Genomic DNA, 68,400 nt, shown 5'->3' on the forward strand with positions numbered 1-68,400 from the left:
GGTCCAGGGCTGGCAAGGGAGAGGCTTGGGACCTTCAATGCTCACTGAAGTATTTTTGGTGGAATAAAGGCCCTTTTACCTAGATAGGGCAGCCCCTCTCAAGGAAAAGTGAGGTCGGCAGGGTTGAGGGGCTGGGCATAAGGGGAAAGTGTGTGCCTAGCATGTGACAACATGTCCTGGGCCCAGAATATCCATGCTCTGTTGACAACAGAGGGATGAAGAGGGCCTCTGCAAGCCAGAGTATTCATTTGTTGGTTCAATCAGTCATATTTATTGTTTACTGTGTGCAAAGCACTGGGAAAGTACAATATAACAATAATAATAACTGTGGTATTTGTTAAGCACTTACTATGTGCCAAGCACTGTACTAAGCACTGGGGTGGTTACAAGCAAAACGGGTTGGACACAGTCCCCTGTACCATGTGGGGCTCACAGTTTCAATCCCCATTATATAGATGAGGGAACTGAGGCCCAGAGAAGTGAAGTGACTTGCCCAGGGTCACGCAGCAGACAAGTGGCAGAGCTAGAATTAGAACCCATGACCTTCTGACCCTCAGGCCCACACTCTGTCCACTACACCATGCTGTTTCCCCAATAAACAGTCACATTCCCTGCCCAAATCCCAACAGACCACCGCGAGAGGACCGGCCTGAGATCAGGCAGGCTCAGGACCACAAGACCATCAGACCAGGGAATGGAGGAAGAGCTCTGGGACAAAAGCCAACTGCCCCGGGCTGAGGTGGACCCAACAACTCACCCAAGGAGACCCCAGTGGCTTCGGGGCTTGTACTGTCTGAGCCAGTGGTAGCATCTGATAACTATAGCCCAGCGCCCTTACCTCTCCCCAAATCGGAGAAGGGTCCTCCCCAGCTCCGTGGTATGAAGTGCATGGGGTTCAGGTAAGCACATATGTGGGTGTGTCCAGTGTGAGTGAGTGTGTGTGTGTGTGTGTGTGTGTGTTACTGTTTGTGTCACTGTGTATTTAGCTGAATATTTGCTGTCAGAGTGGTGCCTCCTACTTCTCTACCCTATGGACATGTCGTATCTTGTCAGGACCCCACAGGCTGGGAGATTATTTCCCTTCAGTAAACCCGTTTTGGGGCCTGAAGGGAGGGTGACGGCCCCAGGAATGGGAGCACCCCTGAAGGTTCAGTACCAGGAGTCCTTACCCCTCTCATTTGTCACTCAAGGACAGGGTGGCTGGCAAACCACCCTGCCCCCAGGCCCCCAGCACCCTCCCCACCCTCCGGAACCCAGCGAGACATGCAATGAGGGAAAGAATAGCATTTTCTGGACTGGGGAATATTCCCTTTATTTGCAGGATCCAGGGAGCCCAGGCCCCTCTGCCCACTTGAAGCAGCAGGAAACGTGGAGTCGGGGAAGCGGGGGAAGTGAGGCGGCGGGGAGGCACCGACTGAGAGGCGAGGATTGGGAAATCTGGTCTTGGCGAGTAGTATCGGTGGGGTGGAGCCGGGGCCCACTATTTCTCCGCTTGCGACCTTGCTGGGAGCTCTACCAGGCTCTGGCCTGCCTCATCTCAACTCTTTCCCTTCTTCTCAGGCTCGGACTCCTCTGTCAGGAGCCGGGCTTAGTATCGCCCGGGGCCGCAGGGGGTACACGGTGCACAGACCGGGCGGGGCCCGCAGGGCACACAGGGAGTGGTGCACGGGTGGCTGGGAAGTCTGCAGGAGGAACCACAGGGGACAGATTAAATGGGAAGATAATGGCCATCCCATTACATTCTTGGGAAAAAGCCCAGGAGACCGAGACCCACTGGGAGGAAGAGAGGGGTCAACAGAGAGACACAAACAGACCCAGGTCCGGATGAATAGGAGCACACACAGAGGAGAAGGGAAAGGGAACAGGGGGGAAAGGGTGAAAGTGAATCTATTAACTGTGTGCTACAGACAAGCGCAAAACTCCAGACACGCCGGGGCATGCTGTGCTCCTTTCACTGTAAGGGCACCGCGGGGAGAGAGCCTCAGGTTGGGGAGAAGGGAAGAAGGGCACCCCTGCAGAGACCCCAAAGACAGTGCCCAGGGTCAACCAGCCATACTCACTTGCAGTCCTCGCTTTCCAGCAGTCGGCGGTAGGTGGTTATCTCCCCCTCCAACCGGGCCTTGACGTCCAGCAGCAGCTGGTACTCCTGGTTCTGCCGCTCCAGGTCACACCGGATGTCCGCCAGCTGCGCTTCCACGTTGCCAATCAGGCCTTGCATCTGGGCCAGCTGGGAGCCGTAGCGGCCCTCGGTCTCCGCCAGCGTGGACTCAAGGGAGTTTCTCTATAGGGGAGTTGGGGGGGAAACAGCTCAGCATGAGGGCAGGGTCTGAGGCCTTGGGGACTGAAGATGCACTATGGGGAGAAAGTGAGGCTCAAGGTCAGGAGCAGAACTGGGCCGGGACACGCACCATGCTGTGCTGAGCCTGCAGCTCAATCTCCAGTGCATTGACGGTGCGTCTCAGCTCAATGATATCCGACTGGCAGCACTGCAGCTGCTCTGAGCTGGTTACCACCTGCTGGTTCAGCTCGTCCATCTAGGGGACACACACATACATATACACACACATACGCAGGTCAGGATCAAGCAGCTCTGCCATCAGGACCCCACGTGGCCCCCGACATCCACCTGAGTATTGAACCACTGCTCCACATCTCTCCGATTGTTCTCCACCAGCCCCTCGTACTGGGCCCGCATCTCTTCCAGAATCCGGTTCAGGTCCACAGGAGGGGCCACGTCCACCTCTATGTTGAGCCGGTCTCCGAGCTGGCAGCGCAGCGCATTCACCTCCTGGGGACCAAGAGATAGTCACCCCCGGGCCTCACCCCTGCCTAGCCCCCGGGCTTCTCCTCCCACCCCCAGGGATGCTACCGGATGACTTGCACCTACCTCCTCATGGTTCTTCCGCAGACAGAGCAATTCCTCCTTCAGCGACTCCACCTGGGCCTCCAGGTCAGCCTTGCACAGGGTCAGCTCATCCAGGATGCGGCGCAGACCGTTGATGTCGGCCTCCACCAGCTGGCGGAGGGTCAGTTCCGTCTCGTATCTGTGGGCATGAAGGCCGAGCAGGTGAGAGACCTGGGTTTGAGCTGAGAACCTCCAGCCATCCCCTAGCTTCCTTGCCACCTTCAGCCCTCCTTGGGGTGTCCAGCATGGAGGCCCCCCTCCCTGTTCCCTCAGCCCCCATCCCTTACTTGGTGCGGAAGTCATCCGCGGCCAGCTTGGCGTTATCGATCTGCACCACCAGCCGGGCATTGTCCGCCTTGGTGCACAGGACCTGTAGTGAAGGGCAGGAGAGCAACCATAATCACTGTGGTGTTTGTTTAGCACTTACGCTCAACCCCAGAAAGTTTCCCTGGGCCTTTTGAGACCCCGTTATTCCAATCCCAGGACCTCCAAGAATCCGGTCTCCCCCAGACAGGGTCACATTGGACAGGGACGAGACAAGGTCCCATGAGTCGAGGAGTGGCATCCCTTGCCCCCCGACCCTATCTTGAGGGAGGCGGATTGGGCTGGATTTTTCCCTCTACCCTCCCCAACCCCCACTCTGCTGGCACCTTCTGTTGCAACTCCTCAATGGTTCGGAAGTAGGACTGGTAGTCGGGGCCCATGGTGGGCATTTGGGCCTGACAGGAGTCGCGGATCTTGGTATCCAGCTCGGCGTTCTCTCGCTCCAGCTGGCGCACCTTCTCCAAGTAGTTGGCCAGACGATCATTGAGCATCTGCATGGTCTCCTTCTCGCTGCTCTGGAGGCTGGCATCGCAATACCAGCTGGACCCCCCAACCGAGCAAGGCAGGGGACATGACCCCGGCAGGCGGCTACCTGGGTGGCAGGTTGTGGCTAGGAAGGACTTGGGCAAGGAGCCTCCAGGCCTGCAGGGGCTGGACACGCAGCCCAGTGGTTGGCAGAAGTGGGACAGGTAGGTCTCCGGGCGGTAAGTGGCGCCGGTAGAGCAGACGGAGGGTGCCCGAGCCCAACCCTTAACAGAACCCGCGGAGGTGCAGAAGCTGGAAGCCATGGTGCCCGTGCCAGCGATACCTGCAACTGGAAGGTATCAGTGAGCCCCTTATATGCCTGCAGGATGGGGGAGAGGAGACATGCTGGGCTGGTAGGTCGATGCCTGGCCTCGTCAGAAACCGCTAATTACCTGGTTATAGACTTGAGGGGGGAGAGTCACTTTCCTCGTAAAAGCGATTTAGTTGGTGGTTTGGCCTACTCGGGCCTCTCCCACCTGGGGAGAGTGGGAGGGAGTTTCCGGACTTTTTCAAAGAGCCAGAGGTGCGAGACTAGAATGAGGGACCCTAGGTTCCCTTCCTCTCTTTGGCCCATGGTGGGTCAGGGGGTGGGACCTGGTACCTTCCCCCAGAACCCTGACAGGACGTGGTAAGAGTGGCATGCGGTTTCAGGGTCTGGAAGTGGATGAACTGTCAGGTTGGAAAAGAGGATGCTGGGAGCATTGCCAAGCCTAGCCCCCTTCAGGAGCTAAGATCTCTGGGCTGTGAAGAAGCTGCCAAGATAGGGCACTCTCCCCGTGGGGTGGGGGCAAATTGATGCGGTCTGAGCATATAGTACAGCCTCTCACCGAGCCACGGCCTCCAGCAGGTTTGGGGGACCTAACTGGGGAGGGGCGTCCCAGAATACCCCGCTCAAACCTCAGGGTTGTAACTGTGAGACCTGAGCTCTGGCCCATCTAGGGGGCAGATTTAGGTTCAGGAAGAGTATCTGAGCACCAGTGGGCCACAGGCTCGGAGTGAATGCCTATACACAGCCAATCCACACTCTCTCTGCCAGGCCTATACTGAGGGCTCTGAGTAATCTCTTTCACTAGGGCTGGTGAGCAAGACAAGGGGAAGAAAGTTTTCCACTGGAAAACTGGGGCTGGTAGAGGGGTCTTGGGTGCACAGTTGGCCTCTCTGACTCCCTTCATCTGGTTGGAGATGAGTTGGGAATAGAGGCGATCGCAGGGAATGAGCCAGTTCCTGCGGGGGTGTGGCATTGGCCTCCCACGGGATAGCAGAAAGGGGAGCCTGGAGGCAGTGGGGGAGTAGCTAATGACAGAAGCCAGGACTCTGGAAAACAAGGATCAAAGAGCTGGCAGCTTCCCCAATGCCTTTACCAGGTGGGGAGAGGGTGCTGGGGTGCCCTCTCACTGCAAGGAGGAGGAGGGGGGAACCCTTGCGTAATGGGTGGGGATGCAGCCTCGAGGTTGAAGGGGAGGCCACCACAGCAGAGATGAACAGAAGCAGAGTGAGGGGAGAGAGTATAGAGGGGGCAAGAGAGACCGGGTCACAAGAGCCATGCTGCTTCGGGTCACAGGTGAGAAGCATCACCCTTCATCTGACCCCACTGTGGGGGCTATTGGCAGCCCAGACCCCCCTGCCCCTGCCCTTCTGGCTGCCAGAGGAGCCAGAATGTCACTGGGTTGTCTTTGCGGGGAGGGAGTCAAGCTATGCCTCCCAAATGGGAGACTGAGTCTGTCTGTCCCTCTCCAAAACAGGGAAAACAGATGACTCTCAGTGGGGCTCCCACTGGGTGGGGTTGGAGGGGGGTGCCCAGTGCTGAGGGAATTGTGTGCCCATCACTGGGTAAAGATGGCAGAACAGAAATTGTGCAATGTTGAAAGGCCCTGCCATCAACAGGTCCAGCCCATGCCAGGGTCAGCAGCCTGATCGGGACTTCACCAAAGCAGCTGACTGACTCCTCTGGCCCCAACCCTCTCAGTGTTCATATTGCTGCCATCCCCAGAGACCCCACTGACTGAATGCAGGGAGTTGACCAAGAGCAAGTAGCAGAAGGGGAGAGGCTACGGGGTCTCCCCTAACTGGGCAGTACTGTTTTCCAGCTGTGCTAAGTTTGGGGCCCCACCACAGCTGCCCGCCCAAACCAGACAGATGAAAAACAGCATAGTAGCAGCGGCAAGGCCGCTCTGGGGTGCCCATGTGGCAGGGCCCAAAGACAGAGCAGTTATGCCTGGGGCAGAAATAATGGGAGCAGCTACACTGCCCATCCCTCAGGGTCTAACAATAGCGGGGAGACATCCCTGTGGTGGCCATCACCTCCCCGGCCAGCTCTGCGGCTGCTTGTGGTCCCCACACAGCTCGGTCCGCTTTGGGTTTGTCTACCAAAGTATGTATGTGATTCTGTGTGTGTGCTGTGTGTGTTGGGTGTGTGATCCTGTGGGTGTGAACTGTGAGTGTCCTTGTGGTGAGTGTTTGTAGAGTGTGGGTGTCCATGCTGTTCTTATATGGTGAGGACTTGTAGGCTCTGTGTCTGAGTGGCGTGTTTGGAGAGGGTATGTAGTGTGTGTGTGTGTGTGTGTGTGTGTGTGTGTAAGGATTGTCTAGGCTGTATGTCTGTATGTATGTCTGTGTGGTCTTTGTGGGTGATTGTGATTGTTTGTGTAGGTATGCATGTGCTGTGTATGTGTGCGGCGTACACGTGTAGCCTGTGGGTGTATGTGTAGCCTGCAGAAAGGACCAGGCTGAGGCTGTGTTGATCACTTGGCCTGAGCTGTGACAGGATAGGAACACTTACCTCTGGGGACAGACTCCCCTCAGCCTAGTGGACCCTCTACGGCTCTCCCCCTTGCCCACCCCTCGACCTGGTGGGCCTTCTTGGGGAACATACTCCCCCAGGCGTGGCAGACCCCCAGGGGAACAGATTCCACCCCAATCTGGTGAGGCCTAGGGGAAAGACTTCAGCCCTAGCCTAGTGAGCCTCCTAGGAGACAAATTTCAGGCCAAGCCTAGTGGATCTCCTTGGGGGACAGGCTCCCCCAGGCTGGTGGGCCCCTGGGGACAGGAGAAAGCTGAGGGCCCCTGGGATCAGGGCTTGCATGCTGAGCTCACGGGGAAGAGGTGAAACCTAACACCAGTTTAACCCAAAGGGAGAGACATGGTCTGTGATCTGCCAGGCCAGAGGGGCTCCTGGCCTCCCTCCCAACCCCTCTCCCTCCTGAAAACTGAGAGCCAGTCTGTCTCCCTGAGCCTCTCCCCGAGTCCTCACCCCTTGCGGGCAGCAGTCTGAACCACAGCCAGATGATGCCCACTTCAAAGCCCAGCAAACTGGGCAGCGGAGGGGGTCTGCACAGAATCTGCTCACCCTGGGCCCAGATCTGGTCCTCCATCCCAGTGTTGCTCTGCTTCTGCTCCCGCTCTAGGTGACCAACCAGGCGGCCCATTTGGCAGCTGCTGCAGGACATCATTTGGCTGGGCTTGGTGCAGCCAGCTGCAGGTGGACAGCGGGCACAGCCATGGGCAGGCCACCTGGCCAAGCCTCTATTGGGCAACTGCCCTGAGCCCAGTCAGGTGGATGGAAAGAGCCCACCTGGCCCCAGAGTGGCACAAAATCCTGAGTTTCCCCCTGAGCCAGAGCACCCAGCCCTACTCTCCTGGGGGGGCTTAGAACCCCCACTTCCCCAACCATCCATTCGGCAGTGGCTCTGCCCCAGAAACATCCCAGGCTCGTAGACTGGCTGTGACTAGGGTGCTGCCTGGGCAAGACTGGCGCTCCGACCCAGACAACAGAGGGCAGGGTCCAGGATTGTTCTTCAAAGGGTCCGTGGATAGATTTGGGCCCGGGGCTGGCTTGTTAGGGGGTGTGAGAGCTGCCAGCAAGCTATGAGGACTTTTCCCCCAGGACGCTGGAAACAGATGCGACTGGTTCTTCCCCTGGTCGGGGAGCAGCCACCATGTCATCTCTGGGAGGGAACAGGACCCCCACAGCTGGGAGACTTTTGGTTGTGAGGATAAAAATAATAATTGTAGTATTTGTCAAATGCTTAATATGTGCCAGACACTGTTCTAAGCTCTGGGGTAGATAAAAGATCATCAGGTCCCACGTGAGGCTCACAGTCAAAGTAAGAGGGAGAAAAGGTATTAAATCCCCTTTCTACAGATGAGGAAACTGAGGAACTGAGAAATTAGGTGACTCACCCCAGATCACACAGCAGGTATGTGGCAAAACTGGGATTGGAACTCAGGTCCTCCGAGTCCCTGACCCTTGCTCACATTGAGCAGTGTGGAAGCCCTGGGGTTTTATTGTTGTTGTTTTATTTTTTATTATGGTATTTGTCAAGCACTTATATGTCAAGCACAGTTTTAAGTGTTGGGTAGATACAAGTTAATCAGGTTGGACACAGTCCCTGTCCCAGATGGGGCTCAAAGCTTAAGTAAGAGGGAGGAGGAATCCCCCTCCAGGCTCCTTCTCCCTCCCTTTTCTCTCTCTCCTCTCATCCTCCCCCTCTCCTGGAATTTGTACCCAGGAGTAGGGGCCAGAGGAGTCCAGATTCAGGTCGGACAGGTCCAACCGAAAAATAGTAATTTTGGCATTTGTTAAGCACTTACTATGTGCCAAGCACTGTAGATACAGGTTAATCATGTCAGACGCAGTCCCTGTCCCACACAGGGCTCAGAGTCTAAGTAGGAGGAAGAACAATTTACAAATGAGGAAACAGAGGCACAGAAAAGTTAAGTGATTCATGCAGGATTACATAACAGATAGGTGGCAGAGTTGGGATTAGAACCCTGCTCCTCCGGCTACTTCTCCCAGAAAGAGGCTGCTGGATCTGTTCCACTTAGGTCATCTCAAACTGACACTCCAAACTCTGTGTTCGGAGAAGTGCTGTGGCAGGGGCACTTCTCATTCATTCATTTATTCAATCGTATTTATTAAGCACTTACTGTATGCAGAGCACTGTACTAAGCACTTGGGAAGTACAAGTTGGCAACATATAGAGACAGTCCCTACCCAACAGTGGGCTCACAGTCTAGAAGGGGGAGACAGACAACAAAACAAAAACACATGGACAGGTGTCAAGTCATCAGAACAAATGGAATTAAAGCTAAATGCACATCATTAACAAAATAAATAGAATAGTATATATGTACAAGTAAAATAAATAGAGTAATAAATCCGTACAAACATATATACAGGTGCTGTGGGGAGGGGAAGGAGGTAGGGCAGGAGGGATGGGGAGGAGGAGAGGAAAAAGGGGGCTCAGTCTGGGAAGGCCTCTTGAAGGAGGTGAGTAGGGCTTTGAAGGGAGGAAGGGAGCTAGCTTGGAGGATGTGTGGAGGGAGGACATTCCAGGCCAGGGGGAAGATGTGCGTTGGGGGTCGATGGCGGGACAGGTGAGAACGAGGCACAGTGAGGAGGTTAGCGGCAGAGGAGCGGAGAGTGTGGGCTGGGCTGTAGAAGGAAAGAAGGGAGGTGAGGTAGGAGGGGGTGAGGGGATGGCGAGCCTTGAAGCCGAGAGTGAGGAGTTTTTGCTTGATGCATAGCTTACAGGCAGACACTGGAGATTTTTGAGGAGGGGAGTCCTCTGGGACTCCCAAAACACATAACACAAATGCAAAACACATAATCCCATCCATCCCCAGGCACATACATAGATTGTCCTCTAAGGTGTCGTGGTGTTTGCGCCTGCCACTGTATTAGCCTTTGTCTCCTGGTCTCAGGAGCCTCTGTTCACAGCCCCACTGGCCTGCCTGCCACTGTTTCTCCTGGTTTAAGACTAGGTGCAGCATCCTCTAAGGTTTGTGTTTACTAAATCCTTAAATTCATTCAATTCATTCAATCGTGTTAATTGAGCACTTACTGTGTGTAGAGCATTGCACTAAGTGCTTGGGAGAGAGTACAATATAACAATCCACCAATTACACTCCCCACCTTCAAAGCCTTACTGAAGGCATATCTCCTCCAAGAGGCCTTCCCAGACTAAGCCCCACTTTTCCTCATCTCCCACTCCCTTCTGCTTCACCCTGATTTGCTCCCTTTCCTCTTCCCTCCTCTCCCGGCCCCACAGCACTGATGTATATATCTGTAATTTTATTTATTTGCAGTGATGTCTGTTTATTTGTACTGATGTCTGTTTATTTGTATTGATGTCTGTCTTCCCCCTCTAAACTGTGAGCTCATTGTGGGCAGGGAGTGTCACTCTTGATTTTTGTATTGTACTTTCCCAAATGCTTAGAACAGTGCCCTGCACAAAGTAAATGCTTAATAAATATGATTGAATGAATGAACAATAAACAGACACATTCCCTGCCCACAATGAGTTTACAATCTAGAGGGGGAGACAGACATTATTATAAGTAAATAAATTACAGATATGCACATAAATGTTGTGGGACTGAGAGAGGGTATGAATATAAGGAGCAAGTCAGGGCGATACAGAAGAGAGTGGGAGAAGAGGAAGGAAGGGCTTAGTCAGGAAAGGTGTCTTGGAGAAGATAAAGTGCTTTCTCAGTCCTGCTTACTTTCTGTTTTCTAATTACAGCTCACAATGCAGCAGCTTTTGGTTGTCTTCCATACTCTTCATATGTTCCACCCAGCACAACTGTATTGAGGTGAGTAGCACTTAAGTGTTAGGAGGCTGACTTTTTTCCAAGACTTCATCACTTATCTTCCTGACTTAACTAAATTATCAATGGTATTTGAGGGTCTACTAAGGACTAGGTACTTGGGAAAATGTAGCAAGGAGCTTTGTACAAAGTGCTCAGTGAGTATCATTGATTGATTGTGATTTAACAGAGGAGACAGACAAAAATGATTTATAATTACTGAAACTGGGAAAAGAATAGCTTGTGAGTGATATTGATGAAACTGCTCAAGAAGTAAGAGGGAGCATTTCTGGGAAGTTGAAGTCTCACAGTCATAGAACAGGTTAGACAGTACTACAGCTCTGTAGACCTTTAGTTTGGCCTGAAGCCTAGTACTGTGCTACCACTACTTTCTGTTGACAATCTCCCAAAGGATATGCTGGCCTTCCTGATTCAATTTTCTACTTCCTCATCTAACATTGCATCATTGGTCAGTGTGCTTCCTAGGTAGCTGAATTCTGTGACAGAGTTTAGCTATGTTGCCAGTACATGTAGATTTCCCTCCTGCAGGTGGATACATTCCTTCAGTTTTCCTCAGACTTATTATCAGCCCTTACTGAGTTGCAGAGAATGACTCTGCAAAGTGGTTTATGATTATTTGCATGATTTCTTGGGTGTGTGCCTTTAGGGCGCAATTATCCACATAAAATAGTTTTCAAATGTTAGGGTTTAGGACTTTGGATTATGCTCAGGATCTGTTGAGTTGGAAGAGTTTTCCAGAGAAGCAGAAGCATATGCCTGATTATGCCTGCATCCAGATTCATGTTGCATCTTCCAGTTTCCTCCTATCGATTCTCTTGCTCTGCGGGACACTTGGACCTGAGGACCTGAGGGGATGGGGCAAGAGAGTGTGGAAGACTCAGCACAAACTATCACCACTACTGCAAAAACAACTCATGCACATGTCATGCTGGTGGTCGGACATACCTTTCCCCTCACAACCGGTGGAGTCTGAGCAGCGCTCACTCAAACGGCCAGAAAAAGTGCACAACTATTTTCATTCATTCATTCAATCATATTTATTGAGTGCTTACTGTGTGCAGAGCACTGTACAAAGTGTGCAAGAGGTTCTCTCTCAAAGACATTCATGCTCTTGGATGTTATCCAAGTGTTCACAAAGTCTTCTCTCCTACTAGTGTAGGTGGGTGGAAGAAATTGAACTTTTCCAGGCTCATTCGAATCCCTGCTTTGCCCCACCGGATGTGGGGAAATGCAACAGGACAGAGAACCTCCCAGCTCAGCCACAGACACCCATTCTCTCAAGAAGGAGTCTCAGAATCTGGCGCAAGGACTAGTCATACTATGTCTAGACTCTTGTATTAGTCTTTTTTCTGGTCTCCTTGCCTCTGTAATCATAAGGGCATTTATTACGTGCATTCTGTGTAAAATTATTATTATAGTATTTGTTAAACACTTATTATGTGCCAGGCCCTGTACTAAGAGCTGGGGTTGATACATGCAAATTGGGTTGGATACAGTCCCTATCCCACACGGGGCTCACAGTTTTAATCTCCATTTTACAGATGAGGTAACTGAGGCACAGAGAATTTAGATGACTCGCCCAAAGCCACAGAGCAGACAATTGACAGAGTCGGAATTAGAACCCATGACCTCTGACTTCCAAACCCTATCCACTATTCCATGGGTTGGTTGGTCTGGGGTTGGTGTCAATCATCTTTGTCATCAATGGTATTTTTCTAGTGTTTACTCTGAGTAGAGCATTATACTAAGTCCTCAGTAGAGTACAATACAACAGAGTTGGCAGATATGTTCCCTAACCACAACGAGTGGCTCAGTGGAAAGAACACGGACTTTGGAGTCAGAGGTCATGGGTTCAAACCCCAACTCTGCCAATTGTCAGCTGTGTGACTTTGGGCAAGTCACTTATCTGTGCCTCAGCTACCTCATCTGTAAAATGGGGATTAAGACTATAAACTCCCCAAGGGACAACCTGATCACCTTGTAACCTCCCCAGTGCTTAGAACAGTGCTTTGCACATAGTAAGCACTTATTAAATGCCATAAAAAAGAGATTTCAGTCTAGAGGGAGAAATAGACAGTAAGCCGTGGGATTGAGGATGGGGCAAATATCAAATGTCTAAAAGTCGCAGATCCAAGAATGATCAATCATTCTATGATATTTGAGTGCTTACTGTTTGCAGAGCACTGTACTAAGTACTTTGAGAGTACTATACAACAGAGTTAGTATGTGTGATCCCTGTCCTCAAGGAGTTTACAGTCTAGTGGAATGCTACAAGATCATCAAATTGGAACTACCACCTTACAGTCTGCATAGAAGACAAGTACTTTATCCCCACTTTACTAATGAGGAGACTGAGGCACAGAGAGGTTAAGTGACTTGTCCTAGGTCACACAGTAAGCATGTGGCAGAGCTGAGACTAGAACCCAGGTCTGCTGACTGGCAGTCCCATGCTTCTTTCACTAGGCCACTCCCTCCCCACCTCAGCCTACATTCCATGCTACTGCATGGATCACTTTCGTGAAACTTTGCCCGCCACTCCTTAAAACCCTCCACAGACTTCCAGTGTCCTTCTGCAAAAACCAGTTGGCTTCAAGGCTCTCCACCCAATTATCCATCTTATATATCTGCTCACTTCACCCCCTACTCCTCAACTGACTCTCTTTATTCCTCCCAAGCCAACCTTCCAACCGTACTTCTCTCTTGACTCTCCCACCTTCCGTCCTTTCATTCATGCTGGTCCCCCAGCTTGGAACTCCCTCCCTCTCCTGCGCACATCAGACAGACAACAGCCCTCCCCATATCCAAAGCCCTCCAGAAAGGCTTCCTCTTCCAGTGTGTCTTCCCTGATTAATTCCTAGGATTTCATCATTTAATTCATCAGCCAATTCTTACACTTATGTCCTTCATCCTCAGTGTGTGTGTGTGTGTGTGTGTGTGTGTATGCATATATATGTATATATATATGTGTGTGTATATATATATATATTTAGTTGTATATTCATGTGTTTGTTTTGATTACTCTTGCAGATATTTTTATGACTATGGGCAAGTCACAACTTCTCTGTGCCTCAATTCCCTCAACTGTAAAATGGGGATTAAGACTGGGACAACCTGATCACCTTGTAACCTCCCCAGCGCTTAGAACAGTACTTTGCACATAGTAAGCGCTTAACAAATGCCATCATTATTATTGTCCCCCATACCCAGGACAGTGCCTGCCCATTGACCACCCAATACAGCACCCTGAACACAGTAGGAGCCTGCTCCAGAATTCTGTACAGAGTAGGTGTTCAGCACAGTCCTCTGTGCAGGGAAGGGAAGTGCCTCTTTGTGGCAAACCCCTCCCCAGTCCGGCAGAATGGGGGGAAGTGACGAACACAGTGGAACTGATTTGCTTTGCAAACAGAATTGGGTTTATTCGGGATTTGCCAAAGAACTTTCTCTTGTTTTCAGAGACACCAAAGCAGTAGCCAAACACATCTGCCAGCACAGAGGCCCAGCAGAGACAAGGCCATTACAGCACGGGCAGGAAACACGAGACCCGCGGGAAGTGGGGGTCACTACAGAGGGGAAGAGGCAGGTCCCTCCGGAGGGGCCGGCCCCAGTGGACGTCCTCAGTGTGTTCACATGGGGCGGTGCTGGAGGAGCTTGCGGGAGGAGATAACTTTCCCATCTCTGATCTCCTCTGTAATGGTGTGGATCTGAGTGCTCACTTGGGAAGCAGGTGTGCAGGATGTACGGATGGTAGGGACCGGTGTGCACGGGTGGGGAGGGAGCCTGCAGAAACAAGGGTAAGCATGGAGAAAGACTTAGCCCGGCAGCCAGGAGGGAAACTCCAGAATGGATCCTAAAAATTGATGCCATCCCTGCCCTCGAGGAGCATACAGTCCAGTGGAGGAGACGGACAGGTACAGAGAGTACACATATAATGAAAGTGATAAAAAGAGTCTGGATACAACCAATAGCAGCTACGGTAACTGAATAACCTGAAATACCCGGGAGTGTCGAGAGGGCAGGAGGGTGACCTCTTCAGGAAGGTGGGGCCCAGTCAGGGAAGGCCTCCTGGAGGAGATTAGCTTGTGGAGAAGGGCTTTAATGAGAAGGAGAGCTGTGGTCTGGAGATTTGGTGGCATGGGCTGTGGTGAAGGGGGAGCGTGAGTGAGGGGGTTGAGATGGGAAAGTCAAAACTAGATGAATTTTGAAGGAAGGGGAGAAAAGAGCAAAGAGATTGAAGGGGGAGAACTTGTGGGGAGCCTGGACACTGACGAACATTTTTTTTTTTAATCAAAGATGCCCAGAGGTTATTCGGGCTCGCTCCATTCATTTAGACAAACTCCCCGAGGTCATCTTCTGTTGCCCAGTATTGATTAGATGAGGATGAAGAGGGTTTCCCAGGTGCCAGTCCCCTTCCTCAGGAGCCCCGAATTCCCGGTGGGCCCTGACCACACTTACTTGCAGTCCTCGCCCTCCAGGAGGCGGCGGTAGGTGGCAATCTCCCCCTCCAGCCGGGCCTTGACGTCCAGCAGCACCTGGTACTCCTGGTTCTGCCGCTCCAGGTCACAGCGGATCTCGGCCAGCTGGGCCTCCACGTTGCTGATCAGGCCCTGCATCTGGGCCAGCTGGGAGGCATAGCGGCCCTCGGTCTCGGCCAATGTGGACTCCAAGGAGTTTCTCTATAGAGGGTTGGGGAGAAAACAGCTCAGAATGAGGGTGAAGACTGAAGCCTTGCAGAGGCTCAGGGCTGGGCGAGGACACGTACCATGCTGTGCTGTGCCTGCAGCTCAATCTCCAGCGCATTGACAGTGCGTCTCAGCTCGATGATCTCCGACTGACAGCACTGCAGCTGCTCTGAGCTGGTCACCACCTGCTGGTTCAACTCCTCTGTCTGCAACGTACACAGCCCCACGTATGCACAGCCACACACAGACACAGATACACACATGCGTAGAATCAGTCACAAGATGGTGATTTTCCCCCCTTCAAAGTCCCCTAAAACAGTTGCCCCCCGGACTACCTTCCATTCCCACCTGAGTGGTAAACCAGCTCTCCACATCTCTCCGATTGTTCTCCACCAGTGCCTCGTACTGGGCCCGCATCTCTTCCAGAACCCGGTTCAGGTCCACGGGTGGGGCTGCGTCCACCTCTATGTTGAGCCGGTCTCCGAGCTGGCTGCGCAGTGCATTCACCTCCTGGGGGCCAAGAGACGTTCACCCTTGGGCCAAAACCCTGACAGACCCCTCCCGCCTCAATTTCTGGGCTTCCCCACCCACTTCCAGGGTGCTACAGGCCGACTCGCACCTCCTCGTGGTTCTTCTTCAGACAGAGCAGCTCCTCCTTCAGCGACTCCACCTGGGCCTCCAGGTCGGCCTTACACAGAGTCAGTTCGTCCAGAATGCGGCGCAGACCATTGATGTCGGCCTCCACCAGCTGGCGGAGAGTCAGCTCCGTCTCGTACCTGTGAGTGGGGGTACAGGACCAAAGGAGTAAGCAGAGGAGCTGCAAGGCAGAGGAATTTCCTTCTTCGTGGTTTTGGATCCAGTAATAGTGGAATTTTGAAACTTCTCAAGGGGTAATCAGCCAGTTCACACATAAAAGCAGGAGTGACATCCCAATCCTTCCCATCAGCTTCTAAGCTGTCCAGCCCAGAACTCTGCCTCAGACAGGATTATTGAAGCACTTGATGGAATCGTGTGCTTGTCTTCCTCCCTGATATCCATCTCATAATTAGGGATGGGCCATAACACCCCTAATTCTTCCTTCTCTGGTCATCTCTCAGCAGTGACTAACCAGCTCTCCTTTCCCATCCCTAACTCTCCTTCTAGTGACCCCCCACTCATGCCTCTACCCTCCCCACAGCCATCTCTTACTCCCACTCCAGTGAAGCAGAGACCATCCCACACCCCTAACTCTCTCTATGACTCTGGTCCCAGTGACCCAACACAAATCATCCAACTCTTCTCCACCCCTGACTTTCCCTCCAGTGGCCAAGCATGAGCCAACCAACACCCCTAACTCTCCCCATTGACTCAGCACAGGCCAATCAACCATGGAGTGGTCTGTGGTGCTGCCACTTGACCTCTTACAATTTCCACTAGGGTCAGCTCTTTGCCCAGTGCTCCTGAGAAATCGTTTCTGCTTCCTGCCCCTCCAAGATGGAGCAGAGGCCCAATCTGACTGAGTATTCAGGCAGAGGCAGGCCGAGATCCAGCCGGTCCAACTTACTTGGTGCGGAAGTCATCAGCAGCCAGCTTAGCATTGTCAATCTGCAGAACCAGCCGGGCGTTGTCTGCCTTGGTCAGCAGGATCTGGCAAGACAGGGATCCCGATGAATGGGGTTGAGGGAAGAAGACTGGAAAGTGGTTGGGCCAAGACAGGGGTGCTCCAAAAACCATCCCCTCTCTGCTCTGAGGCCGTCCACGGTAGCGCAGACGCCTGGTTTGCTCACTCTTGCACATCACTAACCCGCAGTTCCCTCCCACAAAATGTTGTACAGGCCACTGCAGATCTCAAGGTACATCTGTCCCCAAAGGTAACCCCACTGGGACATGATCCTGTCCTGAAGCATCCAGAAAGAGAGAAGGGGAAGAAAGGCATGCCCGCCCCATAACGTTACCTTCTGCTGCAGCTCCTCGATGGTCCGAAAGTAAGACTGGTAGTCAGGGCAAGCATAAGGGATCTGGGCCTCACCCCACTGACGGATCTTGGCCTCCAGCTCGGCATTTTCCTGCTCCAACTGGCGCACCTGCTCCAAGTAGTTGGCCAGGCGGTCATTCAGAAACTGCATGGTCTCCTTCTCACTGCCATTGAAGGAGCCTTCATAGGACCAGCCAGTACTGCCCGTAAAAGCCGAGGGGTAGTGGCAGGAGCCCGATAGATAAGATCCAGGCAGGCAGCTGCCCAGACGGCCTGAGGAGGCCACCAGCCCGCTGTAGGAGAACCCTGGGCCCCGGCAGGAGCCACCAGAGCGGGCCGAAGAGGGGCGAGAAAGCCCCTTGGAGGAGCAGGTGGAGAAGCGGGTAGAGCAGAACTGGGCAGCCATAGTGTCAGCGTTCAAGTGGAGAGGTGCACGGCTGAGCAAGGAAACCCAAATCTGTCTTCTCCCTCTGTTACTCTCCCGAGTTTATATTCGTTCTCAGGGGGTGTGGGCCTGCAATCTTGGCTTCTTCTGGGAAAGGCCGAGCCCATGACTGTAAGACAATCGCATGAGAATGTTATTTCACCTCTCCACGTATCCTCGCCCCATAAAACCTTGGGATTTGGTGTGCCAACTCAGGACTCTGCTGTTGTCAGTTCCCGCAGAACCAGACTTTTATTGCCCCTTCAAAGCAGCCTTATGTCATGGCCATTAGGGGTGAGGCTGATTCCAGTTGCCTCCTGCCCCCCCGGCTCAGCCCAAGGGCTGTCCTCTTTCCTGGCCTCCACTGTGCACCAATAGCTGAGGCCTGAGTGCCATCATCCTCCTCTTCAGCCCTGAGAAGCAGCATGGCCTCTTGGATAGAGCAGGGGCTTGGGAGACAGGAGGACCTGGATTCTAATCGTGGCTCTGCCACTTGTCTGCTGTGTGACTTTGGGCATGTTGCTTAACTTTTTTGTGCCTCAGTTCCCTCAACTGTAAAATGGGGTTTGAGACTGTGAGCCCCATGTGAGATAGGGTCTTTGTCCTACCTGATTTGCTTTTATCCACCCAAGTGCTTAGTACATTGCCTGGCACATAGTAAGTACTTAGCAAGTATCACAATTATTATTAGTTACCTCATTTAAGACTGTGAGTCCTATATGGGGCAGGGACTGTGTCCAACCCAACTACCTTTTATCTACTCCAGTGCTTAGTACAGTGCTTGGCACAAAGTAAGCACTTAACAAATGCCACAGTTATCATTATTAGTATCTTCATTCTCACCCTCATCTTCATCAAATTTATTGGGCATCCGCTGTGAGCATAGTAATGCATTAGCTGCTTTTTGTAGGTGGAGTGCTGTACTGGGTGCCTTTATTATATGATCGCCCTGAATTGTATGTGTGCAGGATATTCCACTGGATACTTTCTGCATGCAACAGTGCTCTACTTGATGCATTCTGTGTGCAGAGTTGCTGCACTATGTGCCAGTTGTGTGTAGAGTGCTCTCCTGGGTACCTACTATGTGCAGAGTGCTGTTTCAGGTACAGGGCACTGTACTTCATGCCGAGCATATGTCTGCTGGGAGAAGAGTGCCATAATGGCATTTAGGAACATACAATAAAAGTGGAAGACCTAATCCCTGCCCTCAAGAAGTTTACAATATAATCAGTCCATCAGTGGTATTTATTGAGTACTTACTGTGTGCTGAGCACCATACTAGCTAGTACTTGGGAAAGAACAATACAGTAGAGCTGATAAACATGTTCCCTTCCCACAAGGAGATTATAGTCTAGAAGAGGACAGATATTAAAATGAATTACTAACGGGAAATTGGAGTGTATAGGGACATATACATAAATGTAGGGCTGGGGATGGGGTGAATAACAAGTGCTAAAGGGGAAGAGATGCAAGTATATAGGCAATGCAGAAGGGAAGGTCATATTGGAGGAGGTGTGATTTTTAGCTAGGGCTTTGAAGGTGGGGAGAGAAGTGGTCCGTCAGATATGAGAGGGGAGTGAGTTCTAAGCCAGAGGGAAGATGGCCAGTGGCAGGACAGGTGAGTTTGAGGTAGAGTGAATAGGCTGGCATTAGGAAAGTGAAATATGCAATTGGGTTTGTAGTCTGAGAAAAGCACGGTTAAGTAGAAGGGGGAGAGCTGGTTGAGTGCCTTAAAAGTGATGGTAAGAAATTCATGTTTGATGTGGAGATGAATGGGAAGTCCTTGGAGGTTTCTGAGGATTGAGGAGCTGGGGACTGAACTTTTTTTAAGAAAATGATCCAGGAAGCAGAGTGAAGTATGGGACTGGAAAGGGGAGAAACAGGAGGCAGAAAGGTTAGCAAAGACCTTGATGCAGTGGTCAGAGATATAATATGAGCTTGAATCGGCTGGGTGGCCATTTGGCTGAAGAGGAGGTGACGTTCTAGAAATGTTATGAAGGCGGACCTGAAGGGATTTGGTGTCAAACTATGCAGGTTGAATGAGAGAGATGAGTCAAGGATAATGCCAAGGTTGTGGGCATTTAATGGGCGAGACAAGCTGACACAGATCTTATGCATCCAATTGGAACAGGAGGAAAAATAGAGACAACCGTGGTAACTAGAGGGACTATAAATGATTTGACATGTAGAAATATATGATATCCAATAGTATCTATTGAGCACCATATGTGTGTAGAGTATTTTCCGAAGTGTTTAGTATAGTGCTCTGCACACAGTAAGTCCTCGATAAATACGATTGAATGAATGAACGTACTAAATGATGAAAGGAATTTACCACCCAATAGGGAAGACTGACAAATTATATGCAAATAGTTGAAAGAGGAAAAAAAGCAACATTGGAATTTATAGTATGACAAAATGGATAGATTGATAAATAAATGGAAAATGAAGTGCGTATGTATCTCAGAATAATCACAAGTACTGAGGGTGGCTGATAGGATCCGCACACCAATAATAAGAATAATTCGAATTATTGTGGTATTTATGAAGACGATAAGATGTGCCAAGCATTGTACTAAGTGCTGGTATAGATACAATATAAGCAGCTTAGATTCAGTCCTTGTACTATATAAGGCTCACAGTGTAAATAGGAGGAAGAACAGTTATTGAATCTCCATTATGTAGATGAGGAAACTGAGGCACAGATTTATAGATGAGGAAACAGGCACAGAGAAGTTAAGTGACTTGTCCCAGTTCATACAACAGGCAAATGGCAGAGCAGGGACTAATAATAGTGGATTTGTTAAGCACTTACTCTGTGCCAAGCACTGTATTAAGCGCAGGACAGATACAAGATAATCAGGTCCCTCATGAGGCTCACAGTCTAAGAAGGAGGGAGAACAGGTATTGAATCCCCATTTTGCAGATAAAGGAACTGAGGAACAGAGAAGTTAAGTAACTTGCCCAAGATCATACAGCAGGTAAATGACATTAGAACCCAGCCCCTCCCAGGTCTGGGAGGTGGAGGCCCACTGGAGGAAGTGGCTTCCAGGAGATTTTGAGGAGGGGGTAAACTGAGATCTGGAGGATTTAGGGGGACGAGGGGCTGTTTTGGGGGTGAGAGGGGACGGTGTAAATAATAATAATAATAATAATGGCATTTATGAAGCACTTACTATGTGCAAAGCACTGTTCTAAGCACTGGGAAGGTTACAAGGTGTTCAGGTTGTCCCACGGGGGGCTCACTGTCTTAATCCCCATTTTCCAGATGAGGTAACTGAGGCACAGAGAAGTTAAGTGACTTGCCCAATGTCACACAGCTGACAATTGGCAGAGCTGAGATTCGAACCCATGACCTCGGACTCCCAAACCCGGGCTCTTTCCACTGAGCCACGCTAGGGGTGGGAGATGGGGACTGATGTAGATATGGAGACAGTGCCACGGTGGGACCTTGGTGGTGGTGGTGCGTACTGGGGAGGGGCGAGGGCCCGACAACCGAATTGTACTTCCCAAACGCTTAGCACACAGTAAGCGCTCAATAAATACGAATGAATGAATGGATGGATCAATGAATGGATGAATGAGGAACTGGGAAGGCCTTGTTCAAGCTCTACCGGCTGGTTCCCACCCTCAGAGCGGGCTCGTCGGGCGGGTTTCGGGCGCGTTTATGTGCGTCTCCGGCAGTTTACCTGCCTTTTACAGAGTTTAACTAGCTTCTCGCTGACGTCCTTCGTGGAAAGCGGGCTGGGGGAGGCACACCTAGCCCCCGGGTGGGCGGAGGGCTCCCAGGACCGACCCTCCCACGCCCAGCAGCCGGGTAGAAAGGCAGCGCAGGACAGGGGATGGAGGTGGGGAGATCTCACCTGCCTGGTTCCTGGCAGCAGAGACCCTGCGGGGCGAGAGAAGCTTCACGGACCCGGAGCTCTGTGCTGGAGCAAGGGACCTTTCCCGACGCAGCTGGGCTTGGGGCTCCGCGGGAAGAGCCGGGAGCCGGGAGCAGGGCAGGGAGGGGAGCCGGGAACTGGGAGCCGGAGCTGGACAGGGCTTAGAGTCTGGACTCAGGCAGGATGGAGAGCCGGGAGTCGGTAACTGGGGAGAGCAGAGAGCCGGGAACCCAGATTCAGGCAGGAGGGAGAGCCAGGAACCGGGAATTAGGCATAGCGGAGAGCTGGGAGAACAGAACCAAGGACGGTGGAGAGCCGGGAACCGGGAGCCGGGAGCTGGACAGGGCGGAAAGTCCGAACTCAGGCAGGATGAAGAGCCTGGAGTCCAGAGTCAGGCAGGATGGAGATTGGGGAGCCCAGATTCAGGCAGGATGGAGAGCCAGGAGCCGGGAATTGGGAAGAGTGGAGAGCCGGGAGAAGAGAACCAAGCAGGTTGAAGAGCCGGGAACCGGGAGCCGGACAGGGCGGAGAGTCAGGAGTCAGGAAGGACCGAGAGCCGGAATCCTGGAATCGGACAGGATGAAGAACCAGGAGCCGGGAGCCGGGAGCCGGGAGTCAGGTGGGATGGAGAGCCGGGAACCGGGAGTTAGGCAGGGCAAAGAACCAGGAGTCAGAAAGGACAGAAAGCCAGGAGCAGGGAATTGGGCAGGGCAGAGAGACTGGAGAAGGGAACCAAACAGGGTGAAGAGCCGGGAGCCGGGAGTCAGGCAGGATGGAGAGCTGGAAGCCAGGAGCCGAGAATCAGGTGGGTTGGAAAACCGGGAACTGGGAGCCGGGAGCCAGACAGGGCGGAGAGTCTGGAGTCAGGCAGGATGGAGAGCCGGGAGTCGGGAATTGGGCAGAGCGGAGAGCCGGGAGGAGGGAACAAAGCAGGGTGGAGAGTCCGGAGTCAGACGGAGAGCCGGGAGCCGGGAGTCAGACAGGATGGAGAGCCGGGAGCCGGGAGTCAGGCAGGATGGAAAACTGGGAACCAGGAGTTAGGCAGGGTGAAGAGTCAGGAGTCAGGTAGGATGAAGAGCCAAGAGCCGGGAATTGGGCAGAGTGGAGAGCCAGGAGAAGGGAACCAAGCAGGCAGATTAACCGGGAACTGGGCAAGACAAAGAGCTGCTCTGCCTATCTGGGTCGGTGCCAGAGCTCACTTGGGTAGGCCCAGGTCGGAGTGCGCTTGGCGAGGCATCTTTGAGCGATGCCCTGGCTGGGCCTCTGGGCAGGACCAACTGCACCACCTCGCTGCTTCTGGCGCTCCCCACTTCGCCACCCTCAATGCCCAAGCCAGGCCCGGAAGGGGCTGTCCCCACAAGAGGCTTGAGGAGTTTCATCGCCCAAACCAGAGACCCACACATACCCACAGGGTGCCTGGCAACAAACAATCAATAGTAGTTATTGAAAGCCTGCTGGGTGCAGAGCACTGTACTAAGCGCTTGGGAGAGTGCGATAAAGTTAGTAAACACAATCCATGCCCTCAAGGACTTTACAATCTAGGGGAAGAACCAGACACGAAAATAATTTACAGATAGAAGAAAGTAATAGGTTAAAATGATATGTATATACAAGCTCATGTAAGGTAGGAGTGCTGAAATGACAATTGGTGGATATAAGGTGGAGAATCTTAGGAATCAATCAGGGAAGACTTTCTGGAGAAGTGATTTCAAAAGGGCCTTGAAGTTGGGAAGCACAATTTACTATGAGTGTGAAGGGGAAGTGAATTTGAGGCAGAATAAAGGGCATAGGAAGAAATGGGTGGCAGAAGAGACCAGAAGGGACGACAGTTAGTAAGTTGGCCTGAAAGGAATGAAGCATGTAGTCCCAGGAAAGAGTTGGTAAATTGAACTAGAAGTCAAAGGCAATGGTCAAGGGTTTCTACTTGTTGCCAAGAGGAATGGGTAACAAGTGAAGATTTTTGAGAAGCCAAAGGATGTGTGCACAATGACATTTTAGAAATATGATCCAGGCAGCAGAGTGGAGAATGGACTGGAGACAAGGAGATCAATGAGGAGGCTGATACAATACTCAAACCTGAAAATGACAAGCTGTGCCCAGCAATGAGACTGTTTGAATGGAGAAGAAAGGAGGATCATGGCAATGTGGAGGAAAAGCTAACAAGATTTGATGATAGTCTGAATATGGGTGTTGAAAGAGAGAGGGAGGTAGGAGGATAATACCATGGTTACCATTTGAAGAGATAGGAGGATTGTGGTGTAATCAACTGTGGTGAGAAAATTAGGTGGAGGAGGGGGTTCGGGAAGGGTAATGAGGGGTTCTATATTGGAAATATCGACTTTTTGGAAATGTTAAGCTTGAGGTGCCAGGTAGGCATCTAAATAGAGATGGCCTGGAGGCAGGAAGAGATGAAAGAAGGGATGTAGGAAAGGCCAGAGATCAGGGCTATAGTTATTGAAAATTGGGGGCAGCAATGGAACCTCGGAGAAAGCATGGCCTAGTGGATAGAGCATGGGCTTGGGAGAAAGAAGGATCTGGGTTCAAATCCAAGCTCTGCTCCTTGTCTGCTGCGCGACCTTGGGCCAGTCACTTATCTTCTCTGGGCCTCAGTTTTCTCATCTGTAAAATGGGGATTAAGACTGTGAGCCCCACGTGGGACTGGGACTGTGTACAACCTGATGACTTGTATCTACCCCCATACTAGAACAATATTTGACACATAGTAAGCACTTAACAAATATCACAATTATGGATTATTATTTTAGCCTACAGTGACACTCCAGCTAACAGCCTGAGGCCAGCCAAGGGATGCCTGGGGCTGTGACAAGCAGCCTTCTCCTCCCCACACCCCTGCCTGCCCCCCAACCCTGGCTAACCTGGCCAAGATCTCCTAACCCTCCTAAACAGTTTCCAGCCACCCATTTGCAGTGCTGGACAACTGGACAGATGTCATGTCCCTGTCATGCCCATGATCATGTCCAAGAGGTGACTGAGGGCTCGGGGTTTCTCGCCTCCCACTGGACTCCTTGACTCCTTCATTCCACTCTCTCATTCACCCCACACACCCAATCTGTCACCAAAACCTGCTGGCCTCACCTTCACAACACCACCGAGATCCATCTTTTCCTCTCCATCCAAACCACTGCCACATTAATACAATCACTCATTCTATCCCGACTGGATTACTGCATCAGCCTCCTTTCTGATCTCCCAACCTCCTGTCTCTTCCCACTTCAGTCTATACTTCACTCTGCTGCACTGATTATCTTTTTACAGAAACGTTCTAGGCATGTCACCCACCTCCTCAAAAATCTCCAGTGGTTGCCTATCAACCTTCATATCAAGCAAAAACGCCTCACTATTGGCTTCAAAGGTCTCCATCACCTTGCCCCCTCCTACCTCACCTCCCTTTCCTCCTTCTACATCCCAGCCCACACACTCTGCTACTCTGGTGCTAACCTTCTCACGGAGCTTCGTTATCACCTGTCCCGCCATCCACCCCTGGCCCACGACCTATCTATGGCTGTGAGCTAGACTGTGAGCCCACTGTTGGGTAGGGACCGTCTCTATATGTTGCCAACTTGTACTTCCCAAGCGCTTAGTACAGTGCTCGGCACACAGTAAGCGCTCAATAAATACGATTGATTGATTTATTGATTGGCCTGGAGTGTCCTCCCTCCTCAAATCCAAGCAATCACACTTTCCCTCTTCAAGGCCCTACTGAAGGCTCACCTCCTCCAGGAGGCCTTCCCAGACTAAGCCCCCCTTTTCCTCTGCTGCCCCTTCCCTCCCTATCACCCCGACTCACTCTCTTTGCTCTACCCCCTGCTCCCCACAGCACTTGTGTATATATTATTGTACATATTTGTAATTCTATTTATTTATATTAATGATGTGTATATATCTATAATTCCATTTATATTGATGCTATTGATGCCTGTTTACTTGTTCTGATGCCTGTTGCCCCCCCCTTCTAGACTGTGGGCCCATTGTGGGCAGTGATTGTCTCTATTTGTTGCTGAATTTTACTTTCCAAGCACTTAGTGCAGTGCTCTGCACACAGTAAGCACTCAATAAATATGATTGAATGAATGGGTTGAATGAATGAATGACTCTCAGGGCCCAGGAAGTTGGAGCAGAATCACAGGCCTTTGTCAAGAGCCTTTTCTGAGGGCAGGGAGCTAGGGAGCCTCAGTACAGTTCCCAGGACTGTGTACTCCCCGAGGAGGAGCTCAGGGGAGACGGAAGATGAAACTATTTCCAACTCTGCCCATGGAGATGTCTAACTCTCCTTTCTCCTTAACAATCAGTGGCATTTATTGAGCACTTAACTATGTGCAGGGCACTGTACTAAATGCTGTACTAAGGAGGAGTGTCCAACCTGATTAACTTGTATCTACCCCAGCACTTAAAACAGTGCTTGGCACATAGGGCCTAACAAGTACCATAATTATCATTATTATCATCAACTTTAAGGCATAAAGCTGATTGAGGAGGACAGTCAAGTGACTCTCTCTCCATTTATCCTCACTTTTCTTCCACGACACCCCAGTTCTCTCCCCTCCTCTCAAGCTAATCTACTGCATGTGCCTCCCCATCATCTCTTCAGCCTCAGACCTTTGGCTCCAGTTCTTTCTCCTGCCTGGACTCCCCCCGGCTCCTCCAAATCCATCAGATTACTGCTCTCCCCATCTTCAAAGCCCTTCTGAAATTGCATCTCCTCCAGGAGGACTTCCACCATTAACTTCTCATCTTCCCTTATTTTATCCCCCCAACTACCATTCCTACTATGCACTTATACACTCATAACTACCTGTGACACTTTTGAAGTCAACCTCGGCTTCACTGACACTGTCCTCTCCTGGTTCTCCTCCTATCTCAGGCTGCTCATTCTCAATCTTTTTCCCTGGATTCTCCTCTGCCTCCCATTCTCCAACTGTGGGAGCCCCTCAAAGCTCAGTTGTGAGTCCCCTTCTATTCTCCATCTACACTCACTCTTTTGAAGGACTAATTCACTCTCATGGTTTCAACTACCACCTATTTACAGGTGATTCCCAAATCTATATCTTCAGCCCTTCTCTCTCTCCCTCTCTGCAGTCTCACATTTCCTCCTGCCTTCAAGACATATCTACTTGGATGTCCAAAATGGAACTCCTTATCTTCCCACTCAAACCCTTTCCTCCCCCTGATTTTCCCATCACTGTAGACAGTGCCACCATCCTTCCTGTCTCTCAAGCCCAATACCTTGGCATTATCCTTGACTCTTTACTTTCATTTAACCCATATCTTCAGTGGCATAGAAGCAGCATGGTGTAATGGATGAGATGGGCCTACCATGGGCCTGGCAGTCAGAAGATCATGAGTTCTAATTCCAGCTATGCAACTTGTCTGCTGTGTGACCTTGGCCAAGTCACTTCCCCCCTCCATCCCCCCCATCTTACCTCCTTCCCTTCCCCACAGCACCTGTATATATGTATATATGTTTGTACATATTTATTACTCTATTTATTTATTTATTTATTTTATTGTACATATCTATTCTATTTATTTTATTTTGTTAGTATGTTTGGTTTTGTTCTCTGTCTCCCCCTTTTAGACTGTGAGCCCACTGTTGGATAGGGACTGTCTCTATATGTTGCCAATTTGTACTTCCCAAGCGCTTAGTACAGTGCTCTGCACATAGTAAGCGCTCAATAAATATGATTGATGATGATGATGATGATGACTTCACTTCTCTGTGCCTCAGTTACCTCATCTGTAAAATGGGGATTGAGACTATGAGCCCCACGTGGAATAGAGACTGTGTCCAACCCAATTTGCTTGTAAACACCCCAGTGCTTCGTACAGTGCCTGGAGCATAGTAAGCACTTAACCAAATACCATAATTTGTATTATTATTATTATTATATATCTTTAAATCCTGTCAGTTAAACCTTCACAGCCCCACTAAAATTCATTCTTGTCTCTCCATCCAAACAGCTACCATGTTAATTGAAACACTTATCTTATCCCACCTTGTTTACTCTATCAGCTTCTTTCTGATTGTCCCTGCCTCTTGTCTCTCCCCACTGCAGTCCATACTTCACTCTGCTGCCCAGATGATTTTTGTACAAAAATGTTCAGTCTGTCCATGGTATTACTATGGGTCGGAGACAACTCGATGGCTTAAAAGAAGAATGTTTCCCCACTCCTCAAGAGCCTCCAGTGGTTGCCCCTCCACCTCTGCATCAAACAGAAACTCCTTATAATTGACTTTAAAGCACTCAGTCACCTTGCCCATCCTACCTCAACTCACTGTTCTCCTATTCCAACCTAGGCTGCACACTTTGCTCCTCTAATGCCAACCTATTCACTACACCTCCATCTCATCCATCTTGCCGCCAACCTCTCACCCACGTCCTGCCTCTGTCCTGGAACACCCTCCTTCTTTATATCCAACAGACAATTACTCTCCCTACCTTCAAAGCCTTACTGAAGGTACATGTTCTCCAAGAGATCTTCCTTGACTAAGCCCTCATTTCTTCTTTTCCCACTCGCTTCTGCGACATCCTGATTTATTCCCTTTATTCACCCCTTCCTCGGCCCCACAGAATTTATGTACATATCCATAATTCATTTATTTATATTAATGCCTCTCTCCCCCTCTAGACTGTGAGCTCACTGTGGGCAGGGAATGTGTGTACCAACTCTGCTATATTGTACTCCCCCAGGCACTTAGTGCAGTGTTCTGCACACAGTAAGCATTCAATAAATACGATCATTTCACCATGTCCTGTCATTTAAGCACTCACTCACTTGCCTTCATCCTTTTACTTGTAGATTATTTTGATATCTGTCTCTCCTCCTAGCTTTCAAGTTCCTCTAGGGAAGGAATCTACTAATTCTCCCAAGCAATTAATGCCTTGGTCTGCACAAAGTAGGTATTTAATAAATGTAATTAATTGAAAGGTCAAAATGCAGAATCTTGTCTCTGGCAGAAAGCCTTCCCTAACAACAGAAAAGAGTTGGGCAATTTTCTCCTACCACTGGTAGTCTGAACTCCACTCTTCCCTTGCAACTATCCCTCTCACTGCCTGTTCCTGTGTAAACATCGAGTTTCCTTATCCCTTATGGATGGGAGATGGGAATGTCCTGGCTGTCCTGGCCTGATTCCTGGGGCTCTTGGGATGAAGGAAGGGAGAAAGAGAAGGAGGGAGGAAAGGCGTTGGAGAATGGGCCAGCTTGGGTGTGGTAGACAGATTTATCAGACCTAATGAGGGGAGAGACCCTATTCAGTGTCTTCCCAGGACCTAGGAGACTTTCAGCTCTTCCCTGCCAGTCGTAAACATTCTGGGATGGTGGGGAACCCAGAGAAGCGAGGCTGGAATCCAGCCCAGGTAGCTCTTGGGACTGACAATGAGGTAGCCATAGCTGGACCTGGGGGGAGGACACTGGCTTCCATAACTCCCCCATACCCATAATGTCCCCTCTGGGCTAGCCAAGGCTGGCAGGAAAGACTGGGGACTTCCAAGAAGCCATTTATTCCCCAGGCAGAGCCCAGCCCAGCACCGTCCAGCTGAGGATTTTTTATTTAACCATATTTGTTAACCTCTTACTATGTGCCAAGCACTGTACTAAGCGCTGGGGTAAAAATAATAATAATGATGGCTTTTGTTAAGTGCTTACTATGTGCAAATCACTGTTCTAAGCACTGGGGTAATAATAATAATAATAATGATGGTATTTGTTAAGTGCTTACTATGTGCAAAGCACTGTACTAAGCGCTGGGGTAATAATAATAATAATGATGGCTTTTGTTAAGTGCTTACTATGTGCAAATCACTGTTCTAAGCACTGGGGTAATAATAATAATAATAATAATAATAATGATGGTATTTGCTAAGTGCTTACTATGTGCAAAGCACTGTACTAAGCACTGGGGTAATAATAATAATAATGATGGCTTTTGTTAAGTGCTTACTATGTGCAAAGCACTGTTCTAAGCACTGGGGTAATAATAATAATAATAATAATGATAATGATGGTATTTGTTAAGCGCTTACTATGTGCAAAGCACTGTACTAAGCACTGGGGTAATAATAATAATGATGATGGCTTTTGTTAAGTGCTTACTATGTGCAAAGCACTGTACTAAGCACTGGGGTAATAATAATAATAATGATGGCTTTTGTTAAGTGCTTACTATGTGCTGTTCTAAGCACTGGGGTAACAATAATAATAATAATAATAGTATTTGTTAAGCGCTTACTAGGTACAAAGCACTGTTCTAAGTGCTGGGGAGGTTGCAAGGTGATCAGGTTGTCCCATGGGGGGCTCACAGTTTTAATTCCCATTTTACAGATGAGGTAACTGAGGCCCAGAGAAGTTAAGTGACTTGCCCAAAGTCACACAGCTGGCAACTGGCAGAGCCGGGATTTGAACCCCTGACCTCTGACTCCAAAGCCCGGGCTCTTTCCACTGAGCCATGCTACTTCCCCATGTCCCACATGGGTCTCCCAGTCTTAATCCTCATTTTCCAGATGAGGTAACTGAGGCACAGAGAAGTTAAGTGACTTGCCCAAAGTCACACAACTGAGAAGTGGTGGAGGCAGGATTAGAACCCACAACCTCTGACTCTCAAGCCCGGGCTCTTGCCACTAAGCCACGCTGCTTCTCATAGATATCTCATAGATATCTGGGGTTAATCAGTTTGGACACAGTCCTTGTCCCACATGGGGCTCACAGTCTTAATCCCCATTTACAGATGAGGTAACTGAGGCACAGAGAAGTGAAGTGACTTGCCTAAGGTCACACAGCCGACATGCAGTGGAGTCAGGATTAAAACCCAGATCCTCCTGACTCCCAGGCTTGTGCTCTACCCACTACTGCTGCTTAATAATAATAATAATAATAATAATAATAATAATAATGGCATTTGTTAAGTGCTTACTATGTGCAAAGCACTGTTCTAAGCGCTGGGGGGGATACAAGGTGATCAGGTTGTCCCGCATGGGGCTCACAGTCATCATCCCCACTTTACAGATGAGGTAACTGAGGCTCCAAGAAGTTAAGTGACTTGCCCAAGGTCACACAGCAGATGTGGCAGAGCCAGGATTCGAACTCATGACCTCTGACTCCAAAGCCCATGCTCTTTCCACTGAGCCACACTGCTTACCAGGCCCCTGCTAGGGATGGACAGGGGCCCCTGAAGCATCCTCTATTTCCATCCCCAAAAGGTCCCACCTCTGCCACTCATAAGCTGCGTGACTTTGTGCAAGTCATTTAACTTCTCTGTGCCTCAGTTACCTCATCTGGAAAATGGGGAATTAATAATAATAATAATAACAATGGCATTTGTTAAGCACTTACTATGTGCAAAACACTGTTCTAAGCACTGGGGGGATACAAGGTGATCAGGTTGTCCCACGTGGGGCTCACAGACTTAATCCTCATTTTACAGATGAGGTAACTGAGGCACAGAGAAGTTAAGTAACTTGCCCAAAGTCACACAGGTGACAATTGGCAGAGCTGGGATTTGAACCCAAGACTTCAGACTCCCAAGCCAGTGCGCTTTCCACTGAGCCACACTGCTTCTGTCAGTCCTATGTGGGACAACCTGATTACCTTGTATGTCCCCCAGAGTTTAGAACAGTGCTTGGCACATAGTAAGTGCTTTGGAAAATGGAGATTAAGACTGTCAGCCCCATGTGGGACAACCTGATTACCTTGTATGTCCCCCGGCGCTTAGAACAGTGCTTGGCACATAGCAAGCGCTTAACCGATACCAAAATGATTATTAAAAAACCAGAGCAGACTTGGAAATGCATTTGCAGAAGGCAGGAAAACTTTATTGAACCGAAAGTGCGATTAGCGAGACAGGAAGGGCGTCCTGGGGCACGGAGCGGCCGAGTTGGCGGTAGAAGCAGCCGGGTTGGGGAAAGGCCCCGTCGTGGGGCACGAGGGAAGGGGCAGATTTCCAGCTTCCGTGCCAGAGCTATGGGTTCAAGGACGACGCGGCTCCGCCGAGGGGCGACGGCCAGGACCGGCCGCGCTGCTGCTGCTGCTGCTACTGTTGTTGCCGCTGTTGCTGCTGCCGGCGGTCACTGCTGCCCCTGTGGAGAAAGCGAGACGTCCTGGCTTCCCCATTTGCGAATAATAATAATAATAATAATAATAGCATTTGTTAAGTGCTTACTATGTGCAAAGCACTGTTCTAAGCACTGGGAAAGGGAAACAAGGTAATGAGGTTGTCCCATGTGGGGCTCACAGTCTTAATCCCCATCTTACAGATAAGGTAACTGAGGCTCAGAGAAGTTAAGTGACTTACCCAAGGTCACACAGCAGACATGTGGCGGAGCCGGGATTCGAACCTATGGTCTCTGACTCCAAAGCCCATGCTCCTTCCACTGAGCCACGGAAGCAGTGAAGCAGGGTGGCTCAGTGGGAAGAGCCCGGGCTTTGGAGTCAGAGGCCACGGGTTCCAATTGTCTCCTGTGTGACTTCATTCATTCATTCATTCAATTGTATTTATTGAGCGCTTACTGTGTGCAGAGCACTGTACTAAGCGCTTGGGAAGTACAAGTTGGAAACATGTAGAGACGGTCCCTACCCAACAACAGGCTCACAGTCTAGACTTTGGGCAAGTCACTTAACTTCTCTGGGCCTCAGTTACCTCATATGTAAAATGGGGATTAAGACTGTGAACCCCACGTGGGACAACCTTGTATCACCCCCCCGACCCCAGCGCTTAGAACAGTGCTTCACACACAGTAAGAGCTTAACAAATGCCATCATTATTATTATTATTATTTGTGGAGCTCCCTTCCTCAAGAGCCCCAAGCTTTAGTGAGAGCGACTCGAGACCGCCAATTGTCAGCTGTGTGACTTTGGGCAAGTCACGTAACTTCTCTGGGCCTCAGTTACCTCATATGTAAAATGCGGATTAAGACTGTGAACTTCACGTGGGACAACCTTGTATCACCCCCCAGCGCTTAGAACAGTGCTTCGCACATAGTAAGCGCTTAACAAATGCCATCATTATTATTATTATTATTATTATTATTATTATTATTATTATTATTATTATTATTTGCGGAGCCCCCTTCCTCAAGGGCCCCAAGCTTTAGTGAGAGTGACTCGAGGTTGGAAGTATGGGCCGCCCAGAAGGAAGCAGGCAGAAGACTGTGCGGAAACCACCAGGGTTTGACACAGTTGCGGTCACTGGTGGGAGTCTCCCCTCCCCTGGACGGGGAGTGGGAAGCTCCCTCAACCCCCCAACCCTTCTGCCCCCAGCGCTGCGGTCCCTTACCATTCCTTGAAGTAAAGCCGGCTATCCTGTGAGAGAGGAGAGGGGATCAGGGTGATTTAAGGATCCTCAGGGAGAACAGCCTCTTCCCACCAGCCCCCAGGCCCGGTACGAAACCCCCAGGTTCCCCTTGGAAAGGTGCCAAAGTGGGCAGCGGGAGGCAGATTGAATGTCTGGGTGAGCGTGGCTGATAGGCCAGGGGAGGGGCGGCTGCTCAGAGCTCAGAGCTCCGGGGGAAATTATAGTAATAATTGTGGTGTTTGTTAAGTGCTCACTATGTGCCAGGCACTGTACTAAGAAGTGGGGTGGATACAAGCAAATCGGGTTGGGCACACATAGGGCTCAGTGTCTCAATCCCTATTTTACAGTTGAACGTAACTGAGCGCAGAGAAGTGAAGTGACATGCCCAAGGTCACACAGCAGACACGTGGCAGAGGCGGAATTAGACCTGTGCTCTACACTATGCTGCTGTGACTACACTATGCTGCTTCTCTAAGAAAGAGACCCAATACAGGGTCTTGCCAGCTTTTCAAGGACTTGTGTCTCTTGCTGCTTCTCTAAGAAAGAGACCCAATACAGGATTCTTGCCAGCTTTTCAAGGACTTGTGTCTCTTCCAGCTCCTCGGACAGCTGTTGGGGGGACATTGACACCGCCACAGCTGGAAGCAGGAGTGGACACCAGCTCCCATTCTTCACTCAGAGGGCACCCTGATTCTAAATTTTCTAGACCTTTCTCCTCTTTGGGATGTCAGCAATAGCTGATGCAGGGCCTTGGGTGCTACGGAGCCAGAGAGATGGCGGGGTCTCACCCCCCACCCCCCAAGGACAGGACAGAAATGATCCCCCGACACACTCACTTGGAGTCCTGGCCCTCCAACAGGCTGCGGTAAGTGGCTATCTCCTGCTCCAGCCGGGTCTTGATGTCCAGCAGCGTCTTGTATTCCTGGTTCTGACACTCCATCTCGCTGCGCAGCTCACTCAGCTGGCTTTCGATGCTGCCGATCACCCCTTGGATATCCTGCAGCTGCATGGCGTAGCGGCACTCGGTCTCAGCCACGGTGGCCTCCAGTCCGGCTTTCTGCAGGGACAGTCAAAGAACAGGTGATTACTAACCCCTGAGCCACAATCCCCTGGTCAGCTACTCTCTGGGCCCTCTGAGCCAGAATTTCTCTGACAGCGAGCTGGGGGTGCTCCGAGGAAGTGGGCTACTGTTGTGCTCTCCTGAACCTCCACCTTCATCCAGCATCCTTAACTCTCCCCTCTCCATCCCCATTTCCCTGCAGTGACCCAGCAGGGGCCAGCCAACTGCCCTCACTTCCCTTCTCCTTCCCTGCCTTCCTCCAGGGACCCAGCACAGACTAGCCAAACCTCTACCTTTTCCCTCTCCAACCCTGATCTCCCAGACACCCACTATTGAACAAAGATTTGAGGAACAGGCAGCAGTGAACGCAGTACCATGCTGAGCTGAGATTGCAGCTCGATCTCCAATCCCTGCAGGGTGCGTCTCAGTTCGGTGACCTCTGTCTTGCTGGTCTGGATCTGTTCGGTGCTGGTCGCCACTTCCTTGTTGAGCTCCTCGCTCTGAGGGTCAAATACAGGGGGAGATGAAGGCCTCTGTCCGTCAGGGTGGGAAGAGGGCCGTGTGGGGAAGGTGCGAGGCAGGGTGGGAAGGAGTGCTTGCCTTGCTGTGGAACCAGGCTTCTGCGTCCCGCCGGTTCTTTTCGGCCATGATTTCGTACTGCTCCCGCATCTCGCTCAGCGCGAGAGTCAGATCCACACCCGGTGCCGCATCCACCTCCACGTTGACCTGGCCCACCAGCTGGTTGCTGAATTCCTTCATCTCCTGCAGGGAGAGAAGGGGAGAAGCAGGGGAATTCCCCGGTCAGCAAGCTCTAGTGCTCGGGGCTGCCCGGCTAGCAGTCTCAGATTGGGAATGTGAGGACCAAAGAGGTTATAGGGCTTGCTCTAGGGCACAAAGCATGGCAGGTGGGCAGGTGGGCCTCCAGTCGAGTCAGGCAGGGGTCTCAGTCTGGAACCCCGGGCCTGTCCTGTGGAAGATTTTGCTCTAGCCCCTCTTCCCGCCCCTCCCTGCCTCACCTCCTCGTGGTTCTTCTTGAGGTAGGCCAGCTCTTCGTTGAGGCTCTCAATCTGCATCTCCAGGTCACTCTTGGCCAGGGTCAGCTCATCCAGCACACGGCGCAGCCCGTTGATGTCGGCCTCCACGCTCTGGCGCAGGACCAGCTCATTCTCGTACCTGTGGGGTGGAGAGCACATTGGGTACATGAGGGACCTGCTTTCTTCCATCCCCTCACACCGGGGGAAACCTCACCCCATGGAGACCTTTGTCCGCAGTGTCGAGACACCCGTGGATCTCACCACAGAACCCTGTATCGGGGTCACACGGGCTGACAGAGCGGGCCTTAGAGGCTCAGATCAACAACGGAGGAGAGGGCAGAGTCGCACTCACTTGAGCTTGAAGTCATCAGCTGCCAGACGGGCATTGTCGACCTCCAGAACCACCCTGTTGTTGTCGATGGTGGCGGCAAGGATCTGCGGGGAGAGGGGTCGGCCATGAGGTGACAAGGAAGAGAACGTAGGAAACAGAGATGTCCCCTCCTCACACCTCCGTCTCTGCTATCCCCAGAGCTAGGGATTCTGACCTGGCTGGACAGGCTTCCTTCAATGCCCCATGGTTGGGTTCGTATCCAGGGGGGTGGAGAGGTTATCCCTGTGGATCTCCCCCATTTCAGGGGGGTTCAGAACCAAGGCTGGGTCATTTCTTGCTTTCTGGCTTGCTTGGATCAGACGGTCGGGTTGCAAAGAAGCCCCGGGCCTGCTCTTCACCAGTTCTTCTCTGGGCTATGGGGAGGATGCTAATCGGAGCCAACTGGGCTCAGAACCCTGGGGGCGACTTGGCCCGACAAAGTGGGGAGGGTGAAGGACAAGGGTGGTTGCAGGTCCTGACTGCTCGGCGAAGCGCAGATGGAATAGGGTGAGCGCTCAGCGACAGGAAAACTTTTCACCCGGGATGTACCCCAGGAGCGGGGCCTGCAGGGATTTCATTGAGCAAGGAGGAATGGAGAGGAAGTTCTAGAGGGGAAATAACCACTCCCACCCTCCCGGAAGCTTGAGTGTGAATAATAATGATGGCATTTATTAAGCGCTTACTGTGTGCAAAGCACTGTTCTAAGCGCTGGGAAGGTTACAAGGTGTCCCACGGGGAGCTCACCGTCTTAACCCCCATTTTACAGATGAGGTAACTGAGGCACAGAGAAGTTAACTGACTTGCCCAAAGTCACACAGTTGACAGTGGCAGAGCCGGGATTTTAACCCATGACCTCTGACTCCAAAGCCCGGGCTCTTTCTACTGAGCCACGCTGCTTTTCATGAATGAGGATGTGTTCATAGGTGTGTCTAGGTGTGGATGCCTATGTGTCCGTGTGTGTGTGTGTGTATCTGTGTGTGAGTCTGTGCATATCAACGTGTCAGCCTTTGTGGGTCTCTCTCTCTCTGGTGTCTCGATGTGTGGAGTGTGGGTACATGTGTGGGTCTGTGAATCTCAGTGTGTGAGCCTCTGGGTGTCCCTCAGGTGTCTCGACGTGAGTGTGTGTGTGTGTTTGTGTGTGTGTGTGTGTGTGTGTGTGTGTGTACGTGCGCGCTTCTCTACCACGCTCCTCCTTGGGCCCCCAATGCTGTCATCTTGGCCTTTAAAGAGTCAGGGGGCTTGGAAGCCCACGTATCGCTCACCTTGTCCCGCAGGTCCTCGATGGTCTTGTAGTAGCTAGAGTAATCACGCTCGGGGCTGCTGGGGCTCTGCTTCTGGTGCCAGTCGCGGATCTTCTTCTCCAGATCAGCGTTGGCCTCCTCCAGGGCGCGCACCTTGTCCAGGTAGGTGGCCAGACGGTCGTTCAGGTTCTGCATGGTCACCTTCTCGTTGCCGGACAGGAGCCCGCCATCCGCTCCACCCAGGGCCCCGCCGAAGTCGAAGCCGCCTCCGCCGAAGCTGCCTCCGCCGAAGCTGCCTCCGCCGAAGCTGGCTCCACCGAAGCTGCCACCGGCCCCACAGGCCCCGCCACCAAAGCCGCCGCCATAGCCACCGCCATAGCTGCCCCCGAAGCCTCCGCCGAAGCTGCCCCCGGCTCCGCCGCCAAGGCCGCAGCTCAGGCCCCCGCCGTAGCCCCCGGCAGACCCCGAGCACACGAACCGAGAGGAGGAGGAAGACGCACTTCTTCCCCCTCCCAGGAGGCAGGAGCCTCCCCCCAGACCTCCACCGAAGCCGGAGGAAGAGGTTTGCAGGCGGCAACTCATGGCTGGAGCGTCGAAGATCGAAGTCGGGAAGGTGAGAGGCTCGGAGTGGACAGGAGAGCGTATCTGGGCCCTGACACGGGGCCTCTTTTATCCCGGTCACCGGGGCCGGGACCGCCCCCTGCCCCCGCCCCACTCGCCCCGGGGGCCCTCTCTGTTCCTGTTTCTCACCTGCGTGGTTCCCGGCGCAGCTCCAGGAGGGTTGTGGCTTCTAGGGGCTTGGTTGGCTTTCCTTGTAGACAAAGGATGATTCAGAGCAGCGGGCTTGGCTGGAAATAAATTTCTTGACATTCGTGTTACATTTCACCTCTGCACACCGGGAAGCGCTGCGTAGGGCTCTGCCCATCGTCACCACCACCACCACCACCGTGCCCTGTGGTGGCACAGCAGCGACCTCAGCCTCCAGGGTCCTGGGACCCTGGGCGAATTGCTCGGTGGGACCCCACAACCCCTCGGCCTCTCATCGACCACTTGAGAACCCAATTTGAGCGCCGCTTGCCGCTGGTTGCCCTGTTCGAGGGTTCCCTCGGCTCCTGGAACATCGCGGCCCAAGGGGGCGAGGTGAACGAGGGAGAGAAAGCTTCTTCGGGGTTTACTCCGGATTGAAAGAAGGGCTAGGGCTCAAGCGAACCTGTAATTTACATTTTAAATACACAATCCCTTTAGAAGTGTATTAGTGGCATTGTCCTTGTAATCAATGAGACGACTTGGGCTATGGACTCTCAAGCTCAGAGGGGCAAGGGCTATGGACCACCAGACTCATAAGTGCAGAGAAGCAGCATGGCTCAGTGGAAAGAGCCCGGACTTTGGAGTCAGAGGTCATGGGATCAAATCCCCGCTCCGCCAATTGTCAGCTGTGTGACTTTGGGCAAGTCACTTAGCTTCTCCGTGCCTCCGTTACCTCATCTGTAAAATGGGGGTAAAGACTGAGCCCCACCGTGGGGCAACATGATCACCTTGTAACCTCCCCAGCGCTTAGAACAGTGTTTTGCACATAGTAAGCGCTTAATAAATGCCATATAAAAAGTGCAGGGCTGGTTCGGAGAAGTAGCATGGCTATAGTGAATAGAGCATCGGCATGGGACTTAGGACTTCGGACTTGAGTTCTAATCCTGGCTCTGCCACTTTTCTGTTGTGTGACCTTGGGCAAATCACTTCACTTCTGTGTGCCTTAAGTTCCCTCAGGTAAAATGGGACTCAAGACTGGGAACCCCATTTGGGACAGGAACAGTGTCCAACCTGATTTAGTACAGTGCCTGGCACATAATAAGTAATAATAATAATAATGATGGCACTTATTAAGCACTTACTATGTGCAAAGCACTGTTCTAAGAACTGGGGAGGTTACAAGGTGATCAGGTTGTCCCATGGCGGGGGCTCACAGTCTTAATCGCCATTTTACAGATGAGGTAACTGAGGCACAGAGAAGTCAAGTGACTTGCCCAAAGTCACACAGCTGACAATTGGCGGAGCCGTGGTTTTGAACCCATGACCTCTGACTCCAAAGCCCATGCTCTTTTCCACTGAGCCATGCTGCTTCTCAAGTGCTTAACAAATACCACTATCATTATTATTAGGGCATTTGGGCTGCCAGACCCAAGAGGTGCAGATGACATGAACTCCTGGACCCACAGGGGCAGGGGCTACTGGTATTCAGGCCCATAGGGCAGGGGCTATGAACTGCTGGACTCATAAGTACAGGGACTATGGACTTTCAGGCTCAGAGGAGCAGGGACTATGGACTGCCGGACTCCCAGGGACAGGGGCCATAAATGTTCAATGCTAGAGGACTATGGACTCTCAGGCCCAGAATCGGGGAGATTATGGACTCTCAGGCCCAGAGGGGCAGGTACTATGGACTCTCAGGCTCAGAGGAGCATAGGATGGATCTAGAGGTGCAGAGGTTGTGGACTGCCAGATCCAGAGATGCAGGGGCTACTGGTATCCAGGCCCAGAGAAGTAGTGGCTATGGACTGCTGGACCCACAGGGGCTGGGGCTATGGACTCTCAGGCCCAGGGGGAGAAGGGATATGGACTGCCAGACACAGAGGGGCAGGTAATATGGACTCTCAGGCCCAGAAGGGCAAGAACTATGAACTTTCAGGCCCAGAGGAGCAGGGAGTATGAACTGCCGGACCTAGAAGTTTAGAGAATATGGACTGTCAGGCCCAGAAGTGCAGGGACTACTCATACCCAGGCCCGAGAGGGGCGGGGGCCATAGCCTGCTGAACCCAGAGGTGCAGGGCATATGGACTGCTGGACCAAGAGGGTCAGGGACTATAGACTTCCATGGCCAGAGAAGCAGGAGCTATGAGATACCAGGGTTAAAGGGGCGGGGGCTATTGGCTGTCAATCCCAAAGGTGGTAGGACAGCCCCAACAAGCCCTGGCACAAACGAAGCAGCAAAAGTGAGACAAAGGGGTGAAGCAAAGCAGAATGTCTGTCAAACTGGCCGGGGATCTGCCTCGTCATTTCTGACCCCCTCCCCTCTCTGAAGCGGGCCTCCAGGGTGGGTGAGGTACTGTTTTTGGAAATTAGCCATGGGAAGATGAGAAATGACCCACCCAGATATATTTTTATCCTTCAGATCAGCAAGGGGCTGGAACCTTTTTCCTCTCTAAGATCCTGGTTGAAGCATTTTTCTCTCCCCCCACCCAACAGTAGGTGAGAGGTGTGGCCCTGAGAACAGAGATTCTTCCATTCATTCATTCATTCAATCATATTTATTGAGCACCTACTGTGTGCAGAGCACTGTACCAAGAGCTTGGGAAGTACAAGTCGGCATATTTACTATTCTATTTATTTTGTTAATGATGTGCATATAGCCGTAATTCTATTTATTCTGACGGTTTTGACACCAGTCTACATGTTTTGTTTTGTTATCTGTCTCCCCCTTCTAGACTGTGAGCCCGTTGTTGGGTAGGGACTGTCTCTATATGTTGCTGACTTGTTCTTCCCAAATGCTTAGTACAGTGCTCTGCACACAGTAAGCGCTCAATAAATATGATTGAATGAATGAATGAACAAACATATAGAGATTGTTCCTACCCAACAACTGGCTCACAGTCTAGAAGGGGGAGACAGACAACAAAACAAAACATGTAGACAGGTGTCAAAATAGTCAGAACAAATAGAATTAAAGCTATATGCACATCATTAACAAAATTAATAGAATAGTAAATATATACAAGTAAAATAAAGTAATAAATCTGTACAAATATATGTACAAGTGCCGTGGGGAGGGAAAGGAGGTAGGGCAAGGGGTATGGGGAGGAGGAGAGGAAAAAGGAGACTCAGTTTGGGGAGGCCTCCTGGAGGAGGTGAGCTCTCAGTAGGGCTTTGAAGGGAGGAAGAGAGCTAGCTTGGCGGATGTGTGGAGGAAGGGCATTCCAGGCCAGGGGAAGGATGTGGGCCGGGGGTCGATGGCAGGACCAGGAAACTGCCATGTTGATCTGAAAATCCCAGTCCTGGCTCTTTTGGGGAGAGTTCTGCAGAAGGCATTCACCAAATGGCCTTCTTGGCCAACCAATGCTGGAGCTGGCTGGACAGTGAGTAACCTTGGCTCGTAGGAAAGAGAAAGGCCTTCCCCAGCTCTATCCAGGCTAAATTCTGGGAGCCTGTTCAATGCTAGGGTAGCGGGTTTTTCCAAGTCAGGAAAAAAGAAAAGCCCAGGGAGCTGTGAGAGAGAAATCCTGAAAGAGTGATCACGATTTATGGGGAATCTAGGTCTGGAGAGGTTCAGGCAGGGCCAGCATGCCTTGGACAGCAGGGTAGGCAGGGGCCTGACAAGGCCAATACACCTGGGGAATCAAGGCAGGCAAGGGGCCTGACAGAACCAGCTCACCTGGGGCAGTAAGGCAGGCAGGGGACCTGGCAAGGTCAACATGCCTAGGGCAGCAGGGCAGGATGGGCAGGGACAGAATTGCCAGGGATCAAAAGAGACTGGGGAACTTCCTGGGGACAGAAGGTCCTTGGGAGGGACAACATGACAGTAATAACCACAACAATCATAATAAATTAAAATAATAAAAATGTGAAATTAAGCACTTAATATGTGTCAATATAAGCAGATACAAAATAAGCAGTTTGGACCCAGCCCCTGTTCTACAGGGAGTAAAATCAATTAATCAAAAGGATCTAAGTCGTCCGTCCCCCCAGCCCCTCATCCTACAGGCCTGGTTGCCAGAGCTGAGTGGGGAAAGGAGAGAGTCCCTAGAGAGAGGATTAATTGCCTTCTTCTCCCCTTCAAGGTCCTGCTTTAAAGAAGGAATAAAGAGCCACCAATTCAGCCGGCCTGATAGGTGGGCTGGCAGATTTGGGAGAACGGGCCTGGTACCCGGAGCTGGGGCAGCTTAGCTGGGTGGTCCTGCAGGGTCACCCCAGGTCCTGGAGGGGTTGCGGGGGTGTCCCTAAGGGGCCCCTTGTGCCTCAACCCCTCAATAGCCCCGGGGGAGCCCGCCCAAGTCTTGCCTTCCAAGGCCTATTACTCAACGCCTGCTCCGTTGATCCAGGGCACAGAGCGCTGTGATTCAGTTCCGTGCCCCTGCCCCGCGCTGCTGACACGGGCAGGGGGATTAATCTCGCCCCGGAGAAGCAGGGTGCCAACCCCTCCCAGGCAAGTTGGAGCCGGCCCGCTCCCCCGGGTGCAGTGCAAACCTCCGCTCCACCCTGCCTCGGAGGAATAACCCCCCAAGAGCAGGGTCAACCGTGCGCCCTGTCCCCGTCCCCCCTCTCCCACTCCCCAGCCCGTAGGAGACTTCGCTGTATATATGTATATATGTTTGTACATATTTATTACTCTATTTATTTTACTTGTACATATCTATTCTATTTATTTTATTTTGTTAGTATGTTTGGTTTTGTTCTCTGTCTCCCCCTTTTAGACTGTGAGCCCACTGCTGGGTAGGGACTGTCTCTATATGTTACCAACTTGTACTTCCCAAGCGCTTAGTACAGTGCTCTGCACACAGTAAGTGCTCAATAAATACGATTGATGATGATGATGGATACGGCGAGAGGAGAGGGTGGCGGAGGTCTCGAAGCCCCCAGGGATAACACTCCACACCCCACCCCAGATGCGGGATCGGGACAATTCTGGTGTCCCAGTGGGAAATTTTGAGGTTGGTGGTCCGGGGAGAAGAGAGAAAGGGACCGGAATGATTCTGGGTGATCCCCCCCACTCGCCCCTATTCCCGACCCGGGGCAGGGCCCCGCTGGGAACGAGCTGTTGTCCCGCTCTCTGGGCCCCGAGCCACCGAAATCCGTGCCAACTCCTTCCCGCACCACCCACTCGCCTCCTCGACGACCTCTTCTCTCCCCCTCATGCTCCTCCCTCCCTCTCTCCCCCCTCACCCTAAGAGTCACCTCCACCTGACCCTCTCCCCACCCCGGGGGGCGGGATAGGGGCCTTCCCCGCCCTGCTCCTCTTTAAAAGGGGAGCCGGAGCCAAGTCGCCTGCCTTTCCCGCTCCCTTCGGGTCAGAGCCCGAGCCTCTTCCCTGGCTGGAGAGGGGTTGACTGGGCCCGGTTTGGCTTGGTTCTCCCGGGATCCAAAGCCTCACCCGGGTGGCAGTGGGTCAGGGGGGCGACAGACATTATTGACCTGAGAGCATCCCAGCTTTTCTATCCTCAAGTCCGGGAAAGGGATAGTAGGCACCAGGGTCCCTTCGGAAGGGAACCGGGGGGTGAATTAGATGACCTACTGGAGACCTTGTCGGCCCAGGGAGGTCACGGGCACGTCTTATCCGAGAGAATAACCTATCCCAGAGTCACACCACCGAAACTTCCTGGAGACGAGCCCTGCCGCCTCGGAGACACCGGACCGCCCGGACCGGCTCTGGGTGGGCACGGGTAGGGGCCGGATCTCACCGGGCCCTGGGGAGAGGGAGCATCCCTTGCCCTGACCACCTTCGGGGTTGGGGAGAAGGGGTGGTCAGAACTGGACACCCGAGCTCAGGCCTGCGGAGGGCACGGAACAGGTAGGAGGCAGAGGGGCCACTGACCGATAAGGCGAACTGAGAGAGAAGCAGCATAGCTTAGTGGTTAGAGCACTAGGATTTGCACCCTTTATTCACTCCACTCTCAGCCCCACATTACCTATGTACATATCCATAGTTTATAGTAACGTCTGTCTCCTCCTCTAGGCTGTAAGCTCCTGTGGACAGGGAATGTGTCCGCCAACTCTAATTTTGTACACAGTAAGTGCTTAGTAAATATGGCTGATCAATTAATTGAGAGTCACAACATGGCATAGTGGTTAGAGCACAGGCCTGAGAGTCAGAAGGTCATGACCAGCTCCACCACTTCTCTGCTGTGTGACCTTGGGCAAGACACTTCACTTCTCTGTGCCTCAGTTACCTTACCTGTAAAGTGGAGATCAAGACTGTGAGCCCCATGCTGGACAGGAACTGTGTCCAACCCGATTCGCATGTATCCACCCCAGCGTTTAGAACTGTCCGGCACAAAGTAAGCGCTTAACAAATACCATAATTATTATCTCAAGGGCTGTCGAGGAGAGAGGAGAGGGATTTAGTTCTCAGTAAAGACTCCCCCTCCTGCAGTGAACCTTCCTGATCTCCTCATGAATTTCCTCAAGAGCTGGCCACCTTCCTCAATCCTTGTTGGCCTGAACTCCACTTTCTCGTTGTTCAGGTCCGTCCCACTTCTGTTCCCGGGTAAAAACTGAGTTTTCTTATCTTTAAAGGGTAGAAGATGGGGGTAAGAGAGAGAGGGAGAGAGAGAGAGAGAGAGAGAGAGAGAGAGAGAGAGAGAGAGAGAGAGAGAGAGAGAATGTGTGTGTGAGGGGTCCTTTGGGAGTGCGGGAGAGAGGGGGAAAGGGGGTTTAAGGGAACAGTGGGGCCAGGCTGGGGGCTGCTGGCAGGCTACTCAGAGTTAACGAAGGAAAGAGATCCAGTATGGGGGTTTCCCAGAACATGGGGGACGCTCAGCTCGCCCAACCGCTCGATAACCCTCAGGCCTCGTCAGAGCCCCCAGTAGAATGAGTTCAGGGAAGACAGTTTTGAGGGTGACAGCTGGAACCCGGGAGGGAGGATGGAGGGCGGGGAGCACCACAATGACCAGCGGGGGTGGGGGGGGGGGGGGCGCGAGGGACCATAGCCTTGTATAGTGGATAGAGCATGGGCCTGAAAGTCAGAAGGTCATGGGTTCTAATCCTGGCTCTGCCACTTGTCTGCTGTATGACTTTGGGCAAGTCACTTCACTTCTCTGTGCCTCAGTTACCTCATCTGTAAAATGGGAATTGAGACAGTGAACCCCATATGGGACAGAGACTGTGTCCAACCCGATTTGCTTGTATCCACCCCAGCACTTAGGACAGTGCCTGGCACATAGTAAGTGCTTAACAAATACCGTTATTATTATTATTATTATTAAGACAAATGACAGGGGGAGGGGCACACAAGGAGGACTCTAATTTCCCCACCCCTTGAACTCATACTGTCGCAGCCTGGATTAGGTTAGATCGTGCAGACGGGGGCGATGTCTTTATAGCCGGTTGCTTCCCCTACCTGTAATTTATTTCACTACCTGTCTATCCCGCTAGATTATTAACTTCTTCAGTGCAGGGATCTCTCCCGCTAGATTGTTAACTCCTTCCATATTATTCTATTGTATTGTACTCTGCCAAGGGCTTAGTGCAGTGTTCTGCACAGAGTAAGCACTCAATACAAATCATGGATTGATTGATTGATGGGAGGATTGATTGATGTCAGTGCCTCAGTCTGGATACTGGACTGAGGGTCAGCGTTTACAGGGAGAGCAAGGAACCAGGAAGCAGACTGATGCCGCATGAATTCCAACTCCAGACAGACGGATCAAAGGAGAGTAGACGAAAGAAGGAAACTTTATTGATGAGAAAACCATGGTTCAGGTAGTGCTGGCTGTAGGGTAACACCGAGCCCTCCACGGCCCTACAATGCACTGAGGTTGGAGTTGGGGGAGAAGAGAAGCAGGGGCAAAGCAGGAGGGGTCATCGCTTGGGGAAACGAGCATCGTTTTCCAGGTCGGGGTGGTTGGCGCTGCCCTAGACTTGGGTGGTGCTAGGGACTGTGCAGTGGTCGGGGGAGCAGGGGGAGGGGAATGAGGATGGGGAGAGGGTCTGTGTGTGGAGGGGGTTACAATTCCCTTTTCTGGGAGGAAACCACCTTCCCGTCCACCGACTCCTCCACATTGATGTGGACTCTGCCGCCGCCACCACCGATGCCTCCCAGAGAACCTGAAGAAGAGAGAGCGAGGGGGGAGGAGTGAAGAAGTGAAGGAGGAAACTGTCAGACTTAAGAACAAGGCAGCCTCTCCCACCGGTGCCCTCCACATGTGGGGTAGCAGTTTCTGCGGAGGAATCGCAGGCAGGCCCGTGGCTTCACCCAGCCCAGCCCACCCCCAAGCCCCAAAGGCTAGGCCCCTCACCATCACGAGTGCTGAAGCCGACGACCATCCTGGAAGGAAAACAGAGGTTGGGATGAGAAATCACCAGAGAGAGGGGAGGGGTTGGTCTGGCAGGACACCCCAGATTCCGCCCCCTCCTCTCAAGGGGCCTCTGCTTCTTCTCGGCTCTACTGTTTGGGTGTCTGGTGTGAGCCCCTCCCTCCCAGCTGGGAGCCGGCCTTAACTCCCAGACCATCCTTTCTGAGAATGCGGGTATTTTCTGTATTTCCCCACTCCTTCCACCCTGCCATGGTCTTGGGGACCCCAGGCCCCCGACTCACTTGGAGTCCTGGCCCTCCAGCAGGCTGCGGTAGGTGGCAATCTCCTGCTCCAGCCGGGTCTTGATGTCCAGCAGCATCTTGTACTCCTGGTTCTGACACTCCATTTCGCTGCGCAGCTGACCCAGCTGCTCCTCCACGTTACCGATCAAGCCCTGGATCTGCTGCAGCTGCATGGCGTAGCGGCATTCGATATCGGTCACGGTGCCCTCCAGCCCGGCTTTCTGCAAGGGACAGTGGGAGGGGGGAGGCGCGTCACAGCAGAAGAGATCATCAGCCCCAGAGCTACAAGCCACAAGCCCCCACTAGGCCATCTGGCCCGTCCAACCCAGGATGTTTGGAGAAACAGTGTTCTGGTTGCCCTTCGGTGGGCACCCACCCTCACGGTGAGGGATGGACCATCTATCATCCCATGTCTCTCCTCTCCATCCCTGACTCTCCCTCTAGTGACACAGCACAAACCATCTGTAAGTTTTCCCTCTCCATCCCCATCTCCCTCCAGTGACCCAACAAGGGCCATCCAACTCCTCTAACGCTCTCCTCGCTATCCTTGTCTTCTTCCAGTGACCCAGAACAGACCGTCCAACACCTCTAACTCTTTCCTCTCCAACTCCATCTCTCCCCAGTGACCCAGCAGAGGCCAGCCAACTCCTCTAACGCTCTCCTCGCCATCCTTGTCTTCTTCCAGTGACCCAGGACAGACCATCCAACACCTCTAACTCTTCCCTCTCCAACTCCATCTCTCGCCAGTGACCCAGCAGAGGCTAGCCAACTCCCCTAGCTCTCCCCTCTCCATCCCCAACTCCCCTCCAGTGATCTAGAAAGGGGCATTCAACACTCCTAACTCCTGCTTCTTCATCCCTGCCTCCCTCCAGTGATCCAGCAAGGGACTTCCAGCACCTCTAACTCTCTCCTCTTCACCCCTGACCTCACTAATTTACAAGGATTTGAGGAACAGGCAGCAGTGAATGCGGTACCATGCTGAGCTGAGATTGAAGCTCTATCTCCAGCCCCTGCAGTGTGCGTCTCAGGTCAGTGACCTCCGTCTTGCTGGTCTGGATCAGTTCAGTGTTGGATGCCACTTCCTTGTTGAGCTCCTCACTCTGAGGGTCAAACACGGGGGAGATGAAGGCGTTGGTCCGGCAGGGTGAGGAGAGGGGTGTGTGGAGAAGGGGAGGGGCAGGGTGGGAAGGGGCGCTTGCCTTGCTGTGGAACCAGGCTTCTGCATCCCGCCGGTTCTTTTCAGCCATGTTTTCGTACTGCTCCCGCATCTCGCTCAGCACACGGGTCAGATCCACGCCCGGCGCCGCGTCCATCTCCACGTTGACCTGGCCAGCCAGCTGGTTGCTGAATTCCTTCATCTCCTGCAGGGAGGGAAGGAGAGGAAGCAGGGGGATTCCCAGGTCAGCAAGCTCTAGTGCTGGGGGCTGTTTGGTTCTGCTGTCTCGAACGGGAAATGCGGGGCCCAGAGAGGTTAAAGAGCTTGCTCTAGGGCACAAAGCACAGACAGGTGGGCCTCCAGTCCAGTCAGGCAGGGGTCTCATTCTGGACCCCGGGCCTGTTCTCCTGGAAGATTTCGCTCCTGCCTCTCCTCCCGCCCCTCCCTGCCTCACCTCCTCGTGGTTTTTCTTGAGATAGGCCAGCTCCTCGTTGAGGCTCTCGATCTGCATCTCCTGGTCGGTCCGGGCGAGGGTCAGCTCGTCCAGGACACGGCGCAGCCCGTTGATGTCGGCCTCTATGTTCTGGCGCAGGTTCAACTCGGCCTCATACCTGCGGGGCGGGGATCGGTGGATCTGTTTAATCCCAGGCCCTACGCAGGGGCACAGGGAAGGGGCGAAGGGTGCAGAAACTCTCTCACTTGAGCCTGAAGTCGTCGGCCGCCAGACGGGCGTTGTCAACCTCCAGAACCGCCCTGTTGTTGTCGATGGTGGCGGCCAGGATCTGCGGGAAGAGGGGAGGTTTTGGGTGGCGAATTCGTCCAGTGCTCGAGGCCCTCCCCTGAGCCTCCTTGTCCCCTGCCAAGTCTTTCGAGGACTCTTCCTCTCCTTTGGAGTGGGAACCAAAGGGGAAGAATCCAAGGGTCTGTATGTGCGACCCCCACCTTTAACTTCCCGTGCCCCCTCCCCGGGCCTCTCGACATCCAGAAGATGGCAGGTCCAGGAGAAGCTGCCTTCCCTTTCGCTTAACGGCCGGGAGAGTGGTGGGGGAGGGTGGAAAGGGCGAAAAGGGTGGGGCTTTGAACCGAACAGGTGAGTCGGGTTGGGGGACGGACCTAACGGGCGAGAGACCTGGGTCGCGATCTCCCCTGCCTCTCTGAGACTCTCAACTCTTCTGTAGCTCGAAAGCTCTCAAGTCTGGTTAGAATCCCGGGAGGATAAGGGCGAGGCTGGAGTCAAGCCCAGACAGTTGTGCATGAATAATATTAACAATAATGATCATAATAACGGTATTTGTCAGGCGGTTATTCTGGGTCAACACTGTACTAAGCGCTGGAGTCTATCTAAGGTTATCAGGTCATCATCATCATCATCATCAATCATCAATCGTATTTATTGAGCGCTTACTGTGTGCAGAGCACTGTACTAAGCGCTTGGGAAGTACAAGTTGGCATCATATAGAGACAGTCCCTACCCAATAGCGGGCTCACAGTCTTAAAGAAGGTCGGGCACAGTCCCTCTCCCTCACAGTCTAAGGAGAAGGGAGACAGGTATTGAATCCCCATTATAAAGAAGGATAGTCACTTAGGCCCCCACTACCCCCACTGATCTGGCACCTATGCCCCCGGCCTTGGCATCTCGCCCGGGCTTCTCGCTCCGGAGAGAATCACGGCACCGGTCAGCTCGGCAAGCACGACGGTTCCCACGGTCACCAAGGAGGCTTTCGGAGCCCGGGGAGAAGTGGCTTTTGTTGTGTCGTGACGGCGGGGAGGGAGAGTGGGCACCCGGGCCGAACCTCACCTGGTCCCGCAGGTCCTCGATGGTCTTGTAGTAGTGAGAGTAATCGCGCTCGGGGCTGCTGGGGCTCTGCTTCTGGTACCAGTCGCGGATCTTCTGCTCCAGGTCGGCGTTGGCCTCCTCCAGGGCACGCACCTTGTCCAGGTAGGAGGCCAGACGGTCGTTCAGGTTCTGCATGGTCACCTTCTCGTTGCCGGACAGGAGCCCGCTGAAGTCGAAGCCGCCTCCGCTGAAACCTCCACTGCCCAAGCCCCCTCCATAGCCTCCTCCAAAGCCCCCAGCAGACCCTGAGCACATGAATCGAGAGGAGGAGGAAGACATGGTCCTTCCCCCACCCACGTGGCAGGACCCTCCCCCAAGACCCCCGCCGAAGCCGAAGGAAGAAGTTTGCAGGCGGCAGCTCATGGCTGGGGCGTCAAGGATCCGCGTCGGAGCTGCTGGTGGTGCAAGACTGAGCCCGTGTGGAGCTCTCTTGCAGTCAGGACGGTTTTATAGCTGGGTCTGGGGGGCGGGAGGCCTAGGAGGAGGGGAACAGCATCCTCCTCCTCCTCCCTCCCAGGGAAGCCAACTCGAGCACACACGCTTGCATCCAGGCTCACGCCCCTCGGGAGGTTGATCCACGAGAGAGATGATTCAGAATTAATGCTTGGCTCCAGGCGACAGATTTTAACACTTTAAAATCCACGTTCCGCAGCTGGCGGGAGACAAGCAGGTAGGGACAGAGAGGCCTCTCCGTCGTACCCAGAAGGGCAGAGGAGCCGGGGAAACGGAGAGACGGAGAGACAGGCAGAAAGACAGACAGGCAGGAAGGCAAGGCCGAGGACACCACCGCAAATAGTTCTCAGGTTCCCCGGTCTTAACACTCCTCGCCGTCCTCATCCACCTTTCATCATCCATCCATCCCATCCATCCACCTTTCTCTCTATTTCCTCCCTCAATCTCCAAGACCCCGTCTGCGGAGACGCCAGGACCCAGACCCACTCTGTTTCTGAGGGGTCACCCCCTTCGCAGCATGGCTCAGTGGAAAGAGCCCAGGCTCGGGAGTCAGATGTAATGGGTTCTAATCCCGGCTCTGCCACTTGTCAACTGTGGGATTTGGGGCAAGTCACTTAATTTCTCTGTGCCTCAGTTATCTCATCTGTAAAATGGGGATTAAGGCTGTGGGGCAACCTGATCACCTTGCATTCATTCATTCAATCGTATTTATTGAGCGCTTACTGTGTGCAGAGCACTGTACTAAGCGCTTGGGAAGTTCAAGTTGGCAACATATACAGACGGTCCCTACTTAACAACGGGCTCATAGTCTAGAAGGGGGAGACAGACAACAAAACAAAACATGTGGACAGGTGTCAAGTCATCAGAATAAATAGAAATAAAGCTAGATGCACATCATTAACTAAATAAATAGAATAGTAAATATGTACAAGTAAAATAAATAGAGTAATAAATCTGTACAAACAGATATGCAGGTGCTGTAGGGAGGGGAAGGAGGTGGGGCGGGGGGGGATGGGGAGGAGGAGAGGAAAAAGGGGGCTCAGTGTGGGAAGGCCTCCTGGAGGAGGTGAGCTCTCAGTAAGGCTTTGAAGGGAGGAAGAGAGCTAGCCTGGCGGATGTGTCCCCTCCCCCCCCCCAGCGCTTAGAACAGTGCTTCGCACATAGTAAGCACTTAACAAATACCATCATTATTAGTCCAAGGGAGAAGGCTGCCTTTATGGCTAGAGCCTGGAGGGCTTCATTGGCCCAGGCCTGGATGCACAAGCCAAGAGGGGAGGGGGCTGACCTTGTCCCTCGCCGACTCCAGGCGCCCGCCACAATCAGAACGGTAGCCAGGACCCCCTCTGTTCCCCCCAGCTCCGAGGGGCGACCTGGCTCTGAGGGCTAAGATCTCGCCTATGCGGGCAATCTGGGCGCTGCGGGCTAAGGCCCCGGTGCTGCGCTCGGTGGGACGGGCAGGCTCAGGCAAAGCCAAGCCCTGCTCCCCCAGGACCTGGCCCAAATCCAAACCGCCTCGACACCCCCGGCACCGCTTCACCCCTGGTCGCCCCCTCCGCTCCCTCCCTGCAGGGGCCCAGCCGCCACCCACCGAGGGGCACCTTTCATTCATTCAGTCAATCGTATTTATTGCATGTTTACTGTGTGCAGAACACTGTACTAAGCGCTTGGGAAGTACAAAGTTGACAACATATAGAGACGGGGTCTACCCAACAACGGGCTCACAGTCTAGAAGGGGGAGACAGACAACAAAACAAAACATGTGGACAGGTGTCAAGTCATCAGAACAAATAGAATTAAAGCTAGATGTACACCATTAAAAAATAAATAGAATAATAAATACGTACAAGATATGTACCGTTATAGGAGGCGCCGCTCCTGCAGTCAGTGCTCCAGTCCCTGGCTGGAGGGGCCTTGTAGGTCCTGGAGGGGATCTGAGACTGCCGCTGAATAATAATAATAATGATGATGGTATTTATTAAATGCTTACTATGTTCAAAGCACTGTTCTAAGCATTGGGGAGATACAAGGTGATTAGGTTGTCCCATGTGGGGCTCCTAGTCTTAATCCCCATTTTACAGATGAGGTAACTGAGGCACAGGTAAGTTAAGTGACTTACCCAAAGTTACACAGCAGGCAAGTGGAGAGTCGGGATTAGAACCCATGACCTCTGACTCCCAAGCCCGGGCTCTTTCCACTGAGCCACTGAATGGGGGCGGTGGGGGGAGAGGAAGCTTGTCCAGCTTCAGGGCCTTGGAGGAACTGCCCTGCCTTCCTCTCAGGGGGCTGAGAGCCAGACTCCCCTCTCGTTTTCTACCCAAGGGGCAGGGACAGAGCCGAGGAGGGGTGTGTGTGTGTTTTCATTCAATCGTATTTATTGAGCGCTTATTGTGTGCAGAGCACTGTACTAAGCGCTTGGGAAGTACAAGTTGGCAACATATAGAGACGGTCTCTACCCAACAACGGGCTCACAGTCTAGAAGGGGGAGACGGACAACAAAACAAAACATGTGGACAGGTGTCAAGTCATCAGAATAAACAGAAATAAAGCTAGATGCACATTGTTAACTAAATAAATAGAATAGTAAATAGTAAATGTGTGTCTGGGGAGGGTGGGGGAGACTCAGATTCCCGGCCTTCAGGATGGGGCTCCTAGCGGTGCCCAGAGTGTGGAGATGGGGAGGAAGGAAGGGGCTGGTCTGACCACCCAAGGAGCCTCCTCCTGCCCAGATCCTGCCAACCTGGCACCACTGGCACAAGCCCTGCCCAGCTGCCCCATCTCCTCTTCCAGTCGCCCCTCCCTCCCCAGACCACCCTCAGAGTCCTGCCTGCTCCACAACTTGGAGTCAGCTCCCAGGAAGCCCCCCTAGCTCCAACACACAAAGGGCTGCTCTGTCCAACCCCCTACTCCAGACTTGCTTATTCAGCCCCTTTGTTACCCATCGGGTACCCCTGTTATAAGGCCTGGACCAGAGGAAAACCTACCTCCCACCCAACCCAGTCTGGTCCCACTTGCTAAAGCCCCAAGAGCCCTTGTTAGGAGGAGTGGAGGTCCATCAGAGGGTGGGAGGGGGGCAAGGAGGCTATCATGGCCCTACTGAGAGCTCACCTCCTCCAGGAGGCCTTCCCAGACTGAGCCCCCTCCTTCCTCTCCCCCTCCTCCCCATCTCCCCCTTACCTCCTTCCCCTCCCCACAGCACCTGTATATATGTTTGTACATATTTATTACTCTATTTATTTATTTTATTTGTACATATTTATTCTATTTTACTTTGTTAATATGTTTTGCTTTGTTCTCTGTCTCCCCTTCTAGACTGTGAGCCCACTGTTGGGTAGGGACCATCTCTATATGTTGCCAACTTGTACTTCCCAAGTGCTTAGTACAGTGCTCTGCACACAGTAAAGCGCTCAATAAATACGATTGAATGAATGAATGAATCATGGGAACAGAAATGTGCCAGACTCAGCAATATACCCACTCAAGTAGGCAAAACCCAGCTGCTTCGAGAAGCAGCATGGCCTAGTGGAAAGAACACAGGGCTGGGGGTCGGGGGATCTGAGTTCTCATTCCTCGCAGACCTCCCAGCCTCCAGTCTCTCTTCAGTCCATACTTCCATGCCCCAGCCATTCTTCTAAAAAAACCATTCAGTCCACATCTCCCCACTCTTCAAAAACTTCCAATGGTTGCCCGTCTATCTCTGCATCAAACAGAAACTCCTTACCATCGACTTAAAGGGACTTAGTCATCTTTCCCCTCCTACCGTACTACACTCTTAACTCCTCTAATGCCAACCTACTTACTGTGCCTCGCTCTTATCTATCTCATCACTGAACCCTTGCTTATGTCCTCCCTCCGGCCTGGAACTCCTTCCACCTTAATATCTGACAGATCACCACACTACCTTCAAAGCCCTACTTAAATCATATTAATGCCCTGGAGCCTTGCCTGATTAACCCCTCATTTCCCTGTCTTATTCCCTCCCTTCTGCATCTCCTATGCTCCCCCCGACCCCTTAAGCACTTTGATACTCACCTTCACCCCCAGCTCCGAGCACTTATATACACATTCTTATACTCTGCCATTTCCCCTATCTGTAATTCGTTGTAATGCCTGCCTTCTCCAACTAGACTGTAAGCTCCTTAAAGGGAGATCCAACCAACCCTATCATATTGAACTAACTCAGGTACTTCATATAGTGTTCTGCACAATAAGTGCTCAATAAATAATAATAATAATGATGATGGCATTTGTAAAGCGCTTACTATGTGCAAAGCACTGTTCTAAGCACTGGCACTGTTCTAAGTGCTGATACCATTGCTTAATTGGCTCTGCCACTTGCCTGCTGTGTGACCTTGGAAAAGTCATTTAACTTCTATGTGCCTGAATTTAGTCTCCTGTAAACTGGGGGTTAAAACAACTGTTGTCCTTCCTACTTAGATTGGGAGCTCCATGTAAGGACAGGGATTGTATCCAACCTGATTATCTTGTATCAATCAATGAATGGTATTTATTGAGCACTTCATGTGTGCAGAGCACTGTACCAAATAATCCCTTGGGACAGTTCAATACAATAAAGTAGGTAGAAGTGATCCTTGTGCAGCTTGCCCCAGCAGTTAGTACAGCACGATTATTATTATTCAACTGGAGTCACAGAGCACAGAGCCATTGGGCTGCCCACAGTCTGCCCTGGTGCTTGTACAGGGATCAACAAATAGCACAATTCTTGTTATAATAAAAATAATATGTGTTAAGCACTTACAATGTGCCAAACACTATTCTAAGCACTGGGGTAGATACAGGGTAATTAGGTGAGACACAGTCCCTGTTCAACATGGAGCTCATAGTCTTAATCCCCATTTTATATATGAGGTAACTGAGGCTCAGAGAAGTTAAGTGACTTGCCCAAGGTCACACAGCAGACACGTGCAGCAGGCGTTAGAACCCACAACTTCTGATGCCCAGGTCAGTGCTTTTTCCACAAGGCCATACTGCTTCTCCAGGATAGGGGGCTTATTTGTATGCCCAACCGGAGTTGAATCAGGGACCCCTTCCTCCCTTCCATCCCAATAGAGAGCTCAGGAGGCCCCAGCTCCCACCCCTGCCCCACCAACACCCAACCCTCATTCAGCCCCTCCCCAGCTCATGCTCAATCAAAGCTCCAGGTCAGGGTTGATGGACCTGAGAATGGTGATTGAGGGTTGCCCTCCTGCCCCTTTGCTGCAGGAAACAGAGACCAAGCTGAGAGAGACATTTTATTAGGCTGGGCCTGGGCCCAGAGCCGCCCCTGCTCCCCATCTTCCTCTTCTCCTCCTCCACCAGCCGCAGGGGTTCCAGGGCTCGGGCCTGGGGCTCAGAGGACCCTGGCGCTGGGCACATTGCTGTAGTGAACATCTTGGCCCTCCAGCAGGCTGCGGTAGGTGCCAATCTCCTGCTCCAGCCGTGACTTGATATCCATGAGTAAATTGTATTCTCGATTCTGCCGCTCAGAGTCCACCCGGACGTCACTTAGCTGGGCCTCGATGCTGCCAATCAGGGCCTGGATCTGGGCCAGCTGGACCCCATAACGACCCTCGGTCTCGGCCAAGGTGCCCTCCAGAGCTGCTTTCTGGAGGTCCAGATTGGGGGAGAAGAGTTACGAGGAACCGCCCAGCTCATTCCAGTTTTCGGTCACTCAGGGAAGCTGCTTGGCTATGCCAGCCCGTCTCCCTCCATTTCTGCCCTTTGATCCTTTCACTTCCCTCTCTCTCTGCCATGTGTCTGTCTGTCTGCCCATCTCCTTCCCTCTTGCCCATCTCCCTCCATCTCTGCCCTTCAGTCTACCCAACGCCCTCTCTCTCTGCCCATCACCTCCCTTCTCTAGCCTTCGGTCTTCCGCTCTCCCTCCTCTATCAGTTTATCTCCCATCTCCTTTCCTTTCTGCCTATCTGTCTGCCCGTCTCCCTTCCTCTCTGCCATCTTCCTCCCTCTCTGCCCTTCAGTCTGTCCATCTCCTTCTCTCTACCATTTGCCTGGCCGCCTCTCTACCTCCCTTTCGGCCATCTGTCTGCCCATCTCCTCTTTCTACCTGTCTCCCTCCCTCTCTGCCCTTAGGTCTGCCTATCACCCACGCCCTTTGCCCTTTGATCTAACCACCTCCCTCCCTCTCTGCCCATCTCCCTCCCTAACTGCCCTTTGAACTGCCCATCACCCACCATTTCTAGCTTTTAGACTGCCCCTCTCCATTCTTCACCAATTTATCTCCCATCTCCTTCCCTTTCTGCCCAAATGTCTGCCCATATCCCTCCCTCTCTGCCCATTGGCCTAACCATCTCCCTCCCTTTCTGCCCATCTCCCTCCCCATCCCTCTCCCTCTCTGCCCATCTCCTTTCCTATTTGTCCTTCAAATTTCCCACCACCTACACTGTCTGCCAAACTCCCTCCCTCTCTGCCCTCTATCTCCCTTTCTCTCTAAATGTTTGTCTTCCTGTTTCCATCCCTCTGCATCTGTCTTTCTGGGAATCTGCTTGGTTATATCCACCTGTTTCCCTCCTTCTCTCTGTATCCGTCCATCTGCCTCTGTCAGTCTGGGAGTCTGCCTGACTGCGGGTGCCTCTGTAGGAAAGTGAGTGAGTTCAGAGGACTGAGAGCTGGACGGGGCCATACCATGCTGAGTTGGGACTGCAGCTCGATCTCCAGTCCCTGCAGGTTGCGTCTCAGGTCAGTGACCTCCGACTTGCTGGTCTGCAGCTGCTCCGTGTGGACGGCTACCTCTCGGGTCAGTTCCTCAGTCTGAAACAGGAGGGGGTGGGAGGATGGGGGAAGCCCTGAGCCTCCTCTGGCAAAGCCCCACCCTTTTTGGGATGGTCAGGCCCCATCCCCAGGCCCAGATCAGGACTTCATACCTTGCTGTTGAACCAGGCCTCTGCATCCTTCCTGTTCTTCTCTGCCATCTCTTCATACTGGTCCCGCATGTCAGTCAGGACCTTGCCCAGATCGACGCCTGGAGCAGAGTCCACCTCCACACTGACCTGGCCACCCATCTGCCCGCTCAGGGCATTCATTTCCTGGAGAGATGGGGCCGAGAGGCCGAAATGTTAGTGCCTGGCCCTGAGAGCTAGCCCAGTACCACCTGGATTCTTCTACTCCAGAAAAGGATGCTGAGGAGGGATGGAGCATCTGTAGCATTGGAGTGAACTTGGAGTGTCCTCAGTGTACAGAGTGCTGTCCCAGGCAACCCTTGGGTGCAGACCACTGCACTTGGCATCTGCTCTGGGCAGAGCACTAGATTGGGTGCCTGTGTGCAGAGTGCTGAGTTGGCACTTGCAGTGTTCAGAGTGTAGCTCTGGGTGCAGAGCACTGAATTGGGCTCCTTGTGTGTAATGCTGTGCTTGGTACGGAGAACTGTAATAATAATAACAATTGTGGTATTTGTTAAACGCTTGCTGTGTGCCAGGCACTGTACTAAGCACTGGGGTGGATATAAGCAAATCACACTGGACATAGTCCCAGTCCCCATTTGACAGATGAGGTAACTGAGGTACAGAGAAGTGAAGTGACATGCCCGAGGTCACAGAGCAGACATGTGGCAGAACTGTCTGTCTGTTCGAGAAGCAGCGTGGCTCAGTGGAAAAGAGCCTGGGCTTTGGAGTCAGAGGTCATGGGTTCAAATCCCGGCTCTGCCACTTGTCAGCTATGTGACTTTGGGCAAGTCACTTAACTTCTCTGTTCCTCAGTTCCCTCATCTGTAAAATGGGGATGAAGACTGTGAGCCCCATGTGGGACAACCTAATCACCTTGTATCCCCCCCAGTGCTTAGAACAGTGCTTTGTACATAGTAAGCGCTTAATAAATGCCATTATTATTATTATTAACTGGGATTAGAACCCAGACCCTTTTGACTCCCAGGACCATGCTTTTATGCACTAGGCCATGCTGGGCATCTACTGTGTGCAGAGCACTGGATTGAGCACCTACTTGGTGCAGCGTGCTGTATTGGGTGCTTATTGTATGTAGAGCACTGTTCCAGGCACAGAGCCTTCTATTGAGCACCTGAGAGCATACAATAGAAGTACAAAGCATGACCTCTGCTCTCAAGAAACATAATCTAATGGAGGAGGCAAACAGTCAAGAGTGGGTAGGGGCACCCAGGTCTGGACAGGAACTTGGTCCAGAGTCACCTCCTCACCTCACCTCCTCATGACCCTCACCTCCTCATGGTTCTTCTTGAGGTAGGCCAGCTCCTCCTTCAGCCCTTCAATCTGCATCTCCAGGTCGGCCCGGGACAGGGTCAGCTCGTCCAGGACACGGCGCAGCCCATTGATGTCGGTCTCCACGTTCATGCGCAGGGCCAGCTCCGTCTCATACCTGACAGAAAAGATACCATTTGAGCTTCCTGTGCTCCAGGGAGGAGAGAAAGTCCATCTGTTCTGGGCAGGGTTGGGGTGGAGGTGGCTGGACTAGGGGAAGAGAGAGGGGGAGATCAGTCTAAGAGTCCCTTTGGAGGCATCAATCAAAGGAATTTATTGAGAGCTTACTGTGTGCAGAGCACTTGAGAAAGTTCAACACAATAGAGATGCTATCAACCAAGGCATGGAGGGGCAAGAGACATTCCAGACAGAGAATCCGATGGCATCATAAGATTCACAGGCCCAGACACTTCTATCACAGTCATCTATGCGTCTGACGTCTGCCTGTCTCCCCCCCTCCCTTTCTTTGGTCTGTCTAGCTGGGAACCTGTCCGTCTCTCAATCTATCTACATGCTTTACCGTCTGTTTGTCCGCCTGAGCTTACTTCAGGGGTCTTGGAGGAGACCAGAGAGACAGACACCAGAAATGGAGAACAGGAATGGGTGAGACTGGAGAGGTGGGTCAGGCCCCCTCTGATCAAAGAACCTTTAGTTTTTCCAATCCACACCACCACCACCATCACTGCCAGGAAAAGCCTCTTCACCTCTCTGGGACAAGTGTGTATAAAAATCCTTGCCTCACTGGGATGTTGGGTCAATCTTAATACAAGGCTCTGCGCATAGCAGGCGCTTAATAAAAATACTCTTGATTAAGCAATCAAAAGTACTTATTAAACATCCAGACGATTATACCATACGCACATTACCTTCCGCTTGGAAGAGCATAAGAGAATTAGAAGACATGATCCCTGTCTTTAAGGATCTTACACTCAAGTGGCAGAGTGTGGAATGAGCACTGGCTTGGGAGTCAAGGGATCTGGATTCTAATCTCAGTTCTGCCACATTCCTGCTGCTTGACTCTGGGCGAATCTCTGTTTCCAAATCTGTAAAATGGGGATCAGATACCTGTTCTCCCTCCCCCTTAAACTATGAAACTCCATGTGGGACAGGAACTGTGTCCTGTCTTGTATCTTTCCCAGTGACTAACCCATAGTAAGAGCTTAACAAATATAATCATAATAATTATGGTATTTGTTAAGTTCTTACTATGTGGCAGGTATTGTTCTAAACTCTGGGATAGATACGAGGTAATCAGGTTGGACACAGCCCCTGTCCCATATGGGGCTCACAGTCTAAGTCCCCATTTTACAGATGAGCTAACTGAGGCCCAGGGAAGTGAAGTCACTTACCCAAGGACATACAGCAGACAAGTGGAGCCGAGATTAGAACCAATGACCTTCTGAATCCCAGACCTGTCCTCTGCCCATTAAGCCATACTACTTATCACAGTTATTAATTACTAAGACAGGCATTATAATAAATTATACTGGGGGGAGCAATAGATTATAACAAAATGTACATAAGCATTTCGGGGGTATACGAACCTATGTGATATGAAAGTGCTGAAGCAGCAGTTGGGGGATAGACAGAGAATGAGGAGATGAGAAACTAATTGGGGAAGGCCTCCTGGAGAAGATCTGATTTCAAAAGGCCTTTGTAGATGGGGAGAGAAATGGTCTGTCAGATGTGGAGGGGAGGGAGTTTCAGGCAGGAGCATGAGCAAGAGATTGGCAGTGGGAGAAAAGAGAATGAGACACAGTGATTAGGTTAGCTTGAGAGGAATGAAGTGTGTCTTCTGGTATATAGTGGGAGAAGAGATAAGAATCACGGTGAAAGTTGTCTGAATGCATTAAAGCAGAGTTCCTTCTTGATGCAGAGAAGACTAAGTAACCATTGGAAGATTTTGAGTGGGAAAGTCATGTGCAGAATGATGTTTTAGAGAAATGATCAGGGCAACAGTGTGAAGTATGGCCCGGAGAGGGGAGAAGCAGGAGGCAGGGAGGTCAGTGAGGAGGCTGATGCAGTAGTTGAGTCAGGATTGGCAAGTGCTTAGACCAATGAGGTGGTCACTTGGATGGAGATGAAGGGGTGGATTCTAGAGATGTTGTGGAGGAAGAAATGGCAGGATTTGGTGACCGTCTGTTATCCCTGGTGATTAAGAGCTTTAGGAATTCAAAGTGCTTGGCAGGCACAATGGATGATGCAGATAAGTCAAGGGAGCAGTGGCACCACTCCCACAGGCCTTTGGGTCCCCCTCCCCTGCTCTGGGAATGCTCCACAGATGCTGGATAGTTGCCACTGATTGATCCATTGTCCGACTGATTGACCGACACTCACTTGGTCTTAAAGTCATCCGCTGCCAGCCGGGCATTGTCCATCTGCAGGACGAGCTTGGAATTCTCGATGGTTGCCCCCAGGATCTGGGAAGTAGGAAGTTGGCAGAGTTAACACACCAGAAAACCAGAGGGACGGCTGCCTGCACTGCCCTGCCCTGCCTTGTCCTAGAGGGCGGGGAGTCTCCAAAGGTCCGCCCCGGTCCTGGGAGGGGTCTGAAGCTCGCTGGGTCCCGGGGTGGGGGGAGACTTATCCCGCGGGGGACCCAGGGTCAGCGAATTCCCCAGCACCTTCAGATCTCTGTGGGCATCAGCTTCCCCGACTCCTAGGCCAGCGAGGCCGCAGAGATGGGTGGAGGGGAGGTGGGGTGAGACAGGTGCGGGGCCTGTCCTTCCCGGAGAACCACCGCTCACCACTCCCTGCTAGGGAGCAGACAGGTACCTTCAGACCCCACGGGGCGGGACAGGTGTCTGCGCCGGCTCCGTTAGGCCGGGCTGGGCGGGGTTGAGGCGGCTCCCCCTGGGCGGGGAGCAGCAAATCCCGCCCCCGGCCCCACCCCGGGAGGAGAGGAGGGGCGCAGGGAGGTCTCTTCGGCCGGAGCTGCCCTCCCCCTTCCCCAGGTCCGCGCTGCGGCCCGCCCCGCCCAAGATACACAGACCAGACTCAGTTCCGGCTCTGGCTCGGGGCAGAGACAATAAACTCTTCCCCCCACCCCTTCCAGGCCCACTCGGCGCTCTGGAGGTGGTTGGCAGGCCTGGTAGCTGGAGGTGGTTGGCAGGCCTGGTATCAGGAGGTTGTTGGCAGGCCTGGTATCAGATACCCTTTCCCCTACCCCCTGTCCTGGCCCCCCACGACCCCTACCTTCTGTCCTGCCGTCCACAGCACCTTGCCCTCTTCCCTACCCACCCCCCGCAACCCCTGCCCTTTGTCCTGCTCGCCCGTCCCGCCGTCGACCCCCAGCCCACATCATCCAGGAATGCCCTCCCTCCGCACAGCCGCCAAGCGAGCTCCCTTCCTCCCTTCAAAGCCCTCCCGAGAGCTCACCTCCTCCAGGAGGCCTTCCCACACTAAGCCCCCTCCCCATCCCCCCGCCTTACCTCCTTCCCCTCCCCACAGCACCTGTATATATGTTTGTACGTATTTATTACTCTATCGATTTATTTTATTTTGTTAATGTGTTGTGTTTTGTTGTCAGTCTCCCCCTTCTAGACTGTGAGCCCGCCGTTGGGTAGGGACCGTCTCTATATGTTGCCAACTTGTACTTCCCAAGAGCTTAGTACAGTGCTCTGCACACAGTAAGCGCTCAATAAATACGAATGAATGAATGAATGTCCTGTCGTCTGCAGCACCCTGCCCTCTTCCCTACCCACCTCCAGCAGTCCCTGACCTCTGCCCTGTCCTCCAAGGGACCCTACCCTCCGTCTTTCCCCCCCACTCATCAACCCCTGCCCTGCCCCCCGAGGGCTCTGCCTTCTGCCCTGTCCTCCCCCCACCTCCCAACGAATTCCCGGCCCTCTGGACCCCAAGCTCTCCGTCCTGGCCCCCTGCCCCGCCGTGTACCCCCTTGCCCAGGCCAACCTTGTCCCGCAGCTCCTCGATGGTGCGGTAATAAGCGCCGTAGTCGCGGACGGGCCCGGGGCCCTGCTTCAGATACCAGTCACGGATCTTGACCTCCAGGTCGGCGTTGGCCTCCTCCAGGGCCCGCACCTTCTCCAGGTAGGAGGCCAGGCGGTCGTTGAGGTTCTGCATGGTGGCCTTCTCCCCGCCGGCCAGGAGCCCGCCTTCAGCCCCGGCCCCGGAGGACACGAAGCGGGCGGAGGAGATGGACACCCCGCGGCCCCCCGAGCCACCGTGGATGCTGGGGGCCCTGAAGGTGGCCCCGCCGAAGCGGCCCGAGGGGCCACTGCTGCTACTGTAGGCCGTGGAGACATAGGCGTTGCGGGCGCGGAAGGCCATAGCCGGGCTAGTGGACAATAACTGGGACAGGTGCAGGTGTGGGAAGCCGCTCCCCGCAGGCCTTTTTATGCCGGCGACACTGGGGGCGGAGGCGGGGGCGGTCCGAGCCCGAGGAATGTGCCGGCTTAGTGTGCCAACCCCGGCTCCCTTCTCCCATTGGTCAGTGCCCCCCGTCCAGCACATAGCCGGGGAATTCACACCTGGGGAGGGACGAGGCGGGGACTGGGGACCGCTCCGGCCCGGGGTGGGGCAGTTAGCCGCAAAGGAAAGGGAGAGAGGGACTCTGTTCTACCGCCGTGCCCTGGGGCGAGGCAGAGTGGGGGAGAGGGGAAGCCTGCTTATTATTATTATTATGATGATGATAGTATTTGTTAAGCGCTTACTATGTGCAAAGCACTGTTATAAGCGCTGGGGAGGTTACAAGGTGATCAGGTTGTCCCACAGGGGGGCCCTCACAGTTTTAATCCCCATTTTACAGATGAGGCCCATGGGTTCGAATCCTGACTCCGCCACATATCTGCTGTGTGACCTTGGGCAAGTCATTTAACTTCTCTGGGCCTCAGTTCCCTCATCTGGAAAATGGGGATTAAGACGGTGAGCCCCATGTGGGACAACCTGATCACCTTGTATCCCCCCCAGCGCTTAGAACAATACTTTGCACATAGTAAGCGCTTAACAAATACCATCATCATCATTATTATTATTATTAAGTGAAGTGACTTGCCCAAAGTCACACAGCTGATGATTGGCGTAGCCGGAATTTGAACTCATGACCTCTGACTCCAAAGCCCGGGCTTTTTCCACTAAGCCACACTGCTAAGGAGCTGTATACTGGGGTGGGGCAGCGGAGAGCAAGGTTGAGGAAGAGGAAGGGATCTGTTATACCGCTGTGTGCTGAAGTGGGGGGGGGGGGGAGGGGCCTGTTACTTCTCTGTGGGCTGGGATGGGTGGCGGGGAGGGAAGGGGGACCTGTTACTCCCCTGTGTGTTGGGATGGGTGAGAGTGGGAAGAGGGGGGCCTGATCAGCGCTTAGTACAGTGCCTGCCACATAGTAAGTGCTTAACAAATACCAATATAATAAATGTTATAATGAATAACATTTATTAAGTGCTTACTCTGTGCAAAGCACTGTTCTAAGCGCTGGGGAGGTTACAAGGTGATGAGGTTGTACCACGGGGGGCTCACAGTCTTAATACCCATTTTACAGATGAGGGAACTGAGGCCCAGAGAAGTTAAGTGACTTGCCCAAAGTCTCACAGCTCACAAGTGGCAGATCTGGGATTTGAACCCATGACCTTTGACTCCAAAGCCCGTGCTCTTTCCACTGAGCCACGTTACACGGTTGTGTGCTGGAATGGTAGGGAAAGGAAAGGGGGCCTGTTACACGGCTGTGTGCTGGAATAAATGGGAAGGGGAGAGGGGGTCCTGTTATAGGGCTTTGTGCTGGGATGGGTGGGAGGGAGGAGGGGGAGTCTATTACCCTTCCCTCCCACCGTGTGCTGGGGTGGCTTGAGTGGGGAGAGGAAAGGGGGCCCCGGTACTCGAAGAAAAGAGAAGCAGCGTGGCTTAGTGGAAAGAGCACGGGCTGGGGGAGTCAAAAGTCGTGGATTCTAATCCCTCCTCTGCTACTTATCAGCTGTATAGCCTTGGGCAAGTCACTTAACTTCCCTGTTCCTCAGTTGCCTCATCTGGAAAATGGGGATTGAGACTTTGAGCCCCTCGCCGGACAACCTGATTATCTCATATCTACCCCAGCGCTTGGAAAAGTGTTTGGCACAGAGTAAGCGCTTAACAAATACCATCATTATTAGTAGTACTATTATTAAAAGAGTCTGCGGAGGAGAAGGGAGAGGTTGATCCCGGAATCATATTTAGGTCCGATCACCCCTTTCCTCCGATCAAGACGCTTCCCAAACAGAACGGGAGTCAACAGTGAGGATGAATTTATTCCAATTTATCCTGAACCCCTCAAGTCTCTTCTCCCCCCTCTCCCCAAATCCCAGACAGCCTGGGCGCAGCCTGAAGATCCCAGGACCCCCGGGGAAGGGCCGGCAGGCGGCTGGCAGGAGTGGCAGAGATGGCTTGGCGAGGAGGGACTTGTGCCAGGGAAAAAAGGGGGGCGGGAGGTGCTCTGGAGCCTTCCACAATGGCTGCTAGGCCCGGGCTGCCCCACCCGTGGCTTATCTCCCGCGCTAGCCGGGGAGGATGAGACCGATTGTTGCCATGGGAACTAGGCCCACCTTCCAGGAGGTTGAGACGAAGAGGGGTAGGGGGGAAGGAAGGGGGTCTGCTCTCGGTTCTGGGCTTTGGAGACTTGGCAGCCCCTTCCACCCCAGCCCTGCCTCACCCCACAGCCGGGCGACGCCCGAGAGGGGCTCCAGGCCTGGATGGGAGGGAGGGGTCCTCCACTCCCCCAGGGTCCCCCACACCCCTCTCCCTGAGCCATCCGAGCCCCGGCTGCAGGAAGAAAAATGCTGGAGGTTGGGGGAGGGACAGGGACAGGGAAACCGGCCGGACGGGAAGCGGAGGGGCGCTGAAGAGACTGGGAGAGAGGAGGGGGATGGGAGAGGGGGGATGGGCCGCCCTGCCTGGGTCCTGCTCAGGCCCTGCTGGGCTGGAGACCTTGCCCTCCCCTCCCCTATCTTCCCACCTTCCCCCTCGGGTGTCACATTCTCGGGCCCGGGGGTGGGACAGCCCCACCCAGAACCTCCCGGGCCCTGGCAGGGACGTGCCTGCCATCTCGCCTTTTCCCCAGCCGAGTGGGGCTGGTGGGGTGTGTTTAGGCGGAGGGGAGGGGGCTGTAGCCAGTCCGGAGGCCCAAGGACCCCGAGCCACTCCAGCACCCCCCCCCCCCCGCAACACACACACCCAGATCCCTGCCCTTCCCAGAGACACTGTTTCCCAGAATCTGGATCAAATCAAATGGACCCCATGGCCACCGCCTCCCTGCCCATTCCAGACCCTCATCCCATCCCCTCCTGAGCAGAAGGACTGGCCCCAGCTGGTTAGGGCTGGGGGCAGGGGGCCTTGGAATGTCCCGGGAGCTCTTTGTCCTAGTTTCTGTGCCCCCTCCCCCAGGCGGCCTCCAACCTCTTCCCCAATGTAAACACCAGTTAGGCAAAGTGGTGGAGCTCTTAATTAGGTGGGCACCCCTTCCCCACCCACCCTCCCAGCTAGCACAGAGACAGCTCTCAGACTGACCGAGCCCCTCCCCAAGGGGAATCAGCTCTGGACCCCGAGGGGCCTCCCCCTTCCCTCCCACCCACCCACTCCAGAATTCCTCCTGGCCCCAGAATGCCTTTCCTCGACCACCCCAACTCCTCTTTCCTAGGGAGCCACGGGGGTGGAGAGGTCAGGATGTGGTTTTCCAGACCCCCCCCCCTCACTCCCCCAGCCCCTGCTCCCCACCCTGGCAGCGCCTGGCTCCGCTCTCCCCTACCTTTCTCCTGCCCGGCTCATTGCCAACCCCGCCCAAGGGCACCAGCCTCTCCCTCCCAGACTTAATCCCATCCGTGCCATCCTTTGCCCTACCGGTCAGCCTTTTCGGGTCCATTCCCAGAGGGGGTGCATGCCACCTCACCCCACCGCAGACTGGGTCGCAGACTGGCTGCGAGGCTTTGGGGGAGTGAACTCAAGCACTTAGTGCAGTGCTCTGCATACAGTAAGTGCTCAATAAATACGATTAAATGAATGAATGAACGTCAATACCTCAGTTTCCCCTTCTGCACAATGGGGCAAAATACCCCCACCCTCTCATCATTGAGTGGGGATGGCGCGGAGACCTCCTTGGCCTTGGTTCAGGCCCAGGACTGAGCTTTCAGAATTGAGGAGGGACAGAGCTGGACTGGACAGAGCTGGATAGGTCCAAGTCTCAATCTGCATCGCCATTCCTGGATCTGCCCCCCCCTTCCTACCCCACAACACCGCATGACTCAGCGTCTGGCCTGCGGCAGGTTCCTGTTGGCCCAGGTTCCAGGAAGTGGCATGGGGCTGCAGCGAGGGGGATTGGGGATAGACTGGAAGGAGCACTTGGATGGAACCCAGGCAGGGGAAGGGGAAGCCACTAAGGATGAGGAAACACCCTTTGGGCTGGAGACAGGTTTGGGGGTGGCTAAGGGGAGAAACAGGTTGGTCCCCGTGAGGCCGACTGGACTGGTGATTGAGGCTGCGACCAAGGGTCCGGAGTTAATTGCAGTGGTGGTAGCAGCATCATCATCATCATCATTAATCGTATTTATTGAGTGCTTACTACGTGCAGAGCACTGTACCAAGCGCTTGGGAAGTACAAATTGGCAACATATAGAGACAGTCCCTACCCAACAGTGGGCTCACAGTCTAAAAGGGGGAGACAGAGAACAAAACCAAACATACTAACAAAATAGAATAAATAGAATAGATATGTACAAGTAGAATAAATAGAGTAATAAATATGTACAAACATATATGCATATATACAGCAGCAGCAGCAGTGATATTCCTCCAGCACTTGCTGAGAGTGAAGCCCTCTAACAGGCGAGCGCTTGGCAAGATGTAGAAAAGGCACAACACATGCTCCCTAGAGAAGCAGTGTGGCCTAGTGGGAAGAGGCCTGTCTCTGTTGCTGAATTGTACTTTCCAAGCGCTTAGTACAGTGCTCTGCACATAGTAAGCGCTCAATAAATATGATTGAATGAAAGAGCACAGGCCTGGCAGTCAGAGGACCTGCTATGGGTCTGCTGTGTGACCTGTACACTCACTGTGGGAAGGAAATGTGTCTGTTATACTGTACTCTCCCAAGTGCTTTGTAATAATAATAATTGTGGTATTTGTTAAGTATTTACTATGTGCCAGGCACTAGGGTGGATACAAGCAAATCGAATTGCACACAGTCCCTGTTCTATGTGGGGTTCACAGTCTCAATCCATATTTTACAGATGAAGTAGCTGAGGCCTAAAGAAGTGAACTGACTTGCCCAAGGTCACCCAGCAGACAAGTGGAGAAGCCGGGATAAGAACCCATAATCTTCTGCCTCCCAAATCTGTACTCTATGCACTATGTCATGCTAGTACAGTGCTTTGCACACAGGAAGCGCTCAATAAATATGATTGGCTGACTGACTTAACTTCTCTGTGTCTCAGTTACCTCATCTGTAAAATGGAGATTAAGACTGTGAGTCCCATATGGGACAGGGACTGCATTCATTCATTCATTCATTCATTCATTCAATCGTATTTATTGAGCGATTACTGTGTGCAGAGCACCGTACTAAGTGCTTGGGAAGTACAAGTTGGCAACACGTAGAGACGGTCCCTACCCAACAACAGGCTCACAGTCTAGAAGGGGGAGAGAGACAACAAAACAAAACATATTAACAAAATAAAATAAATAGAATAGTAAATATGTACAAGTAAAATAGAGTAATAAATCTGTACAAACATATATGCAGGTGTTGTGGTGAGGGGAAGGAGGTAGGGTGGGGGGGATGGAGGGGGGAGAGGAAGAAGGGAGCTCAGCCTGGGAAGGCCTCCTGGAGGAGGTGAGCTCTCAGTAGAGCTTTGAAGGGAGGAAGAGAGCTAGCTTGGCGGATGTGGAGAGGGAGGGCATTCCAGGCCAGGGGGAGGACGTGGGCCGGGGGTCAACGTCGGGACAGGCTAGAACGAGGCACAGTGAGGAGGTTAGCAGCAGAGGAGTGGATGGTGCGGGCTGGGCTGTAGAAGGAAAGAAGGGAGATGAGGTAGGAGGGGGTGAGGTGATGGAGAGCCTTGAAGCCGAGAGTGAGGAGTTTTTGCCTGATGCGTAGGTTGACTGGTAGTCACTGGAGATTTTTGAGGAAGGGAGTGGCATGCCCAGAGCGTTTCTGCACAAAGATGATCTGGGCAGCGGCGTGAAGTATAGACTGAAGTGGAGAGAGACAGGAGGACGGGCGATCAGAGAGGAGGGATAGAATGAGAGATTGAACCAGCAGGATAGCGGTTTGGATGGAGAGGAAAGGGCGGATCTTTGCGATGTTGCGGAGGTGAGACCGGCAGGTTTTGGTGATGGATTGGATGTGAAGGGTGAATGAGAGAGCAGAGTTGAGGATGACACCAAGGTTGCGGGCTTGTGAGACGGGAAGGATGGTAGTGCCGTCTACAGTGATGGGAAAGTCAGGGAGAGGGCAGGGTTTGGGAGGGAAGATAAGGAGTTCAGTCTTGGACATATTGAGTTTTAGGTGGTAGACAGACATCCAGATGGAGACGTCTTGAAGGCAGGAGGAGATGCGAGCCTGAAGAGAGGGAGAGAGAGCAGGAGCAGAGATGTAGATTCGGGTGTCATCAGCGGAGAGATGATAGTTGAAGCCGTGGGAGCGAATGATTTCACCAAGGGAGTGAGTGTAGATAGATAACAGAAGGGGACCAAGAACTGACCCTTGAAGAACCCCTACAGTAAGGGGATGGGAGGGGGAGGAGGAGCCCACAAAGAAGACTGAGAAAGAACAGCCAGAGAGATAAGAGGAGAACCAGGAGAGGACAGAGTCTGTGAAGCCAAGGTTGGATAGCGTGTTGAGAAGAAGGGGGTGGTCCACAGTGTCGAAGGCAGCTGAGAGGTCGAGGAGGATTAGGATAGAGTAGGAGCCGTTGGATTTGGCAAGCAGGAGGTCATTGGTGACCTTTGAGAGGGCAGTTTCAGTGGAATGTAGGGAATGGAAGCCAGATTGGAGTGGGTCAAGGAGAGAGTTGGTGTTGAGGAATTCGAGGCAGCGGGTGTAGATGACTCGTTCAAGGAGTTTGGAAAGGAGTGGAGGGAGGGAGATAGGGCGATAACTAGAAGGGGAGGTGGGGTCAAGAGAGGGTTTTTTTAGGATGGCG

At 52.6% G+C, this 68,400-nt stretch overlaps 5 protein-coding genes across 5 annotated transcripts; all 5 read right to left on the bottom strand.

Annotated features, from left to right (window-relative positions):
• Nucleotides 1-1,588: 1,588 nt before the first annotated feature.
• Nucleotides 1,589-4,017, bottom strand: LOC119934699 (keratin, type I cuticular Ha2-like). The gene is made up of 7 exons (XM_038754253.1): nucleotides 3,556-4,017; nucleotides 3,193-3,275; nucleotides 2,888-3,044; nucleotides 2,627-2,788; nucleotides 2,409-2,534; nucleotides 2,061-2,281; nucleotides 1,589-1,682 (listed from the first exon to the last, which is right to left on the bottom strand). The coding sequence occupies exons 1-7, from the start codon at nucleotides 4,015-4,017 to the stop codon at nucleotides 1,589-1,591; spliced, it is 1,305 nt and encodes a 434-aa protein (XP_038610181.1).
• A 9,808-nt stretch (nucleotides 4,018-13,825) lies between these two features.
• Nucleotides 13,826-21,344, bottom strand: KRT36 (keratin 36). Its single transcript, XM_038753410.1, has 8 exons — nucleotides 21,284-21,344; nucleotides 16,977-17,550; nucleotides 16,586-16,668; nucleotides 15,662-15,818; nucleotides 15,391-15,552; nucleotides 15,123-15,248; nucleotides 14,816-15,036; nucleotides 13,826-14,140 (listed from the first exon to the last, which is right to left on the bottom strand). The coding sequence occupies exons 2-8, from the start codon at nucleotides 17,400-17,402 to the stop codon at nucleotides 13,987-13,989; spliced, it is 1,329 nt and encodes a 442-aa protein (XP_038609338.1). The 5' UTR covers nucleotides 17,403-17,550; nucleotides 21,284-21,344; the 3' UTR covers nucleotides 13,826-13,986.
• A 9,761-nt stretch (nucleotides 21,345-31,105) lies between these two features.
• Nucleotides 31,106-36,896, bottom strand: LOC119934176 (keratin, type I cytoskeletal 13-like). Its single transcript, XM_038753591.1, has 8 exons — nucleotides 36,336-36,896; nucleotides 35,056-35,138; nucleotides 34,686-34,842; nucleotides 34,270-34,431; nucleotides 34,044-34,169; nucleotides 33,446-33,666; nucleotides 32,592-32,617; nucleotides 31,106-31,395 (listed from the first exon to the last, which is right to left on the bottom strand). Exons 1-8 carry the CDS (start codon nucleotides 36,894-36,896, stop codon nucleotides 31,286-31,288), a joined length of 1,446 nt encoding a protein of 481 aa, XP_038609519.1. The 3' UTR covers nucleotides 31,106-31,285.
• A 7,893-nt stretch (nucleotides 36,897-44,789) lies between these two features.
• LOC119934098 (keratin, type I cytoskeletal 15-like) lies at nucleotides 44,790-48,971 on the bottom strand. The gene is made up of 8 exons (XM_038753490.1): nucleotides 48,570-48,971; nucleotides 47,471-47,553; nucleotides 47,226-47,382; nucleotides 46,815-46,976; nucleotides 46,590-46,715; nucleotides 45,616-45,836; nucleotides 45,317-45,345; nucleotides 44,790-45,125 (listed from the first exon to the last, which is right to left on the bottom strand). The coding sequence occupies exons 1-8, from the start codon at nucleotides 48,969-48,971 to the stop codon at nucleotides 45,025-45,027; spliced, it is 1,281 nt and encodes a 426-aa protein (XP_038609418.1). The 3' UTR covers nucleotides 44,790-45,024.
• A 5,326-nt stretch (nucleotides 48,972-54,297) lies between these two features.
• LOC119934099 (keratin, type I cytoskeletal 19-like) lies at nucleotides 54,298-61,598 on the bottom strand. The gene is made up of 6 exons (XM_038753491.1): nucleotides 61,196-61,598; nucleotides 59,621-59,703; nucleotides 57,245-57,401; nucleotides 55,940-56,101; nucleotides 55,701-55,826; nucleotides 54,298-54,663 (listed from the first exon to the last, which is right to left on the bottom strand). The coding sequence occupies exons 1-6, from the start codon at nucleotides 61,571-61,573 to the stop codon at nucleotides 54,409-54,411; spliced, it is 1,161 nt and encodes a 386-aa protein (XP_038609419.1). The 5' UTR covers nucleotides 61,574-61,598; the 3' UTR covers nucleotides 54,298-54,408.
• Nucleotides 61,599-68,400: the final 6,802 nt, after the last annotated feature.

Source organism: Tachyglossus aculeatus, chromosome 11 (assembly GCF_015852505.1).
Source record: "Tachyglossus aculeatus isolate mTacAcu1 chromosome 11, mTacAcu1.pri, whole genome shotgun sequence".
NCBI classification, from domain to species: domain Eukaryota; kingdom Metazoa; phylum Chordata; class Mammalia; order Monotremata; family Tachyglossidae; genus Tachyglossus; species Tachyglossus aculeatus.

Coding starts and splice junctions, on each gene's coding strand:
- LOC119934699 (XM_038754253.1), bottom strand. CDS start 4,017: ATGGCTTCCAGCTTCTGCACCTCCGCGGGTTCTGTTAAGGGTTGGGCT. Junction 3,276..3,555: donor TTGAGGAGTTGCAACAGAAG/GTGCCAGCAGAG, acceptor CCTTCACTACAG/GTCCTGTGCACCAAGGCGGA. Junction 2,535..2,626: donor AGCAGTGGTTCAATACTCAG/GTGGATGTCGGG, acceptor TGTGTCCCCTAG/ATGGACGAGCTGAACCAGCA.
- KRT36 (XM_038753410.1), bottom strand. CDS start 17,402: ATGGCTGCCCAGTTCTGCTCTACCCGCTTCTCCACCTGCTCCTCCAAG. Junction 16,669..16,976: donor TCGAGGAGCTGCAGCAGAAG/GTAACGTTATGG, acceptor CTGTCTTGCCAG/ATCCTGCTGACCAAGGCAGA. Junction 15,037..15,122: donor TGCAGGCACAGCACAGCATG/GTACGTGTCCTC, acceptor AACCCTCTATAG/AGAAACTCCTTGGAGTCCAC.
- LOC119934176 (XM_038753591.1), bottom strand. CDS start 36,896: ATGAGTTGCCGCCTGCAAACCTCTTCCTCCGGCTTCGGTGGAGGTCTG. Junction 34,843..35,055: donor GCTGATGACTTCAAGCTCAA/GTGAGTGCGACT, acceptor TCCACCCCACAG/GTACGAGAATGAGCTGGTCC. Junction 33,667..34,043: donor TGCAATCTCAGCTCAGCATG/GTACTGCGTTCA, acceptor CTGTCCCTGCAG/AAAGCCGGACTGGAGGCCAC.
- LOC119934098 (XM_038753490.1), bottom strand. CDS start 48,971: ATGAGCTGCCGCCTGCAAACTTCTTCCTTCGGCTTCGGCGGGGGTCTT. Junction 47,554..48,569: donor TCGAGGACCTGCGGGACCAG/GTGAGGTTCGGC, acceptor CTCTTCCCGCAG/ATCCTGGCCGCCACCATCGA. Junction 45,126..45,316: donor CGGCTTCAGCACTCGTGATG/GTGAGGGGCCTA, acceptor TCTCTTCTTCAG/GTTCTCTGGGAGGCATCGGT.
- LOC119934099 (XM_038753491.1), bottom strand. CDS start 61,573: ATGGCCTTCCGCGCCCGCAACGCCTATGTCTCCACGGCCTACAGTAGC. Junction 56,102..57,244: donor TCAAGAAGAACCATGAGGAG/GTGAGGGTCATG, acceptor CCATCTCTCCAG/GAAATGAATGCCCTGAGCGG. Junction 54,664..55,700: donor TGCAGTCCCAACTCAGCATG/GTATGGCCCCGT, acceptor CTGGACCTCCAG/AAAGCAGCTCTGGAGGGCAC.